Source organism: Scyliorhinus canicula, chromosome 6 (genome assembly GCF_902713615.1).
Source record: "Scyliorhinus canicula chromosome 6, sScyCan1.1, whole genome shotgun sequence".
NCBI classification, from domain to species: Eukaryota; Metazoa; Chordata; class Chondrichthyes; order Carcharhiniformes; family Scyliorhinidae; genus Scyliorhinus; species Scyliorhinus canicula.
In genome coordinates this window covers 40,563,174-40,635,262 of record NC_052151.1, presented here as the reverse complement: position 1 = coordinate 40,635,262, position 72,089 = coordinate 40,563,174, and the positions used below count along the sequence as shown (strand labels likewise).

General features: G+C 45.9%; 1 protein-coding gene across 1 annotated transcript; it reads right to left on the bottom strand.

Moving 5' to 3' along the window:
• Positions 1-22,029: 22,029 nt before the first annotated feature.
• snx3 (sorting nexin 3) lies at positions 22,030-71,821 on the bottom strand. Its single transcript, XM_038799217.1, has 4 exons — positions 71,590-71,821; positions 31,112-31,207; positions 26,650-26,774; positions 22,030-22,943 (listed from the first exon to the last, which is right to left on the bottom strand). The coding sequence occupies exons 1-4, from the start codon at positions 71,749-71,751 to the stop codon at positions 22,829-22,831; spliced, it is 498 nt and encodes a 165-aa protein (XP_038655145.1). The 5' UTR covers positions 71,752-71,821; the 3' UTR covers positions 22,030-22,828.
• Positions 71,822-72,089: the final 268 nt, after the last annotated feature.

The following is a 72,089-nucleotide window of genomic DNA, read 5'->3' as shown; positions in this document are numbered from 1 at the left end:
ATGGCGCCCCGCTGTCGCCTCTCTTCGTTCTTCACATGCCTCAAGTTAATGGTTCGTATGATTCAGACCAGTGTTTTCCCGCTCTTTCAGGCTCACCAATCAAAATCTGATTTTGCTCTGCATTTCTTGCTGATATGCTCATGATCTTTTTCAACAAATGCAGGGTAATCAGGCTCTCAGTAGATGCCCAGTGCATTGGACAGTTGGCACTCCCCCCCACCCACCACCATTGGTTAGGGTCTTGTGCATAGGCACGGTGTTTCATTGTAAATCCATCTCTGAATGAATGTCAAGAGGTGGTTAGATTCCGTCTTGGTGAAGATGGTCATTGCCTAGCACTTGTGTGGCAAATGAATGGCAGATGCAGTATAATTTGGATAAATGTGAGGTTATTCACTTTTGTAGCAAATACAGGAAGGTAGATTATTATCTGAATGGCCATAAATTAGGAGAGGGAAATATGCAACGAGACCTGGGTGTTCTCGTACACCAGTCACTGAAGGTAAGCATGCAGGTGGGTCCCTCTTATGGACTGACCTGATTAATACTACACCCCTGTATGCTTCACCCGATGCTGGTGTCTATGTATTTATATTGTGTACCTTATGTTGCCCTATTATGTATTTTATTTTATTTTCATGTACTTAATGATCTGTTTGAGCTGCTCGCAGAAAAATACTTTTCACTGTACCTCGGTACACGTGACAATAAACAAATCCAATCCAATCCAAGATGCAGCAGGTAGTAAAGAAGGCAAGTGGCCTTCATAGCGAGAGGATTCAAGTGCAGGAGCAGGGATGTCTTGCTGCAGTTATACAGGGCCCAAGTGAGGCCACTCCTGGAATATTGTGCCCAGTTTTGGTCTCCTTATCTGAGGAAGGATGTTCTTGCTTGAGAGGAAATGCAGAGAAGGTTTACCAGACCGATTCATGGGATGGCAGGATGGGCGTATGAGGAGAGATTGAGTCAGTAAGGATTGTCTTCGATGGAGTTCAGAAGATTAATGGCGAAATCTCATAGAAACGGATAAAATTCTAACAGGACTAAACAGGGTAGATGCAAGAAGGATGTTCCTGATAGTGGGCATGCCCAGAACCAGGGGTTACAGCCTGAGATTGAGGGGTAAACCATTCAGGACTAAGATGAGGAGAAATTTCTTCACCCAGAGATTGGTCAGGCTGTGGAATTTGGTACCACAGAAAGCAGTTGAAGGCAAAACACTATCAGCTGGATTCTCCATTCCTGAGACTAAGTGTTGACACCAGTGCAGGATTCGTGGACTTCCAAAACTGCAAATCTGGCACTGCACCTGCACCGATTCAGTGACTGTTAAGGGGCTAGCACTGGCACCATGGCGAACAAAATTGATTCCAATGAGAAACAGCACCGGATTCGTGATTGACACTCAGGAGGTCAACAAGTTGCAGCCGCATGTACACATTTCACTCCCCCCACACACCATCCCAGCCAACAGGGGATGGGTAGAAACTGGAAGGAGACCATTGGGCCTACTGCGCCGCATCGTGGCTAAGCAGCAGGGCCCGGGTGTGGTTGGCGGGCCAGAAGAAAGAGAAGTCGCCAGGGTGGAGATCGGCCTCATGCGAGGAAGTGAGATCCTGCTGAGTTGCGGTTCCCTGTGACACGTGTGTCACACCCCAAACACCACCCTCACATCACCCTCACCCCCACATCACCCTCACCCCCACATCACCCTCACCTGCACACCACCCTGACCCGCACACCACCCTCACCCCCACATAACCCCCACCACCACCACCCTGATCCCCCCTCCCCCAAACTCCCATTCCCCATCCCCTGGCCCGTGGTCTAATCACGCATCTTGCAGTACCTGCTGGTGATGGGATGGGTCCTTCTGGTTTCCCCCCCCCTTCAGCAAGTGCCACAACCTGAGCACCCCCTCCCTCCCCCCCCCCCCCCCCCACCGTGTGCCGACCAGTGACAAGGACAGCAGCAGACGGGAACCATATATGCCTGTGACCTAAGACCCCCCCGGAGCTCGAGTCCGAGGATGACACTGATTCCCGTCACAGCTGCCTCCAACACCCTCCACCATCCCAGAGACACTCACCTTGGGTGGTAACTTTAGTGAAGAGGCTCCTGGGACACCCTCTGGTGTGCACCACACACATGCTCAGATACATCTGGTGGAGGTAGGAACTCCCGAGGGGGGCGGATGGACGGAAGGCGGGCTGACCCCAGGGACTAGCTGCTGTCCAGATGGGTTTCGGGCTTCTGTAACGGACAATCCCATCGATTATAGAGATGCAGTTGCAGAGCCAGGGATGGCATGAGGGGTTGTCGGTGAGCATCCAGCACCTGTAGGTGGAGGAGTCTGCAGTGGAGGCATTGGTGGCGAGGGTTCTGGCTATGGATGCACATGTCCAAGGCCAGGGGCACTCTGTGAAGTGCTGGCCAAGGCCCAGGACAGGCCTGCCCTCTCACAGGCAGCCATGTGCCAGAGCAACCTAGCCATTGCAGTGGCGTTTCTGAGCATGGGACAGTCACATGGCTGAGAATGTCAGTGGCATTACCCAACACTGGCTGATGTGGCACAGACACAGAGGGAGGTGGCCCAGTCGCAGCGAGATGTGGCGCAGTCCCAGATAAATATGGCCCACTCCCTGTGCTCCATGGCCGTGAGCGTGCAGACCCTATTCAAGACCAGAGCGGGCCTCCAGGATTGGCAGCTCTAAGTGGTGGGGTTGCCCCAGGGGATAGCTCCACTTGCACGCCCGTCGCATGGAGTTACCTAGGGGCCATCGGGTACCCCAAGGGAGGTGGAGGTGATGGGGCCGAGGTCAGTGACTCCTACAGGGGAGGCGCTGGAACACCACAGCACCTCGGACTCCCCCACCCCTCCTGTCCTTGGCGCATCTGGTGGGCAGCGGGCAGAACAGGGCAGCACCATGCCACCTGGGGCACCCAAGCAGCAGCCTGGCCAATCCAGGCTCGGTCGCCCCAGAAGTCGGCTGCCAACAGGGACCCAGGTCGCAGGGTGGAAATCATAGCAGGCTGCCTCCACTCCTGGTGCACCGTCTGGGGATCCACGTCAGCGTAGCGTTAGGGCCTATGAGTCCAGAACGTTAGACATCAGTTATAGAATTATAGAATTTACAGTGCAGAAGGAGGCCATTCGGCCCATCGAGTCTGCACCGGCTCTTGGAAAGAGCATCCTACCCAATGTCAACACCTCCACCCTATCCCCATAAACCAGTAACCCCACCCAACACCAAGGAAAATTTTGGACACTAAGGGCAATTTATCATGGCCAATCCGCCTAACCTGCACATCTTTGGACTGTGGGAGGAAACCGGAGCACCCGGAGGAAACCCACGCAGACACGGGGAGGATGTGCAGACTCCACACAGACAGTGATCCAAGCCGGAATCGAACCTGGGACCCTGGAGCTGTGCAGCGATTGTGCTATCCACAATGCTACCGTGCTGCCCTTATGTTGGCATGATTGCAGGACACAGTTTAGTTATCGGAGCTAGGGCACGTAATTGTAAATACTTGGTGCACATTAAACACCTGTTAGCACTGCTACAACCTGCACTGTGCTCTGCCAGTTGGGTGTGAGAGGGTGAGCTGGTGTGGGCTGGCCAGAGAGCGGGCGTCGGGGGGGGGGGGGGGGGGGGGGGGGGGGGCCGAGATGGGCTCTCCACCCCCCCCCCGTCCCCGTCCCCGTCCCCGTCGCCGCCCCCACCTCCACCACCCAGGGATCCGATGGCTGCGTGAGATGGAATAGCCAACTCGCATGCAGGGATCACCCAGATTTATAGTGGAAAGTGCTACCATGGGCAGGAGTCAGACGTGGAACGATGTGGAGCACCAGAGCTCATCGCAGAGCAGGTTGCCATCATCCTCTATCCCATGGACCAGGCCCGGTGTTACTGCCAATCCAGGGCCCATACCTGCCGTGGTGCGGCAGGTATGTATTACGGAGGGGGTTGCAGGCAGGGAGGGTGGGGTTGGATGCGTTGTCCATGCCCCTGGCTAGATCCATCCCCAGTCGGTGAACGTGGAAGCGATCAGGGTGTCCCGTGCACATTGGCCCTGGCGCACACATCATGCGGCCCTCCTCACCTGGGCTCCCATCTCTTCTCCATCCTTGCCCTTCCCCGCGACCCCCGCTTTGTCACCCCTACGCTGCGCGGTGTTGTGGAGGACGCAGCAGGCCACCACAATGCGGGCGATCCTCTCAGTCCCATACTGGAGGGCCCCTCCAGAGCAGTCCAGGCACCTGAACCTCATCTTCAGGAGGCCAAAGCACCGCTCAATCACACCAAGGTCGCTGCGTGGGCACCGTTGTGTCAGGTCTCCGCATCAGCCTGTGGTCTTCGGATAGGTGTCATCAGCCACGACTGCAGTGGATAACCCCTGTCACCCAGGAGCCCTACCCCCAGCCAGCGGGGCATTTCGAGGAGTCCGGGAATCGTTGAGTGTGCCAGGCCAAAGGCGTATGCACACTGCCCGGTATCGGGCGCAGATGTACATGATACACAGCTGATGGTCACATATCGGCTGCACCTTCATCACGTAGAACCCATTTTGGTTTTTGGACAGCGGCCTGCCATCTGCAGCTTCTCATAGGGCGACATGCATCCCGCCGATCATCCCCTGAACCCGGGGCATGGCGGCGAATCCCGCTGCCTTGGCATCCTGGTGGGCTCGGTCCATCTCGAAATGGATTGTACCGACTTGGCATCCTGGGCCTCCGAGACGGCGTGGATGCACCTGTGCACCAAGCTCTGTGAGATCCACAAGAGGTCCCCACTCGGCACCTAGGAGGAGCCCGTGGCGCAAACGTGCAGGGCAGTCATCACCTTGATGGCCACCGGGAGTGGGTGTCCTTCCCCATTCCCCGCGGTGCCAGGTGTGCCATTATCTGGCAGATGTCGCCTGATGCCCCGCCGGCAGATGGCAACCGGGGGGGGGGGGGGGGGTGGGGGGAGATAGTATAGCGGAGCGTGCGGTGCGGAGGTGAGGCCACCCATATGGCGGGTGTCACTCTGCAGAACCAAGGCCAAGGTGGGCAAGGTGGGTGGTCAGTGGGATGCGCAGCAAGATGGCTGTTTTGCATACTGCGGAAATGGCGGTCCATGCTGAGACACCGTCCCAGTCCCGTGGGGGGGGGGGGGTCACCCCGGCCACATGGCCCGTTACCCCATCACCACCCCCACCCTCCGCCCAGCCCCCCTCCCGGCAGGGCCTCTCCCCGGAAAATGCCGGGCTGGGCCCGCTAATTGTATGCCAACAGTGTTTATTGTGCATGCAATCTGGAACGCATTGACGCCGCTGTTACGGTGACAGAGAATTACCATTTGGTGGGAAATCGGCGGCCACTGCAATTTCGGCATCGGAACCGATTCTTTGCCCAATCACGTTTCCCGATTCCGGTGTCGCCTGATGCGGAAGCCGCCCCAGGTTTTTAAGATGCTGTTAGATACAGCCCTTGGGGAAAAGGACATCAAAGGATACTAGGGGCACAGAAATCAGGAATTGGATGATCAGCCGTGATGGAGAAGGAGGCTTATTGGGCTGAAAGGCCTACTCCTACTCCTATTTTCTATGTTTCTGTGATACTTGCTACTTATCAGCCTTAGGCTGGAGATTGTCCAGGTCTTGCTGCATTTGGACAAACACTGCTGAACAACAATCATGTGAAATCATCAGCAAACATTCCCATTCCTGACCTTAAAGAAATATAGAAAATATGAGTAGGCCATTCAGCCCATTGAGTGATCCTGCTCCGCTATTCATTACGATCATAGTTGATCTTTTATCTCCATGCCATACTCCCGCTCACTCCCCATACCCCTTTGCACCTTTAGAGTCTAGATATCTACTTCACTTAAATATATTCAGTGCTTTGGCCTCCACAGCCTTCTGTGATTGATAATTCCACAGGTTCACTACCCTCTGAGTGAAGACATTTCTCCTCATCTCAGTCCTGAATGGCCTACCCCTTATCCTGAAACTGTGGCCCCTTCTTCTAAACTCGTGAATATAGGTCCAATCAACCCAATCTCTCCTCATATGACAATCCTGCCATCCCAGGAATCAGTTCGGTGAACCTTTGCTGCATGAACCCTCCATGGCAAGTATGTTCTTTCTTAGATAAGGAGGTCAAAACTGTACACAATACTTCAGGCCCTGTACAGCTGCAGTAAGACATCTATGCTCCTGTACTCAAATCTTCTTGCAATGAAGGCCAGCATAACAGCTTGCTGTGCCTGCATGCTTGCTTTTAGTGACTGCTGTACAAGGGCATTCAGTTCCCTTTATACAATATTTCCCAATCTACCACCATTTAAATAATAATCAGTCATTCTGTTTCTCCTTCCGAAGTGGATAACTTCACACATATCCATGTTGTATTCCATCTACCACGTATTTGCCCACTCACTCAACTTATTGAAAACATCTTCGCTCACATTCCCAGCAATTTTCATGTAGTCAGCAAACTTGCTATTATTTCATTTGGTTCCCTCATCCAAATCATTGATATGTGAACAGCTGGGGCCTAAGCCCTGATCTCTACAGGACCCCACGGGTGACCGCCTGTCACTGTTTCCTGCTGTTTTCTGCCTGCTAACCAATTCTTAACCCATGACAATATATTACCCTCAATCCCATGTGCTTTAATTTCTCACACTGTTTATGTAGGAACCCTGCAATTCCCCATTTTCTCCCTTCCTTCTTTTTTAAATAGCAGGGTTACATTTGCCTCCTTCCAATCTGCAGGGACTGTTCCAGAATTTACCGACGCATCCATTATTTCTACGGCCACTTCCTTCAGTACCCTGGGATGCAGATTATCAGGATCTGGAGATTTATCAGCTTTAACTCCTATTAATTTCTCCAGCACTATTATTTGAGTGATAATTGCCTCCAATTCCTGCTTCTCACTAAACGCTTGGGTCGCTGGCATTTCCAGGAAACTACACGTATCTTCCTCTGTGAAGACAGAACTAAAGTAGTTGTTTAATTGTTCTGCCATTTCCTTGTTCTCGATTGTAAATTCCTCCGTTTTGGAGGGGGCGTCGGTATGGGCACCGATATGTGGCAACCACCAGTTTGCTCCGGGGGGGGGGGGGGGGGGGGGGGGGGGGGCTTTCGGGGGTGGGCAGGGATCGAGCGGTTTGAGAATTTGTTTATAGATGGGGGCTTTCAGTGTTTGGAAGAATTGGAGGAGTTTGAGCTGGCCAGAGGGAATGGGTTTCACTACTCGCAGGTGAGGAACTTTGTGCGGAGACAGGTTTCAACTTTCCAGCACCTAGCGCCCCAGGGGCTACAGGATACGGTCGTGTTGAAAGCAGGCATGGGGGAGGGGAAGGTATCAGAAATCAGAAATTGGATTGGAAGGGAGCCCCGATAGGGGAGGTGAAGCGGAAGAAGGTGGAGCAAGATTTGAGTGGGGAGTTGGAGACTGGGTTTTGGGAGGATGCCCTGAGGCAAGTCAATGCGTCCTTGTCGTGTCCCAGGCTTCGCCTTATACGATTTGAAGTGGTCCACAGGGCACACATGACTGTGGCCCAGATGAGCAAATTCTTTGAAGGGATGGAGGATAGATGTACGGGTGGGCCTGTGAATCATGTCCATATATTTTGGGCATGTCCAAAGCTTAGGGGATTCTGGCAGGGGTTTGCTAACGTCATGTCAGAGGTACTGAAGGGTGGTTCTGAATCCAGAGCTGGCGATTTTTGGTGTGTCAGGAGACCTGGGAGTCCATGGAGACTGACGACTTGGCCTTTGCCTCCCTGGTAGCCCGGAGACGAATCTTGTCAGCATGGAGGGACTCGGAGCCCTGAAGTGACTTGGCTGGGTTTCTCAGGCTTGAGAAGATCAAGTTCCCCCTGAAGGGATCGATGCTGGGCTCGCATGGAGATAGCAGCCGTTTATCGACTGATGGCTGTTTTTGGGGGGGGAGGGGGGGGGGGAGGGTAAAAAGGGGGAGGCATGAGTGTTGAATGCCTAGAAAGTGTTTCTTTTTGGTCTTTTAAATTTAGATACTAGTCTAATAGAGACTAATAGCGTCTAATGGAGTCTAATGACGTGGCACTTCAGTGCCATGGAATGCATATCCTGTGCCATGTTGGAGCTTAGGGACACTTTCTGTGCCCAGGCCAATTATATGTGCAGGAGGTATCATCAGCTGGAGGGGCTTGAGCTTCGGGATTCACCCCAGTGTACCCACAAGGCTGACCCCCCACAGCATGGGGGAGCAGGTAGAGTGGGAGTAAAAACTGCCGGGCAGTCAGGGAGAACCAGAGGAATCATCACTCTCACGAATATTCAAATTTGACTACTGATTGGCGGACGGGATGCACTCAGGAGCCTTGTGAACTACCTACCTACCTGGTTCCCTTTGACTGCCTGGTGGTTGCCCATTCCCCCTCTGCTTCCTCTCGCTTAAGCTGAGGGGTGACCACCTCGAGAAACTCGCAATCCATGAAACTGTCAACCAAAAGTTCGGCACAACATCGTGGGCCGAAGGGCCTGTTCTGTGCTGTAATTTCTATGTTCCATGTTCATTTTTTCCCCTTTCTACATACTTAATTGAAGCTTTTACGGTACATTGTTAGTTGCAAGCTTACTCTCCCCTCTTATTCAATTTCTTGGTCCTTCTTCGCTGAATTCTGAACAGCTCCTCAGCCCGAACATCAGCTTTGCTACTTTTTCCTTGAAATTTTATATGACTCATCATTGTATCTAATACGATCCTTAATTCTTCTCAGTAGCCATGGTTTGGCTGCTTTGCTTGTGTTTGGCGCCAGAACGGAATGTATAACTATTGCGATGTTGTTTGAATATTAAGCATTGCATAGTCACCATTATACCTTTAAATGACTTCCACCCCTACCCCCACATCTATCTTGGCCAACTCGCACCTCATACCTTCAGGGCCCGAGTTTGAAATCTTTCTTCATTACTTTCCATCCTAATGAATTCAATTAGGTTATGATCACTATTCCCTAAAGCACCCCACGCAAGATAGGGCAGCACGGTAGCATTGTGGATAGCACAATTGCTTCACAGCTCCAGGGTCCCAGATTCGATTCCGGCTTGGGTCACTGTTCTTGCGGAGTCTGCACGTTCTCCCCGTGTGTGCGTGGGTTTCCTCCGGGTGCTCCGGTTTCCTCCCACAGTCCAAAGATGTGCAGGTTAGGTGGATTGGCCATGCTAAATTGCCCTTAGTTTCCAAAATTGCCCTTCGTGTTGGATGGGGTTACTGGGTTATGGGGATAGGGTGGAGGTGTTGACCTTGGGTAGGGTGCTCTTTCCAAGAGCCGGTGCAGACTCGATGGGCCGAATGGCCTCCTTCTGCACTGTAAATTCTATGAATTCTATAATTAACCCCTTCTCATTGCATAATACCAAATCCAATTAGAATGTTCCCTGGATGTTTCTTAGGGTACTGGTCAAAAGAAAATCCATCTCGTTCACATTCCAGGAATTCATCCGCTACAACATTCTTGCAATTTGGTTTGCCTGGCTTGTCCAGTGTGTACGTACAATAGAAACAGTTGAAGATGCTTACTAATTCCCTGGGGAATGTAGCCAGAGCTGTGGCTACAACCATTACACCAAGGTACATGAATAGCTGCAGAACATTGATGTGGGTGATTGAGGAACCAGAGGCCATGGGAATAAATTAGTGAACTGGAAGTAGCAGGATCTTCAAGTTGGACCTAGGAGACTACCCTGCAGCGATGTCCTGGAGCAGAGATGACTGCCCCTGGTGGTGGGAGAAAACCAGGCGTTCCGGAAAAGACAAGAAAAATGAACATGGGCAGCACGGTGGCATTGTGGATAGCACAATTGCTTCACAGCTTCAGGGTCCCAGGTTTGATTCCGGCTTGGGTCACTGTCTGTGCGGAGTCTGCACGTTCTCCCCGTGTGTGCGTGGGTTTCCTCCGGGTGCTCCGGTTTCCTCCCACAGTCCAAAGATGTGCAGGTTGGGTGGACTGGCCATGATAAATTGCCCTTAGTGTCCAAAATTGTCCTTAGTGTTGGGTGGGGTTACTAGGTTATGGGGATAGGGTGGAGGTGTTGACCTTGGGTAGGGTGCTCTTTCCAAGAGCCGGTGCAGACTCGATGGGGCGAATGGCCTCCTTCTGCACTGTAAATTCTATGATAGTCACAGGCCTTAAAAACTATATCTGGCCTCAAAGTAGTCCATTATGACACACCAAACATTGGAAAGAAATGCAAAGATTTAAGTGGCCCCTCACAGCTGTTGTTTGGAACGTTATTGCTGCTTCAGAGCGAGCGACCACGACCAACAGTTTACAAAGCCCAGGGGTGGATGCTGAGAAAATGTTTCCTCTCATAGGAATCAAAAGGTGGGGAGGGGAGAAAAAAAAGAGAATCTTCTATTTAAGATGAGAACACATTTCATTTTTTAAGAAATTATATAAAGTACCCAATTGTTTTGTTTCACCCCAATCAAGGGGTAATTTAGAGTGGCCACCTACCCTGCACATCTCTGAGTTGTGGGGGTGAGGCCCACACAGACACGGAGACTGTGCAAACTCCAGAAGACAGTGACCGTAGGCTAGGATCGAACCCAGATTCTCGGTGCTGTGAGGCAGCAGTGCTAACCACTGTGCCACCCCCAGGAACACATGTTAATCTTTGGAATTCTCTTCCAGACAGCAGTGAAGATCATCATTAATGCCATTCACAGATGTTAGACAAATTTTGAACAAGGAAATCAAGGGTCATTGGAGAAGATGGGTGGGGGCAGGCAGCAAATGTAACGTTCAGGCCACTGGCACAGTAGCCATGATTTTTGGTGCAGCGGGGAGACAGTAAATGACTGACAATTTCTTACTTCCTACGTTAGCAAACAAGAGTCACTCAACTAGTACACCAATCAGGCCTGCTCGTCCTTTCAATGAGATGACTGATCCGATGGCCCGAAATCCACTTCCCTGCCTGCACATCTCAACTTCATTGTCGGTTGTCAATCAAACATCTGAGTAGCTCAGCCAATTATTTGATTGATTATAAGCAGACAGCCAGCCATGGTCACATTTCAAAAGGTGGTCACGCCACAGCACACTGGTATGGGTTTTGGGCGTTGGGGGAGGGACGAGGGGGACGAGAGAAAGAGAAGAAAATGGATAATGAGTAGAGTAGGTGAGTGGGTAGACAGTGTAGGAGTCTCGTACATCGCATGCTGTAATTGATACTGTTGATAATTACTAATTCCCTGTGGAATGTAGCCAGAGCTGTGGCTGCAACCATTACACCAAGGTACATGAATAGCTGCAAAACATTGATGTGGGTGATTGAGGAACCAGAGGCCATGGGAATAAATGAGTGAACTGGCAGTAGCAGGATCTTCAAGAATCACTTCCAGATTACTGGGGGAACTACAGAAATCTGTGCAGGATCAAAGACCCCTCCCACCCCACTTACTCACTCTTCCAACTTCTTCTATTGGGCAGGACACACACACACACACACAAAAACAGCTTCTTCCCCATTATTACCAGACTCCTAAATGACCCTCTTATGGACTGATCTCATTAACACGACACTCCTGTGTGCTTCACGCGATGCCGGTGTTATGTAGTTACCCATGTACCTTGTAGTACCCTATTATGTATTTTCTTTTATTTCCTTTTCTTGATCTGTGCAGAAAAATATTTTTCACAAGTACCTTGGTACACGTGACAATGAACAAAATCCAAATCCAAAGCCAATGCAAACTCAATTGGCCAAATGGCTTCCGTCTGCACTATAGGGATTTGATGAAGCCAGTAAGGGAAGGAAAACAGGATGTAGCATTAGAATGGAGAATCAGGTGCACAAGGGATGGAGAGGGGTAAAACAAAAAAAAACTATGCATTTCCTCTTACTCCACCTCTTAAATTAGGTTTACTGTGCATAAATGCAAATACACAAGGGATTGTAAACAAGGTTGGTGAAGGTGCAGGTAACCAGATGGCAGGACAACAGTTGCAATAACACACCCCAGTGTGTTACCTGCAAGTCTCAGAACCCCAAAGGGTAACTTGAAGTGTGTTTTGGGTCTGGAACACTGCATGACCCAGTTAAAAACCAGCCCCAGTCAGTATAAAGAATATTTATTGAAGTAAAAAGAAAAACAACATGACTTCTGAAGTTCTCTCTTGTTCCCAAAATATACCCATACTCCGAACTGAGACCCCAAGCAAATATTTTAGTAATTCTGCAGCTCAAAGCCAGGTAATAGGCTTGGATCACAACTGGCCTGCCTGTTGGATGGAGAACTAGCCTCTTTCCCCTGGTGCTAGCAGTTGTACTGTTCAGTCTCTGATAACCCATCCCTTGGTTTCAGCTGAATCTTTCAAATTCATTGCCTTTAGAAGTTTTGTATAGTTCCATTGATCTCTGGTAAACAATGTTTTTGATATGGCCATTCACACCAAGTTAGCAGGCAAACTAACAGTACAATGGGATGGTACAGGTAAATTTCCACAAGAGGAAGATGAAAGACCAAAGCCAAATGGTATAGACCAAGATTTAGCAGAATCATACAATCCCTACAGTGCAGGCCATTTGGCCCATCAAGTCTGCACCAACCCTCCGAAAGAGAAGCCCATCTAAATCCACTCCCCTGTCCAATCCTCTTAACCTACACCAGTGTTCTTCAAACTCGGGGGCGCGACCTGCGGGTGGGTGTCGGGAGGGTTGTGGAGCCGTACTTCACGGTGCTCCTGATCGCACAAATCCCCGCGGAGCAGCCGGCTTTTAATAATGCCAGCTGCAAGCAGCCTTTAAAATGGTCGCAAACATGTAAAAAAAAAATTTAAAAAAATTTGGCCACGATCGGCACGTATGCGCAAAATTTTTTAAACGGTCGCAGTTTTTTGTTTTACAGGTTCGGGGGGGGGGGGGGGTTTATTTGATAAAATTTTACAGGAAAAAAGTGCATAACTTTGGACAGGTGGAGACTCCATACTTTCCGACACCGGGAGGCTTCACCTTCATCCAACAGGTTCCATTGGAGGAGCGTGTATGAGGGCCAAAGGGACCCAAAACCATTTCTTCCATTTTTATCAGCAGCAAACAGTTAAGAGAAAATGGTCAGCTGGCGTGGGTCGCCCAGGTCAGCCGGCATAGGTTGCCCAGGTCGACCGGCTGGTAAAAATATGTCCCCGGAAAAAAGTTTGAAGAATACTGCCCAGGGATGTGTAGGTCAATTTATTATGGCCAATCCACCTAATCTGCACTTCTTTAGACTGTGGTCCTCACAGGAAGGAGGACAACTGCAGTAAGAATGAATTCCCGCACCAGCTTGGCACTGCCAGATGGAAAGAGCTGTATTGACGTTCCAGAACGTGGCATGCCAAATAGCAGGTTTTGAAGCAGGCCGAATTATGAGAGCAGAGATAACAGAAGGCTGCCATTCAATCCACTGGATTGCTTTGAAAAGCAGACATCAACTCACTCAGATTTCCTATTCAGTCCCAATATCCCAAATTCCCAGTGCCCACCTAAAAGAAAGCCAGCAGCATGGTTCAATTCCCGTTCCAGCCTCCCTGAACAGGCGTCGGAATGTGGCGACGAGGGGCTTTTCACAATAACTTCATTTGAAGCCGACTTGTTACAATAAGCAATTTCATTTCATTAACAGTCTCAGATTCCACCACCCTCACTGACAGAAAGTCCCACATTGCCCACATTTGCCATCTATGCAACCTGGGCTTTTAACCATCAGCTATAAGGAACAGTATTTTCCTTAGCCAAGCCTGGAATAAACTTTTTACACCTCCCCTTAATTTCCCTTGTTCCAAGGAGAACACCAAACAGCTTCTCAAGCCAACCATAGTGAAACTTCCACATTCCTGGAACCATTCTGGTAAATCGTCCCCAACACATTTATACACCTCATACAGTTCTATGCTGGTACTCATCTCATCCCTCAGTCAAGAGAATGTGAGCTACCTTCTTTGAAGGCACAGACAGTAAAAAGATAAAAAGGAAGGGTGGGCCAATAAATAGGGGAACTATACAGAGGTGGACAACATGACTGAGATACTGAGTGAGTATGCTGTTAAGAATCCCAAAATGGGGTCTCTGACTTCCGGTGGGGAGCAGGGTGGCCGCAGCGAGAAGAGCTCCCGCCCATGGCCATGATTCGCGGCGATTTCAGGAAAATCTCCACGCACCCCCAACTATCGTCGGCCTTTGGGGGCGTCACAAGCAGCCAGCGGGGCCAGTTTAAAAACCGGCGAAGCCGCCGCCGCGGGCGTCGGGGGCTGAGGCGCTGGGCCCAGCACGACGTAGAGGCCAGAGCAGCGGGGGCGGAGCTACGAGGAGGCAGACCCGAGACCAGGGCACAATGTAGGTGGGGTGCCCCACATCGGCTGGCTCCCATCCCTGGGAGCTTTGGGTGAACATAGAGGAGAAAGAAGGTTTAAGGAAGTTTGGTGAAAGTTTTTTTTCTCTCCCCTTTTTTCAAACAAAAAAGAATAATTCAGATTGATGAAGGACAGGAGGGTGGAGAGAGGAGAAAAGAAAATAAAAAACAATAAGCCGCTAGCAGCGTCGAAGAAAGGAGGAAACGCGGGTTCGCTGCTGAAGGAGAAGACGAGCAAAGTGTTGACAGGATGGCGGAAGCAGAACCGCAAGGCGGGGCCGCACTACTTACGGTGGAGATGATGACCTAGGTGACGGTGGTGGAGCTGGAAAAGCAGTTTGCGAGGCACATGGAGGCCTTGAGGAAGGAGATGGCTGTCGCATTGAAGTCATTGGTGGAGGAGGCAATCGCCCCGGTGAGGGTGGCGGTGACAAAGACATCAGCCGAGGTGAGAAAGCAGGGGGAGAAGATGAAGGAAGTGGAGGAGGCCATGTCACAATACAGCGACCAGGTCACCTCGATGGGGGACGAGCTGTGGAGGTCAACAGAGGACTCCAAGCAAAGCTTGAAGACAATTTGAGAATTGAGAGTTTTCCCGAAGGGGCAGAGGGCCCAAGCCCAACACAATACTTCGCAAAGAAGTTGGCGGAGTTGATGGGGGAGGGCGAGAACTCCTCCTGGTACCAGCTAGACAGAGTTCGTCGGTCATTAAGGCCGAAACCCAAAGTGAACGAGCCGCCAAGAGCAGTAATTATCTGCTTCCATAAGTTTTGCATGAAGGTGATATTAAGCTGGGCGAAGCAGAAGCAGGAGGTGCTGTGGGATAGTACTGCGGTTCGGATCTACCAGGACTTGACGGTGGAGTTGGCAAAAAGACGAGCGGCGTTTGGGCGAGTGAAGGCAGCATTGTACAAGAAGAGGGTGCGATGTTATATGGCGTAGCCGGCAAAGCCAAGGGTAACATATAATGCCAAAGACATGTATTTTGAGACAGCGGATGTGGCGGAAGCGTTCGTGAGGGCAGAAGGCTTGGGACAGATGTGAAGAGCAGAACTGGGAGAGATTGTGGACTGTGTTTGAACAGCTGGAAAATGTATAAATGTTACAACTCTTTTAACGGATTTGTATTGTAATTTATTTCTCTTTGCATTGTTAGAGTTCAAGTTCATGGTGGGTTGATTGCCGTTTTGTGTTGCGACGGTTAAATGTTATGTTAGTGAATTGTAGGGGTTGGATTTTTGGGTTTGTTTCGTTGTTTCTTTCTCTGCGACTGGGTGGAAGGGGACGATGTGTCTTGGCGGGGGGAGCCACCCGCGCTTGCTAACTAAAGTCAGCTAGTGAGAGGAGGGCTGCGGACGTTGAAGCCTGGATAGCAGGCTTCAATGGGCCTACGAGTCGAGCGAGGGGAAGGAATGGATTCTGGGGTATGTTGTTTTAGGGGGAAATGCAAGGGGGGGGCGGGGGGAGTGGGTTCGATGTTAGCAATGGACGGGCGGGTCAGGCTCATGGGGCAGGGCTCGGTGGTATGACAATGGTGGATAAGAAAGGTGGGGGGGGGGTGAGAGACCCCTAGTAAGGATAGTCACGGGGAACGCGAGAGAGCTAGGAGGTCTGGTCAAGAGGTCAAGGGTGCATGCGCATATTAAAAGTTTGAAAGCCGATGTGGTAATGCTGCAGGAGACTCACTCAAGGGTGAAGGACCAGGGGTGAGACTTAAAAAGGCTGGGTTAGCCAAGTGTTTCACTCTGGATTTGATGGAAGGGTTCAAGGGGTAGCGGTGTTGGTTAGCAAAAGGGTATGCTTCCAGATGGAGAAGGTGACAGCAGATCAGGGGGATAGATATGTGCTTGTGGCAGGGGTGCTGGAGGGGAGATTAGTGGCACTGGTAAGTGTACATGGTCCCAATTAGGACGATGTGGGATTCACGAGGAAGGTGTTTGGGGCCATTCCTGACTTGGACACACAAGCCGATTGTGGTGGGGGGGGGGGGGGGGGGGGGGGACTGGAACTTGGTGCAGGAGCCAAGGTTGGACAGATCACAGCCGCACTCACTGGTCCCATGGGGGGGGGGGGGGCAGCGAAGGTGCTGGCTGGGCCAATGGTGGAAATGGGAGGGTTGGACCCTTGGGAGGTTCCTGCACCCAAGGGAGCGGGAGTACTCATTTTTCTCAGCAGTCCATAAGGTATACTCGCGGATTGACGTTTTTGTGGTGGGAAAGGCTTTGCTGGCTGAAGTCAAGGGGTCGGAATACTCGGCAATTGCAGTGTCAGATTACGCTCCGCATTGGGTGGATATGGCACTGGAGAAGGGGGTAGTGCAGAGCCCGGGGTGGAAACTGGATGTGGGGTTTTTGGGGAACCAAGTGTTCTGTGAGAAAATTGAAAAGGTAATTAAGGAATATGTAGGTTTCAACTATACGGGTGAGGTGTCGAAGGCAGTTGTCTGGGAGGCCCTAAAGGCAGTGAGGAGGGGTGAGGTAATTTTGTTTAAGGCCAGGGTGGACAAAGAGGAGGGGTTGGAGCGGCAGAGGGTAATAGATGAGATGTTGGAGGTAGATAGGAGTTATGCAGAAGATTGGGACCCAGCGAAGCTGGAAAAGAGGAATGAACATTAGGCGAGTTTCGACCGACTGTCCACCAGGAAGGCGGTGCGCCAACTGAGACAAGGGGTGCAGTTTATGAACATGGGAGATAAGGCGGGGCATATGTCAACAGGTCAGCTCCAGAGGGAGGCAGCGGCAAGGGAAATTCTTCAGGTAAGGGAAGTTGGTGGTGGCTCCGGAGCTGATTAACAAGGTTTTTGAGGAGTTCTACGAGGTTGTACAGGTCAGAGCCACCCGGGGGAGACCATGAGATGCAGGATATTCTAGATGGGCTGGAGTACCCGAGGTTAGTGGAGGGGGACAGGGCTACATTAGAAACAGTAATAGTGGAGCAGGAGATAAAGGATGCGATTGGGAGGATGCAGTCGGGGAAGGTGGCAGAGCCAGATGGGTTTCCGGTGGAATATTATAAAAAATTCAAGGATAAGCTGGCACCCCTGATGGTGGGGATGTTTGAAGAGGTGATAGGGAAGGGGGTGCTGCCACAAACCTAGGGGCAGGCATCAACTTCACTGTTGCTAAAAAAAAAAGGATCCGACGGAGTGTGGGTCTTATAGACCCATATCACTTCTGAATGTGGACGCAAAAGTATTGGCGAAGGTACTGGCAGGTAGGCTGGATGAGTGCCTCCCGAAGGTGATAGGTGAAGATCAGACAGGGTTCGTGAAAGGGAGGCAGCTGTTTTCGAACATTAGGAGGGTTTTCAACATAGTTATGGCACCGGCAGAAGGAAACAGAGGTGGTTGTGGCATTGGATGCTGAGAAGGCGTTTGATTGGGTAGAATGTGGGTACCTGATGGCAGTGCTGGAGCGGTTTGGGATTGGACCAAGATTTGTGAACTAGGTAAAGCTATTATATAAAGGAGCTGACAGGCAGCACGGTGGCCTAGTGGTTAACACAACCGCCTCACGGCGCTGAGGTCCCAGGTTCGATCCCGGCTCTGGGTCATTGTCCGTGTGGAGTTTGCACATTCTCCCCATGTCTGCGTGGGTTTCGCCCCCACAACCCAAAAATGTTCAGTGTAGGTGGATTGGCCACGCTAAATTGCCCCTTAATTGGAAAAAATAATTGGGTAATTTAAATTTTTTTAAAAATATATAAAGGAGCTGACGGCGAGTGTCCGCACAAACATATCAGTTCGAGATACTTTTCTCTCCACCGTGGGACGAGAGAGGGATGTCCCCCCCTGCTGTTTGCACTTGCGATTGAACCGTCGGCCATTGCATTAAGAAGTTCAGGAGCATGGAAAGGAATAGAGCATATGGTATCCTTATATTCTGACGACTTGCTGCTGTATGTGTCGGAAGAGTGCGTCGATAGGATGAATATTGGAGCTACTGAGTGTATTTGGGTCTTTCTCGGGGTACAAGCTGAACCTGGACGAGTGAATATTTTGTGGTGTCTTGGCCAGGGGGTGGGTGGGGACAGGGGTGGGGGGGCTGCCATTCCATAGGGCAGGGGCTCACTTTAGGTATCTGGGGGTGCAGGTTGCCCGGGAGTGGGGGAGGCTTCGCAGGTACAACATCACTAGTTTGGTGGGGAGAGTGAAAGCCGACCTGGCGAAGTGGGATGGTCTCCCTCTGTCACTGGCAGGTCGGGTACAAGCGGTTAAAATGAATGTGTTGCCACGATTTTCGGTTTATTTTTCAATACCGATTTTCCTCCCAAAGGCTTTTTTCCAGGGCGATTAAGGGAAGGATTACCTCATTCATATGGGGAGGGAAGGTGGCCAGAGTGAGAAAGGTGCTGCTAGAGGGGAACAGGCAGGGGGTTTGGGTCTCCTGAACCTGATGTACTACTACTGGGCGGTGAATGTGGATGTGTGGAGCAGGTCAGAGGGGTTGCTTCCCAGTGGGTCAGAACGGAGGAGAGTTTGTGCAGTGGGTTGGGATTGAAAGCACTAGCAACAGCGCCGCTCCCGATAGCTCTGGGGACATACTGAGTCCGGTAATAATAGCTTCATTGAAAATCTGGAGGCAGTTTCGCCAACACTTCGGGTTGGGGGCAGGGTCAAGTGAAATGCCAATTCGGGGGAACCACAGATTTGAGCCAGGGAGGTGGGATGGAAGTGTTCGGAAATGGGAAGAGAAGGGGATTAAGACGCTAAAAGATTTGTTTCTTAAGGGTCGGTTTGCAGAATTGAGGGAGCTGCAAGCGAAGTATGGGCTGGAGCAGGGGGAAGTGTTTAGATGCATGCAGGTTCGGGATTTTGCCAGGATTGAGATAGAGCTTCCCGTAGGAACCGGCCTCCACATTGCTGGAGGAGGTGCTGACGACAAGGGGACTGGAAAAGGGGGTAGTGTCAGTGGTGTACGGAGCTATTTTGAAAGAGGATAAGGCAACACTGGAAGGGATCAAAGCAAAGTGGGAGGAAGAGTTGGGAGAGGTTATAGAGGGGGGGGGGGGGGGGGGGGGGGGTCTGGTGTGAGGTGCTCCTGAGGGTGAATGCCTCCATCTCATGTGCGAGGTTGGGTCTGATACAGCTGAAGGTGATATATAGAGCGCACCTCACGAGGGCGAGAATGAGCTGATTTTTTGAAGGAGAAGATGGTGTGTGAGCGTTGCGAGGGGTGGGGGGGGGGGGGCCTCTAATCATATGTTTTGGTCCTGTCCAAAGCTAGGGGAGTACTGGAAGGAGGTTTTTAGGGTAATTTCTGAAGTGGTGCACATGAAACAGGACACTGGGCTCCCGAGAGGCCATATTTGGGGTGTCAGACCAGCCAGAGTTGGAAATGCGTGCGGAGGCAGATATCAGTCTTCACCTCGTTGATCGCCTGAAGGCAGATCCTGCAGGGATGAAGAGCAGCCTCTCCACCCTGTGCCCTGACGTGGTGGGATGACTTGTTGGAATGCTTGACCCTTGATAAGGTTAAGTTTGAACAGAGGGGAAGCTCGGAGAGGTTCTACAAGTCATGGGCACTATTTATTATGCACTTTCAAGAACTGGATAACACTGAACTGAATAACATTGAACATTAGTTGGGGAGGGGGGCTGCATATATTAAGGATGACTATGGGTAATCCCCGATTCCTTTTGTCATTTGTTTATGTAAACATGCGGGCTGATGTTTGGGGGTTGGCGAGAGGATGGGATCATTGTTATTGTTATGGGGTTTGACATATTTGTTGCTGATTATTGTTGGTGGGTGTAAATTCGGGAGAAAATATGTGAAAAGGAGAATAAAAATATTTTTTAAAAAAAGAATCCCAATACGCTGCACAGTGCATGGTCGTTAGCACTGGTGCCTCAGCTCCAGGGTTCAATTCCAGCCTTGGATGTCTGTGGTTTCTCCCTATATCTGTTCCTCCCACAGTCCAAAGATGTGCAGGTTCGGTGGATTGGCCATGATAAATTGCCCCTTAGTATCCAAAATGTTAGATGGAGTTATTGGGTTACAGGGATAGGGTGGCGACATGGCTTAGGTAGGGTGCTCTTTCCAATAGCCAGTGCAGATTAGATGCACCAGAGGGATTTTATGATTACATCCTCAGGGGTTACCATTGTCCAAATGTGAACTGCACTATCCATAAATTCCATTGTTATAGGAAGCCAGTGGCTAGGAAACCTGCTGCAATTTAACTCCGCTCCCGACTCAAAGCTTGGCACCACCTGCAAAGCACAGGTCAGGATGTCATTGAATATTCTCCACTTGCATGGAGGAGTGCAGCTCGACATCCAGGACAATGCAGCTCACTCGACTGATGGCAAGAGAGATGAATGGTACACCCTTTCCAAAAAAAAAAAAGTGTACCTGCAGGTCACTCACCATCTTGGGAAATACCATCACCATTCCTTGACTGTTGCTGGGTCAAAATCCTGAATTTTCCAGGATCCTCCACAACACGGTGTACCTATACCTCAGCAGCTGCAGTGGTTCAAGACAACTCACCACATGTTCCCAAGTGCAACTGGGGATGGGCAAATGGTGACCAAGCCAGCATCGACATCTTGTATTGAATTAAAAAGATGGGCTCCATCCAAGAAAAATATATGAGACACTGACAACCTTTAGACATGGTGGAGCCAGAGGAATGAGTTGCAAATGTTACCTTATTTTAAAATACAAAAGAAACCCACCAATGACAAGCGTACATAGTGTAAAATCAGTGGTGGGAAAGCTTTTGGCAACATTCAATCCATACATCCAATGACTTTTGTCTCTTCTCCCCCAACTAAAAAAAAAAGGGTCAAAAGTTGTGCACGAGATTTCCAAAAAGAGTTCATTCTACCAAAACTTGCCAGCAAATTGGAAGTGCATGCAATAAAAAGGGACAGTGGTAGTATAGATATGAACTAAGCTGATGTATTATTGACCTAACTGCATAAAGTTAGTGGACAAAATATGCATCAGCTGTTTTTTGGAGAAGGCTATGAAGTCCACCATCATTGCTAAAACAGCCAAGTAAAGCATCTTTATATAGTGCTCCAGCTGGATCAAGAATTGGGTAAACAAGGATTGTTTGCCCTCCATTTTATCTAATTTGTCCCTAAAAAGTGTGCATTAATATTGGTTCTGAAACAGTATACTCTTTGCAAGCCCGTGTGGTTTATCCATGTGCAGAAAGCAGGCAACAGGATTTTCTGGTCCCGACCTGTTGAACACACTCCCTTACTACCACAAAACCTGCTGCAGCAGGGGTGCGCTGTTGGCATGACTGCAAGATCTCACACTCCACCCAGAATTTAATTAAATAGAAAGCTCAATTGCCTTGGGCACAACTTTAAATACATCATTCAATCTATTAGCCACAATGCAAGACAATTTGCCAGAACAATATTATCCAACCAATAATTGAATAAATTACTGGACTGCAAATGCCATTGCTGTATTACAAGATGAAATTAGTTAATTTCATTTTCTCGTTTGGTCCCTCTAATCCACATTATGTAACTGCCAAGTTATTTTCCTTGCAATCAAAAGGGGTTTTTAGAGATAGACTGAAAGTTGATGCTGTTTGAAATAAACTAAATATGGATTTCTTTCAACTGAAAATATTACAAAGCATTAGTAACATTTATGACAAAGTTTGCACAGAACAATTGGTGATTTGTCAACATTTTCTCATATGGACTTTTATTCGATAACATTCCAACTTCACAGGAGGATCAGTCTTAGTGTTTGACAAACTCATATAGAGACTCGACTTAGTACAAAATGGGAACAAACTTAGTAATTAATTACACAGCCATAGGTATAGATGCAGTATATAACATGGGTGTGGGCTTTACTAGTTCAGAAAGGAGGGAAAAGAGGGAGACTTGTATAGCAATGTCTCAAATGAACTTTGCAATTCAGTCTGAAGGACTATTCCATAAACTTGTATAAAGTAAAATGTCAAATTCAGTTTGGCCTCAAATGAGGTGCAAGTCTTACCATCTATATACCATGCACTTTTCAAAAAACTGACATCTTGCCAAATATGGATAACCTTCAGCTAGATTTTCTTAATTTACAAAGCACATGCATTATAAAAATACTCTCAACTGATGAAGCATCAGATAAAATTGTTAGAAATGCTATACTCATACCACAGGTTCATCTGACAGCAATTTCTGCCGAATGTATCATCTGGGCACAAAGAACGAAGGTTACATCAGCATATTTCTTTACTGAAAATGTAAGGCTTCAGAATGAATGTTAAGCAAAAGTGTTATATAAAGCCAAATTACAGTAGCCAGCTCTAATCCTGAATGCAGATCTTTCTTGCTTGTGATCTGCACCTGAGATGAAGTTCTGCTTTCAGAAACATCAGTAAGTAGAAAGATGTACTGAGGATTAGCCAAAACCAGCAATTTCGATTGGTATGGAAGGATTGTTTGGACAGATCAGTGTTTTAGTCCATTCACACTGTTTGTGCATGTTTCACTTTTGCTGGTGTGTAGTTTTTGTCTATGATTTCCTCTTGCAGAAACATATGAAGACATCGTTCATTTTGTGCCAAAGGATGTCCAGCAACTCTGAAATGAAAAAGGAATTAGTGACCTTTTGAGTTAGATTGCCAGTCAACAATTCAAACCATTGCTAGGATATTTTGTAAACAGGTTCCTAGAAGATCAATGCAAGCAAAAATAAAGCTAGCAATTGGAGTTACTCAGCTTCATGGTTCAATTCAAAGCAACAAAAGGAAGCCTCAGTGAACCCTGAAACACTTCCAAAAGTGTCAAGATAAACCACACTTATTTTATTGGTTCCTTTAAACTGTCGTCATGTACCAATTTGTAGGATGAAACCATAATGAGCAGAAACAAGAACTATAGCAGAGCAGATGCTGCACTTAAACTGCACCCCCCCCCCCCCCCCCAAAAGTCACGTTATACCAATACACTTCCAATCTCAAAGCATGAAAAGACTTCATCTTTTCAGTTCTTTATGGCTGCATCGCAGACTCAGCAATGTCAAAGAATTAACTCCCTCATCACAACGCTACATTAAAGACCAGTGGGGTTTAACCACACAGCCCAAAGTGGGTTATAGTTTTGAACACCTCAATGTAGATACTTGCAAGCTACTGGATGCATTATCCTGTGCCAAATCAAACTGGAAGTCAGGTATCCAATATTTTAAAAACAAATTTAATGTCATGTAGAAATCTAGCAATTTGTGGGTATAGTTCTGCTCAGCAATTGGGAGTGTTGATTATCAAACTACAATCAAGATATTATCAACTGGCAAGATTAAATTAGTCTGGGAAGTTATTGCTGATCCTGTGTGTGGGTGACTAGTTTCTATAAAGTCAAGTGGTTGAGTTGACAGTTTCTCTTTTCCTTCGAGTCTGCTTTCAGGACAAAATCCTCTTGGTAAATGAAGTTATTCATTTCTCTGCTTCTCAAAGCCAATGTTTTACCCGGTCGTTATTGAACCAGTAGCCTTAAATAGCACCTTCCTGACTGCAAACTTGCATTTTAAACAACATCATTGCCTGGTACAATTGTACAATGACTTGTATACCCTCAAATCTACTGGACTTTAACCCTGCCAAAAGGTCAAGTCCAGATCCAACAACATTTAAACCACCAGTTCTCAGGGAGATACACCCTTGAAGACTGCTCCAGCAACAAGAAATGTTCTGGGGTAAATGTATAAAATTTAGTTTGTCTTTGGATTCCCCATTCAGGAGTAGCGCAACCCCCCCCCCCCCCCCCCCCCCCCCCCCCCCCCCCCCCCAAAACTCCTGCTTCTACAAGACATGTCCATGCAGGTCTACCTACCTCCTGGCATGCAAAGGGGCTTTTCAAAAAAAAAAGTTTTTAAAAATTAGAGTACCCAATTTACTTTTACCAATTAAGGGGCAATTTAGTGTGGCCAATCCACCTACCCTGCACATCTTTGGATTGTGGGTGTGAAACCCATGCAAACACGGGGAGAATGTGCAAACTCCACACGGACAGTGACCCAGACCCAGGATTGAAACTGGGACCTCGGCACACAGTGCGGCTGCAACACTAACCACTGTGCCACCATGCTGCCCTCGGCAGCAATGTTAACCACAGCTTGCAGAGGGGCCTTTTTTCAATTTTGTTTTAATAATGAATAATAATCTTTGCCACAAACAAGCTTACATTAACACTGCCATGAAGTTACTATGAAAAGTTCCTAGTCGCCACATTCTGGCACCTGTTCAGGTACATGCAGGGTGAAAACGAGCACCTGGAGGAAACCCATGCAGACACATCGAGCACAGTTTTAAGCACTTCCGCCTCCCATGTGAACCTTGCTCTTGTGCCCAGGGTATATTTACATACAGTGCTTCAAATTGCATCTCAATGGGGCAAGGATTTTTTTCAATTTAAATTCTAGTGTTGTACTTGCATTTTCCTTAATAGCATTAAGGAGGAAAGCACTAAAGGTGTAAATCAATTACAGCTAGGGACCCAAGAATTCTTCAGATGCACAAGTCAGGTTAGACAACCAACCTCATTCAGCCTAGTGCTCAGGCATCAGTGCACTGACTGCGTCCCTGTAACTGGCAATGATGCACATCTTGATAGAATTGGATTCACTAAAGGTTTTTGCACTGAATGCTGAAGCAATCAGGAGTAAGGCAACACTTCCAGGAAGCTTTCAATTAGAAACAAACATCCATTGTCCATGTTTCACCTAATGATACTCAATCTGCATGTGAGGAGTGAGCCCATTTAACTACCTTTCCATTTCCCCAATTCTTGAGCATTATTTAGTAAAGGTCCAAATACACCATCTCCTATTATACATTCAAATATGGGAATTAACACTCTTCTCGTCAAGTTTTATTATTCAAAACGATAGGCATGCCACATTTACACATGAAACAGATGGCAACTGCAATCACAAATAATTGCAGGTATAACTTTTTATTGTTCACTTTAAATGAAGACCACCTTAGACCAAAAATAAGTACGTGAGTGGGAAAAAAAGCACAAGACTTAAAAAAAGCAACAGAATTTAAATGGCAATTTACATAAATTATGCATGGAAAACAACAAAATTAAAACTCAGCTAGACCCCTTTGTGCCCTCAGCCTCATACTGGAATCATTCTGAAAGTAATAAAAAATTATCCTGCATGTCAATGTGTTTTTTTTTCCATTCTTTTAGCATTTGTTTCTGGACTGCTGCTTTTTATAATTTTAGCACCACTGAGACAAAACCCACAGGTCTTTTGAAAATGAACATTTCCCTTTGATGCGTTTACTATTAAGACCATAAGACGGAGCAGAATTTGGCCAATCGGCCCATTGAGTCTGCTCAGCCATTCAATCATGGCTGGTATTTTCTCATCCCCATTCTCCTGCCTTCTCCCCATAACCCCTAATCAGAGATTCACCACCCTCTGGCTGAAGAAATTCCTCTTCATCTGTCCTTAAAGGATTGTCCCTTTAGTCTGAGATGGTGTCCTCCAGTTCTAGTTTTTCCTACAAGTGGAAACATCCTCTCCACATCCACTATTATCCAGGCCGTGCAGCATTCTGCAAGTTTCAATAAGACACACACACACACACACACACACACACACAACCCCCCCCCCCCCCCGATTCTTCTGAACTCCAACAAGTACAGACCCAGAGTCCTCAAACGTTCCTCATTTGACAAGTTCTTCATTCCAGGGATCATTCTTGTGAACCCTCCTTTGGACCCTTTCCAAGGCCAGCACATCCTTCCTTAGATATGGGGCCCAAAATTGCTCACAATACTCCAAATGGGGTCTGACCAGAGCCTCATGCAGCCTCAGAAGTACATCCCTGGTCCTGTATTAGAGCCCTCTTGACATTAATGCTAACATTGCATTTGCCTTCCCAACTGCTGATTGAACCTGCACATCAACCTTAAGAGAATCATGAACAAGGACTCCCAAGTCCCTCTGTGCTTTTGATTTCCTAAGCATTTCCCCATTTATAAAATAATCTATGCCTAAATCCCTCCTTCCACAGTGCATAACTTCACTTTTCCACATCTTCCTCAATACGACATGTCCCTCTACAGATCTTTGTATCATCTGCAAACTTAGCAACAGTGTCTTCAGTTCCTTCTTCCAGATCATTAATGTATATTGTGCAATGTTGTGGTCCCAGCACAGACCCCTGAGGCACACCACTAGTCACTGGCTGCCATCCTGAGAGAAAAAAATACATGAATCTGAAAAAGACATGAATCACAAAAGCCAAGGAAAGAGGGAAGCTTTGCTCACTTGTTAATAAACTGTTCAAGTCCTTGTCTTCTTTCTTCTATAAAACTATCGTCAAAGATTCCATCATCCCCTCTAAAAGGAAGCTGACGAAACAGAGCTTTACCAGGCAACGGTGGCACCACAACCTAAGGGGATAAAAAAAGCTTTCATGAAGCATTCACAGGTGGATTTATGCACAAAAAGTTAATCAGCAAGGGAAATTAGTGGATAGAGTATCCAAGGCTGTGTGTCATGGATCAACAGATTAAGGCAGCCATTTGCTTCAACAATGGGAGATGGTTCACAGCACATCATTTGTATGTTCACTTCCATATTCAGAAGTTGAGTCAGATCAACTACGTGACACGGATATTCAAAGTATAACAGTTATACTGCACAAGCCCAAATGGCTATGGGATTAGGTAGATGTTTTTCATGCATCGGTGCAGACTTGATGGGCCAAAGGGCCTCTTCTGCGATAATAGAGTTTTTTTTAAAAAAAGCTTGCCTTTTGCCACCCAAGTTGCAAATAGTTACATTTGTGGTTTGAAAATCTTTGAACTGACGATCAGTGTATTATTTCACTGGAAATTCAAAATTGCAGCAACAGAAATCCATTTCTGGTGCTGTCAACTGGATCAAAAATAATGACCAAGTAGATTCTAAACTGAAGTATTATGGAAAAGTGTATGGCGTGATACCTTTGAGACAGCATTGTACTTACAGCTGTTGCAAAATGTAACATTAAGTAATGGTCGAAGTTAATAAGCCAAAATTCTGTTCCACAATGCCAGAAACAGAATGGAAAAGTTTAGTCTGTTTACAGTAAACTTATGAACAATTGTTGAAGGCAGCAAGGGAAATGAGCATCAAAATTCAATTAGTTCATACAAGCCATTAATTTTGAAATTGGTTTGGATAAGTCTAACCAAGATCACACACCACACAACTTGCAGGTCAAATTGCCAGATAAACCATTTCATCCTAGTGAATTACTGCTTGCTCAGAGGGATCAGGGTCATCAAGGTGCAAGAATTGCAAAAGATTAGTATGCAGGTCTAGCAAGCAATTAGCAAAGCTAACCAGAATATTGTTCATTAGAAGGAGAGTTGAATACAAGAGTAGGGAGGTTATACTTGAGTTACATGGGCACTGACAAAACCATATCTGAAGTACTGTGTACAATATTGGTCTCATTTACAAAGGAAGGATGTAAAATGTGTTCCAAGCAGTTCAGGAAGTTTTAGTTTGTATCCGTTGGAATTTAGAATGCAACTTAAAAGATCCTGAGGGGACAAGGCAGGAAAGGAGAGATATTTCCCAAGGGGATTTCAAACTTGGGCCAGTGTTTCAAAATAAGGGGTTGCTCACTTAAGACAGGAGAAGAAACATTGACGGTTATGATACAAGACTCTTCCTTTAGAAAAAGGTGATTGATGCAGAGTCATTGATGGTAGCACAGTGGATTAGCACAATTGCTTCATAGCTCCAGGATCCCAGGTTCGATTCCCGGCTTGGGTCACTGTGTGGAGTCTGCACGGGTTTCCTCTGCGTGCACCAGTTTCCTCCCACAGTCCAAAGATGTGCAGGTTAGGTGGACTGGCTATGCTAAATTGCCCGTTCTTCCCGTATCTGCATGGGTTTCCTCTGGGTGCACCAGTTTCCTCCCACAGTGCAAAGATGTGCAGGTTAGGTGGATTGGCTATGCTAAGTTGCCCGTAGTGTCCAAAAAAGGTCAGGTGGGATTACAGGGACAGGGTGGAGGTATGGGCTTGGGTAGGGTGCTCTTTCCAAGGGCTGGTGCAGACTCCATGGTCTGAATGGCCTCCTTCTGCTGCACTTTAAATTGTCATTCTACGATGATATCTATGATGACAGAGGTAGATAAGATTCTAATAAGCAGTGGTTTGAAAGGTTAAGAGGGCAGGCAGGAATGAAGTGAGTTATCAGCCAGGATGTTGACTGAATGGTGGAGAAGGTTTGAGCGGCTGTACATCAGTGCTCCCAGTATATTCGTAATGTAGAAATACTTGCAGTTAATTTAATTTTCAGCTCAATTTGGGATGGAATGGTCAAAGACATCCAGGAGGAAGTAGCATCACTCTTGGTGGACACAGATTTTAAATTAAAATAAACTTTACTCCTACCCACTTGCCAGTTTGTCAGCATCCTTCTACACTCCTACTCAACCTGCACTGCATAGGCACTGCAAACTTCAATCCACAAGTGCTTTGAATCTAAAAGTTATTGGAGTAATTGGCTGGCAGCAAATCAAATCACTGTTACAAAACCCAATCTTGGCATGATCTTAGGCAAGACCCCCAGATTTCTGGTGCCATCTGATTTCTCACTGCACAAATGGTGGAATACACCACAAACTGCATTGACTACATAAATAATCTGCCCTGTTAATATCTGAAGACAGTTTCATCCCCTGTTCCAAGGCAGGATTAAATGCATCAATTGGTACATTGTGCTTACTTTGCAATCTCACTCAAAACCCCAGTGGTGAAAAATTACCATTGCTCCACACCCAAAACAAAAATTAAAAATATAGATGAAGTATATAATTTAGCTGACTAGCAATTCCACTTGTCATTAAGGTGGGGCCTGTACAAGGACAAGTTACACCTGAACTGGAGGGGCACCAATATCCTGGCTGGGAGGTTTTCTAGTATGGTTTGGGTGGGAACATAAGCCAGAACATAAGCCAGCAAGTGTAGTAACTGGGGTGAACATGGAATCAGGGCAGGCTGGCAAAGGTTGAACTCAGTGGGCTTGGAGTGTATCTGCTTCAATACATGGAATACAACAGACAAGACTGCCTCGATTCATGCATGGAACTTGGATGTGGTTGCTATAATGGAGACTTGGTTAAAAAAGGTGACACGACTGGCAGCTAAATATTCCAGGATATAGGTGTTTTAGGGAGGAAGGCAAGAGAGGTGGGAGAGTTGCAATACTGGTTAGAGAACATATTACAGTTGTACAGAGAGAAGACACCATGAAAGAATTAAGTAATAAGGCACTGTGGGTAGAACTCAAACAGGAAGGGGGCAGTCACTGTGAATGGTGTGTACTACAGGACTCCCAACAGCCCACAGGAAGTTGAAGAACAGATATGCAAGCAGATTCTGGATAGATGTACAAATGATAGGGTTGTTGTAGTGGGAGATCATTGACTGGAAATCCCTTAGGGCTAGAGGGCTGGATAGTGAGGAATTTGTTACATGTGTCAAATAGATTTTTTGGAACAACATGTGGATAGTCCGACTAGAGGTGGCTGTATTGGACCTACTACTAGGGATCAAGCCCGACCAGGCCAAAGTTGCAGTGGGGGAACAGTGACCACAATTCTGCAAGCTGTCAGATACTCATGGAAAAAGGACAAGTGTTGTCCTCAGATTAAGGTGCTACATTGGGGGAAGGCCAACTACAACCAACCAGATTAGACAGGATTGAGGCTGCTGTTTGGAAGTGGCTGTTTGTGGGTAAATCCACATTTGGCATGTGAATCTTTTAAGCATGTGTCGGTAAAAAGACAGGATTCAGGAACCTGGATGACCAGGGAAATTACTAGCCTAGTCAAAAAAGAAAAAGGATGCATTTGCAAGGTCAAGGCAACTAAAAACACATGAAACACTTGAAGAATACAAGTAAAGAATACAAGAAAGCTCAAGCAGGGAGTTAAGAGGGCAAAAAAAAGGGTCATGAAATATCCTTGGCAGACAGAATGAAGGAGAATCCCAAGGCACTTTATATTTGGAACAAGAGGGTAGCTAGAGAAAGAAAGAGTTGGTCCACTCAAGGACCTATGGGGCTGGTTTAGCACACTGGGCTAAATTGTTGGCTTTGAAAGCAGATCAAGGCAGGCCAGCAGCACGGTTCAATTCCCGTACCAGCCTCCCTGAACAGGTGCCAGAATGTGGCGACTAGGGGCTTTTCACAGTAACTTCATTGAAGCCTACTTGTGACAATAAGCGATTTTCATTTCCATTTCATTTTCAGGAGGGAAATTGTGTAGAACTAAAAGGAAGTAGACGAGATCCTTAAATGAGTATTTTGCATTGGTATTCACAGAGGAGCGGGAACACATTGATTGGTGGCATCTCAGATGGTTGTGTAAACACTTAGTTGTTATTGAGGGAGGAAGTGTTAGGTGTGTTACAAAGCATTAAGGTAGGGAAATCCCCAGGACCAGATTACATCTATCCCAGATTACTGAGGGAGAAGAGATGAAATCGCTGGGCCTCTCAAGAGGATTGGAGGATAGCCAAAGTTGTACCATTATTTATTTGAGAAGGGTCACAAGGATAACAAGGGTAATTTTAGGCTAGTGAGCTTGATGTCAGTGATAGTGAAATTGTTGGAAAAGATTCCTAGTGAGAGTGGAGAGAGACCATGGTGGCAAGACAAAAGGAGAACCAAGTTAATAATTGCTAATTTGACTATTCATCCAAAAAAATAGAGAACAAAGTTTTACCTTACTTTCCCTTTCAAGCTCATTTCTCAGCCACTCAAAGTCACTATATCTTCTTCTGACAGAAGATTCTTTCAGCTTGAATATTGGGAGATTAGTCTGAAAAAAATAAGGATATAAAGTGTGCAATCAATTACAGAAGCAAAACAGAATTAAACATTTCCAAAGGCGGCAGTTAACAATGTACATCTGAAAATAGTTGACAGTGTCTTGGAAAATGCACATGGCCACTTTTGGTGCCAAAGTAGTCAGCGATTTTCATTTCATGAATGGGAAACCCATTTCAATAAATTTGACACTCCACCCCATCAAAGGTTTAGATGCAAGAGATATATCAATGATTAACCCTTAAATATTGATGATATGAGGCAAAGTACAAGGATGGAGCCAAAACACCTTTCCAAGAATACGATTCTCACTTGTTTGAAGTATACGCAGATAACAGCAGTGAGGGCAACAGAAGAAGCCATGTGAAAAAGCAAATGGAGATTAGAGGGGGGGGGGGGGGCATGCAAGAAAATCTCAAACCCCTGCAAGGTAAATACATTTAACTGCTCTAGGATTTATGTTGCAGCTAGTTGAACAAATAGGAATTTCCCTCAAATACTACCATTACTTATGTCAGCTCCAGAAAATTAGTTCTTACAAGTACTGCAGATTTAGGATGAGCGGTGTTGCACCTTTTGCACAGCCCAAGTCTTTATAATTCAAGGGAGGCACCGACAGTGTCATTGTCACTGGACTGATGGTGATCCAGGGACATGAGATAATATGCTGGGTTCTAATCCCACCACCATGGCAGATGGTGGAAATCAAATCCAATAAATATCTGTAATTAAAAGTCTAATGATGACCATGAAACCCATAGTCGATCATGTCCTTTAGGGAAGGAAATCTGCCATCCTTGCTCCAACTGAGATGAGACTCCAGACCCACAGCAATGTGGTTGACACCTGGCCCAGTAAGCCACTCAGTTGTTTCAAACCACAAAATCAACAACAAAAAAATAAAATCTGGATAGCAGACCACCCACATCAACCTAGGCGCACATATACACCACCCGCAGCAGTTCAGAGCAACAGCTCACCACCACCACCTTAAAGGGCAATTAAGGATTGGGCAACAAATGCTAGTGAGTGAAGCCCACCTCAAAAATGTAATACATAAAATTTGGAACCCAACTAAAGTATTGTAAAAATTTCACTAAGAACCTCCTGACCACTGATATTATACAACACCCCCCAATATATCCCCAATCAATTGCTTTCGGTGTGCATTTGCAGAGATGCAGCAGCCCAGTTCAAAAGAAAAATCCCTCAAATAAAAGCAGACATGTTGATTCATGGGCATTGGTTTTAACATGTCAAAGATGGGTATACTTGTATTTCTTCCAATCTACCTTTTGGCAATTGTAGATTTGTGATTTCCCCATCCGCTCAATTCCTCCTATTATGATCATGTATCCGACTCCAATTTATATTAGGAAACTGGACAATACACTAACTTACACCTTTTTACAATTAAAACACCTTTTAGGTCAAAAGCCAGACACAAGGACACTGGCAGAACTGACCTCAAACTCCAGTCCTATGACCTGGTTACAGTTTTAAACACAATATTTCTATATATTTCCCAGATCAAGCATTGTTGAAATAATGATCTCACTTTTTACAACATCTTATGGCACCTTCTGTTGCCAGTGTCGGCTTGTCTTTTAAATCAGGATTTTAAAAATATTACTGCAGCAGATACATACAAAATTCCTATATTCAGCACATTCCTAAATCAGACTGTTGATCCAGCATTCAGTACCAGAGACGTTTCATTCAAATATTGGGATAGAGGCAGCACAGTGGGGAACTGGTTAGTATTGCTGTCTCAGCGCCGAGGTCCCAGGTTTGATCCTGGTTCTGGGCCACTGTCCATGTGGAGTTTGCATATTCTCCAGTGTTTGCTTCACCCCCACAACCCAAAGATGTGCCGGGTAGGTGGATTGGCCACACTAAAAATTGTCACTCAAATTGGGAAGAAAAAAAAATACTACAATAGGAGGCCATTTCCCTCCACCTCTCCAAACCCAGTTACGGACTCAGTTCCCTCCTGGCCGGACTTGCACGGTCTACCCTTTTGAAAATTTAGTCAATCCAAAACTCCTCTTAGGTCTTAACCTTCATCAAGCCCCATTCCCCTTGCATCACTGATCTTTGCATCTTCAATTTTTTTTTTGAAATCTTCATTTCCAAGCCATGTTGTATGGGGGCTGCTCAGGAAGGTGGGTGGCAGCATTAGTTTTACAGCTTTCAATCATGATTTTACTGACTAAATGTTCCAGTTCCTGGTCATCATTCCAAATTCAAGCAATTTTGTATTTACTATGACACATGTTCCATTTCCAGTTATGTACAGTTGCATTCTCAAATTAGTTTGTCATATTGTAATGCAAATAATTTCAATTCAGATTTGTTCCCAGTCCCAGCTAGGTTTCTTGATTCACACCCTAACCACCAATACCAAACTGGATTTATCCCCATGATCCATCTAAAACAAGGACCAAACAAGATAAAAAATTAATGTTTTTTTGCCCACAAGTCACAGTTGACTTTACACAGGATAATAATTAGCGTCACAAGTAGGCTTACATTAGCAATGAAGTTAGTGTGAAAAATCCCCCTAGTCACCACACTCTGGCACATGTTCAGGTACACAGGAAAATTCAGAATGTCCAATTCAAGCACTTCTTTCAGGACTCAAGGGAGAAAACCCATTCAGGCATGGGGAGAACATGCAGACTCCGCACAGTGTGAATCAAACCTGGGACCCTGACACTGAAGCAACAGTGCTACCATGCTGCCCATATAGATTACTAGAGTGTATGCAGTATATAATTATTCTACCAGAGACACTTGAAAATATTTGGCACGTGCTGAATTTCTATCTTGCAACTCCCAATGGTTCAGTTTTTATTTTATACTAAGTTTTATACTTAAGGGGCTGGTTTAGCACAGGGCTAAATAACTGGCTTTTAAAACAGACCATGGCAGGCCAGTAGCATGGGTTCAATTCCTGTACCAGCCTCCCTGAACAGGTGCTGGAATGTGGTGACTAGGGGCTTTTCACAGTAACTTCGTTGAAGCCTACTTGTGACAATAAGTAATTTTCATATCATTCAGGGTATAAAGGAGGCTGCCAGCCAATCATTCCCTTCTACATCCTGCCTTTCATCATGCTTCAACATTCTAACCCAATATCTGTGGCTCAATTATATTTTGATTTAATAATCTTTCTATTAAGCACCTTGGGATGTTTTAACGTTGATTTCCAGCATTTTCAAAAGCTTTCAACTTCTGAATGTTAATGAGATGTTGGCACACTACCACCTGGTCCAGAGTAAACAAAGAACACACTTCAGTTAGTGACTTATTGCTTGCAAAAAAATTGAAGTCCTCATGACGTTGCCAGACAAATTTGCAAGGTTTTTTTTATTGAGACTATTTTTTTTAACAACTAGAAAGTGGAAGTTCAATAAATTGGCTCAAGGTTCCTATGCTGAGCCATTTACTTGCAAGTTTACTCTGATGGCTCTGACAGTTCCAAGCTTTTATTTTTTCCTGAAAAATGAATATCATTTGCCCATCATGCTCAGACTCCAAATGCTCAGTTTGCAAATTAAACAGAATCAGTTATTTAACACATTTAATAGTTATTCAATTTTGAATATCAGTTCTGACCAGAAGGGCCATTCATGGATGTGTGTAGACAGCATCTACACAAAATAATAAATGCTGCCATTTAAAGACAGCAAGCAGTTAATTTGAACCAATTGGACTCTGGATTAAAGTTATCCAATTTCACCCATTAGTTTTTTAAACCTAGACTTGCCCTTCCTCACCTTAGCAAACCACTGGGTCTTTGAGAGTCTAGAAGATTGAACAAAACCTTTACAATACTGATGTAAAAATGGGACTCTGCATTTTAAATACCTTTTCTCAAATTACAAGGAGCTTAGCTTCTATTTTACTTAGTGTAAAGATCAACCTAGCTAAAGAGCCTACCCTGAGAGTTTTTACCTGTGGGCACGGAAGTCTATAATAAAAGTTAATCCCTGGAACAGATTATGGTTACAGGTACAATGTTTGACTGGAGAGGATAATCCATATTAATTTGCCTTGAAAATTTCCTTTTTGAACTTCTGACACCTCTCACTCATTCTTTATTCACCCATCGACAAGAAAAAAGGCTGAAGACATCTAGTCTATTGTAGAAGTGAAATAACTTCACTTGTGCTCTAGCTTTATGGCACTAATCTTTAGCTGACCTAGCTTTGAAAGTGCCACTTAGATAGCTAACATTCAAGGCCCTTGGTGGTTGAACAGCCATCCAACAAGCAACAAAGCAGACAAGAACATCTGATTCCATCTAGTATGGGTTGAGCTGAACTAAAAGTGACCACAGCTCGCATGGCAATTATTGTTGCTGAAAGTGGCCTCAATGCCCCTTTGGTTAGAAATCTATTTCCACTCTGCCCAATGTGGTGGGAGAGTGCACGTCAAGTGCAGGACTGGGAGAAGATGTAATCTAGCCAGATGGTAAGTTTACAAACAAGAGGGGGAAAGAGACCCACAAATGCCTGACATTGGGTGTTCAGAGTTGCTGAAAGAAAAAAAGTGCTCATCACCACAGTACACAAATTTGAATAGCATCTCTATTTCATCAGTGTACTTTTGATGACACTGAAATGTCACATTTCTCCAAAATTTTCTGAATAAAAAGTTCTGTTGCAACTTATCAGTCTCAAAAGCAGTTTGCCACAATATTTTGGACTAACAGCTCACTTCCTCTTGCCCATTTTGAGAAGTGGTATGCCAAGTTTCCACATGACCAGCTTTCCAAAGTGATTTTTGCTCAAGGGGATAGTGCAAAAATGAGTCATCTTGGCGCATTTTTAATATGGTAGGAATGCCATTCACTATGTGAATGACCCATTTAAAACTGAACAAATGGCAACCAATTCCTTCATATGTAGTAGCCCAGTGAAAAAAAGTTACACCCTTGTGCCCACCAAGTTTAAGAGCTCCACCACTGGAGCAACATAACTCACTACTACAGTGGTTAGGATACTGGACCAAAACTCCACTGTGCAAAAAGGAATGAATCGCTCCAGGAGCGGTTGCATTAAAAAAAAATAGGGATTTGGTACTTCTAAAACAAACGACACCCGAAGCAACAGCTTAGATTACTACAACTTTCCATTAAACAAGAAACATACATCACTCAATCCAGCTTAACCAGCAGGACATAGTAATAGGTAACAGAATGGATTCTGGCTGTGGTTAGAACCCCTTCAGATTAATGCTGAATATCTTCCAATAGCTGCTTCAGCTGGATTGTTTCAGCCTCTTCCTAAGACTGAAAAATATTACTTTTGTTGAAACTGCACTACTTTACTTGTGGTCCAAGAACAAAAGCCTGGCAAGATAAGCCCGCTGTTCTCCAGGAACAAAAAATTGCCTCAGCTGCTCAAAATGTGTCAGTTCCTTGGCTCCATTTCTCAATGACCTCATCAAGCAGAAAAACAAATTCTCTGCAGGCTGCAAAGCACATGAAAACCCCCCAGGGACTTCAAAAAAACAGTATTAACATATTCCTCATCCATTTCACCTTCTCTCTGCTAGAAACACCAAGGCCCTGCCAAACAATTATAAAAAGAAATGTCTAGAGTTTTTTTTTTAAAATATAAAGTTTGCATACCCAAGTGCTTCTTTCCCAATTAAGGGGCAATTTAGCATGGCCAATCCACCTACACTGCACAGCTTTGGGTTGTAGGGGCAAAACCCACAAACACGGGGAGAATGTGCAAACTTCACACAGACAGTGACCCAGAGTCAGGATCGAACCTGGGATCTTGTTGCCGTGAGGCAGCAGTGCTAACCACTGTGCCAACATGCTGCTCACAACTACTACAGTTAAACAAACCGCATGCTTGTCTTTCAGTCATCACACAATCACCATGATCAAATTTGATCTGGGGCTAGTTGTAGAGGGTTGGCTTCTGGTTTAAATTCAAGTTAGCACAAAACATTGCAGGAGAACCCCCCCCCACCCCCAGAGAATTCCTTGATTATGTTGATGTCGCAGACCTCGGAAATTTCAGGCCATTCAAGCTACTTAGACAAAAAGGAAAAAAAATGAGAAACCAACACCACAATATTAAAATTCACGCAAATTAAAGTTTTTGGAGTCTTAAACATGACATGCACAGATTTCTGCAGAGTCCTTGTTGATCAATGTGGGCGACAGGCAAAAATCAGTGAAACCATGCTAAAAGTCAAAATAGACCACTTCACAGAGCTCATCTCAAGACAGCCAGGATAATAAGCTTCATTACCGACTCAGATATATTGGACAAAACAGAACCAAGAATCAGGAGTCTACAAATTTGCATTTCAAAAACACATGACTAGTCAAACAGATTCCAGGCCACGACAGCTGACTGCCTCAGTACAAAAAAAACTATCAGCATCGCCACACAGCATCCTGACCCGAAGAAAGGTAAACAAAACAATGAACTTCAATTTTGGAGATAGAACATGCAGTGCAGAACATACAAGTGCAGGAGGCCATTTGGCCATCAAGTCTGCACCGACCCACTTAAGCCCTTCACCCTTTCCCTGCAACCCAATAACCCCTCCTAATCTTTTTGACACTAGGGGCAATTTAGCGTGGCCAATCCACTTAACCTGCCCAATCCACTTAACCTGCACATCTTTGAACTGTGGGAGGAAACCCGAGCACCCGGCGGAAACCCACACACACACGGGGAGAATGTGTTGACTCCGCATAGACAGTAACCCAGCAGGGATTCGAACCTGGGACCCTGGTGCTGTGAAGCCACAGTGCTAACCACAATGCTACCATACTGCCTGACAGTTTAAAAGAGTTTTCAGCAATCCTCCTAACCTAGTTGACTATGTTTGGGTAATAACACATCGAGGTTGTGGTCACACATTGGGTGGCTCGTGCAGAGCTTTTTGTTTTCAGTCCTCGTGTAGTTTTGAGAATTTGCTACAATGAAGTCAAAAGTCACATCCAGAAGAATCAGGGGAAAGGGACGACATGGTCAGCTGGCAAGTTTGGAGTAGTCCAGTGGGAGCAAAAATGGCAGGTGCAGGCCTGTCGAGTGGAGCCGTGCCCATTACAGTGGATAAGGTGGCCCAAGTGATGGTGGTGGGGAGCTGCAGCGGTTTTCAAGCACTTCGACAAGCATTGCAAGGAGGAGATGACAACCTCCCTAGGAGGTGGGTGGAAGAGACAATTGCCCCGATGGAGACTTTGGCAAGACCTCAAGAGGTGTGGGAGCAAGGAGTAGTGTTGAATGGAGTGGAGGCAGCATTGTCACAGCACAGACCAGTTCACCTCAAATGAAGAGCTGCAGAGGTGATGGGAGTGTAACAAAGGGCTGAGAGCCAAAGTGGAGGACCTGAAAAGGGCATGAAGGGAGAATTTAAGGATCATGGGATTGCCTGAGGACCAGAATATTTAGTTGAGATCTTTGAGACAGGCTGTGGGCGAGGATGGAGGCAGACCCTTGCAAGGGGTCAGGGCTGCAGTGCTGGCAATGGCACTATTCCCATTTTCCCCAGGGCAAGTCTTGAGAGTGGTGGTGGCCATGCTGAAAATGTGGAAGGCAAATTTCAGCAACACTTTAGGTTGGGGGTGGGGTCAAAGTTGATGCCAATCTGAGGAACTCAGGTTTGAGCCAGGGAGGCTAGATGCCAGGTTTCATGATTGGGTTTGCAAGGGGGGGGGGGGGATCATCTCTGATCTATGGGAGGATTGGAGAGGAGCAAAATTATCTGGAGGGAGTGAAATGAGAGAAGCTGGGGATGGCACTGGAGGGGGAAGGGGGTCGTGGTGTGAGGTGCTGCAGAGGGCGAATGCCTCACCATCATGTACGAGGCTGGGCTGATAGAGCTTGAGCTCAAATAGAACACTGAGCACACCTGACAAAGTAGAGGATGAGCTAGCTGTTTGATGAGGTGGAGGATGGTAGAGTTCCCAATTATTTTTTTCCAATTAAAGAGCAATTTAGCAAGGTCAAACCACCTACCCTGTACATCTTTCGGTTGTGGAGGTGAGACCATCTTAGACATGGGGAGAATTGTGCAAACTCCACACAGACAGTGACCCGGGGCCAGAATTGAACCTGGGTCCTTGGTGGCATGAGGCAGCAGTGCTAACCAGTCCACCATGCTGCCCAAGAGGATTTGAGTGGCGTGAGAGAGGCCCACCCAATCACATACATGGTCTGGTCCGTGAGTTGCAGACAGGAACAAGCCTTTGCCTTGTTCTGTTGGGGAAGCAGGTCAGCTTCTCCACCCTGTGCCTTGGTGCGGCTGGGGGATTTAATAGATTTCTTGCACGTGGAAAAGGGGAAAGAGGGGCGAGACGCAGTTTACCACAACAAGTCTATGATTTTCACATTCTAAGTAAAGTACACCAATACTGAGCACCAAGAACTTGGTGTTAGCTTGCGACTGAAGCACACATTGCTACTAAAATGGAATGCTTTTCCCATTGAAGAGAAGATGCAAAACCCAAACGTATGTCTCAGCAATCCAAAAATTAGAAACAGTAATGTGTACAGAAATAATTGAATGCACAAGAAAAAAAGGACAAAAGTTTGTAATTCAGGTTGGATCCTTTGAAATAGCTTTCAACAGCAAAGTTCCTTACGAGTTTGATAAGTTCAAATAAATACATTTTCCAAGAAAGAAAATGGTAGAGGGATCACTATGATGCTTTGATATATGCAGCTTAAGTAGAGCAAGGTATCTCGAGAACAAACATCCATCCAATGGTGACACATCCTGCTTCACAGGAATCTAAAGTCACAGCATTTACTATTCTATTGTGTTGGTGGGGATTGTAGATATGGGCAACATCTAATACACAAGTGGTTAACAACTCGAACAGAGAACAAACATCAGTTACTCTAGGCAGTCCTTTTAGGGAGGAGTTAAGCACATGACAGGTCTAATAAGCCTAAAACCCAAAGTGCCAGGGCACAAACAAGTACCGAACTAGTAACAGTTCAGAAACAAAATCCAATGTCAAAAAATTGGTAGTTTCTAAAGCAAAAAAGTTTTGGTTTTTTTTTTTAATGAATTCATGGGATGTGGGCACCACTAGCTCAGCCAGCATTTTTGCCCATAAAAAAGGTGGCAAGCTGTCTTCTTGAACTGCAGTCCATGTTCTGATTAGGGATAAAGTGCTAGAAGGAACAGCACCAATGAGTGGTTTGGAGGGGGAACTTCAGGTGACAGTATAAGAAAGAAAGAAAAGTACAGCACAGGCCTCGATATTCACTACCTGCAGAAAAGCCAGCTGCCATTTTATAGTGAGAAAATAGGGCATTTGTAAAAAATAATTGCCATAGTCCCAGATGACCATCGGCTGCTTTGGGGGGGGGGGGGGGGGGGGCTTTATTAATCACCTCAGCCAGGATGAGAATTGGCCTTGCTGTGCATCATGAACCAGCCGGCCCCCATTTATACAATCACTGATATCTTAACAGTACAGTTGTTGTGCATGGTATCCCAGTAGCTGAAAAAAAACCCATCACAATTGCCATGAACCACTGAACATGGAAGCCTTCAAATACAAGTCAAGCTCTGAAGGTGTTGGGATGAAGGAATTCTTGCTCAGTCACTCAAGGTTTAGTCACTTCAAGGTTTATGGGAAAGTGAAGAGCTTGGTGAAGCTTCTCATGCAAGGTGCAATTTGCTAAAGCTTTAGAACACCCAAACAGCTGCAGCTATTTGGGTTAAGAAAATTCATTTGAGTGTGCACTGAATCTGGTCTCTATACAAGTATTTCTGAAGGGAGCTGAATAGCAAAACACTGTTGGAACTCAATCTTCAGCAAAGAGCCTAGGTTGCTTTGACAGGGAAAAAAAACTTATCCTCAGGTGCCTGAATTTAGGGCATTACTAAAACATTTAATCACTTTAATATTCAATGATTTGGAAAATGGACAACAGCACTTGGCCAACATTCCCATGCCATCTGCCCCTCAAATATTAGAAGTGCTTTAAAGTTTTAAAATAAACACATCTAAAATGGTACTCGTGAACTTGGAACAAAGTTGAAGCATGCATTGTCCAGTCAATAGAATACAATTGTACACTTCACAAGATAGCTTGACATCAACCTCTGTATGGCAACATACTAGATGAATAAATGCTCAAGTGCTTCTTCCCTTATTTACAAAGCCTTCCAGTGAAGCAAGAGTTTTATTTCTCCATTTTGTGCAACAGCAAGGTTTGACCCGCTTTGATATTCCATTTCGGCAATGCACTTTGAAAAAAAAAAGTTTAAGCATTTTTCAATAGGCACTCTAGGAAAGTGCTATATTCATAGTATACAGTGCCGTCTTTGACTAAGTAGTAACCTTACAAAACATGCATCAAGTGGGATGCTTGCAGCAACATACTGAACATGCAATGCACAGGTGGGATTTAGACTTTACAGAGATGGTTCATTACTTGGTTTGGAAAATCCATAGAAAAAGGCTTCATTTGACAGCTGAAACAGTCTTTAGTTACACAAGGCACTGAAAAGGAGACTGGTGACCATGATCACAACAGCATGTTTGACTAAAATAGCCAAAAATCTTTTTCAAATGTTTTTTTAATGCAATCGTGCACTAAGCAGAATCAAATATTAACTCTGTACTCTGCTTGTGCGCATTTTTCATATCATGGTAAATGGCCAAAATAGTCAAGAAACTTGCTTCCATACAAATGGATGTTCAAAACTGCAAAATGATGTGCACAGCACAAAGTTGCATAGGCAATATTTGCAATAATGGAGGAATTAAAATCAGCGAGGGCATCAAGGAGAACAGCTCCTTAAAAGAGCACCATGAAATCGTACTTCGAGGGGTACAAACAGGACCTCCATTTAACATTTCCTACAGTGCAGCTGTGCACTACATGACAAGTTGTGAATCCTACATTTAAAAGGAACATATCAAGTCAACATTTATTCAAAGCTAAACAAATGGACTGAATCCTGTTCGGAGTGCGAGGTTTTATATGATGTTTTGGATCATCAACAGTAAAATGGAGTCATGGAGATTGTTAAGCTGCAACAACTGACAACAAGCAGAGACTTGTCTCAAACATCCCAATGTCTAAGCATATAAATGATCAAAGGATGGTAAAGAGCAGGGATAAAGGGAGATGGGGACAGAAGCAATAGCAGAGGTATTAAACAAGTACTTTGCATTGGTCTTCACAAAAGGATGAAGATACAACCTAGGCCAGGCCAAGGAGAGAAGGGGTGTTAGAAAAGTACCTTTATTAAAAATCAGTGAGATGCATCTAAGGATACAGAAGGGAGTGTGAGAAAATTGCAGAGGAACTAGCACTGCTCTTCCATAAACACAGGTGGTGCCAGAGATCTGGAAATTTGAGAATTTTTGAACAAGGGAGTAACAAGGGGGTGCAAGGATATAAAGCAATCAACTGCAGATAGTTTGACTTTAGTGGTGGGAAACTAACTAGTTTGGGACAAAATCAATATAGCCACTTAGACCAAGTGCAATTTTAAAATGGCATCTGTTAGTGCCATACAGACTGGAGCAAAATTCTGATTCAAGTTGGCAAAAGTGACAGGATTGCAATAAATAGCTGTGAGGAAGGTTTGTAGTGTTCAGGGCACTATTTCAAAAATGAGAATGAGATTGGAAACAGTCAATTGTGATGGAATCAATTGTGATGGAAGTAGAGACATGTTGGTAGATTGGGCAGAGTTCAATTTAGGAAGTGGAGCCGATGCTCTCCATATTCTTCTAGCCAAAATTTACATACAAAATAAATGGAGACACTCTACAGGGAGGTTCTCAATACCTCATACACAAGTCATGAATGATGGCAGGGCATGTTGAGAGAGCTGTTAATGAAGGATATGGTATCTTGGGCTTCATTAGAGACAGAGTGCAAGAGCAGACAAGACACTTGTTAGGCCTCAGTTGAAGTACTGCATTTAGCTCTGGGTGCTAGACCCAAGGATGTGAAGGTATTGGAGAGTCACATGAGATCCTGAGGGGTATGGACTGGGTAAATAATCTGTTCCCACTTGAGCAACAGCACAGATGGCCTAGTAAAACGAATAGAGGAAAATATTTTTCACCCAGAGGTACTCGAGGGAGAAGATTCGATGGAGGTATTCGCCCAAAAGGAGGTTGGACTGCTATCTGACAAAAATGTGCAAGGTTACAAGTATAAGGCAGGAAGTTGGACTAGATATAATGCTTTGAGACCCAGTGCAGACTCGGTGGGTCAAATGGCCTCCTTTTGCGATTCAAGGCCACAAAGTTGTTCCCTGGGCAGAAGAACTCAATTGGACCTTACTGCTGAAAATTGGAAGGGAATTTGCCACTGGAACATCCTGCAGATGAAAAACATGTACATGTTGTACTGGATTATCACATGAATACAGTTTTCACACTACAGTTTGAAGTCTCTAGTTTACTGCTTACTTGCAATGTTTAGTTGATGCTTTATAGTTTACAGTAAAAACTACTTGAAGCAATGCAATTCCTTTAGATTGTTTAGTGAGAGCTCAAATATCTTGCGCTATTGATCTCTTATGTTGGGGGGGAGGGGGGGGAGGGGGGGGAGGGAATCGTAATGGTAGTTACGACTTGACAGCACAACACAGCAAATATTTCAAGACCTGGCCAAATTCCCTCAATGAAATATTTCAAGATTAAAGGTTTGCATTCCTTCTCATGACCAGACATCAGTGCTTTATGGGCATCGAAATGTAGGCACACACTACTGCATCAATGTCACTAGACTGATATTTGCAATTAAACAGGGGGCGCTTCAAGTCCCACTCTTGTTTGCACTAGTTGCTGGAGAGCTTCAGGTAGGTGGAAGGGTGGCACATAGCGTACATATGGGTCATCTCTTGTGACAGAACCAATCCCCACCATAGGCAATATTTTGGGCTGCTGAGGAGTTCTGGCTCTTTTTCAGGGTACAAGTTAAACTTGTAAAAAAGTGAGCTTCCCAGTTAATTCCCCGGAGGGCAGTCAATCTAGGAGTGCTGCCACTCTTCTTGCATTCTGCTCTTTTGTCCATAATACATAGAAAATGGAAGAAGGAGGCCATTCAGCTCTTGAGCCTGCTCCACTATTCATTATCATGACTGATCATAAAGTTCAAGACCCTGAATTTTCCCCATATCCCTTTAACCCCAAGAGCTATATCCACACATTCACTCTGATTTCCAAGGACTTTTATGCCTTCCCCCTCTAACCCTCAAGTTTCTATGAGATCCCCTCACTAAAACTCCAATGAATATAATCCTAACCAATTTGGCCCACAATCCCAGGAATCAGCCTGGTAAACACAGAACATACAATGCAGAAGGAGGCCATTTGGCCCATCGAGTCTGCATCGACCGACTTAAGCCCTCACTTCCACCCTATCCCCATAACCCAATAACCCTTCCTAAACGTTTTGGATACTAAAGGGCAATTTAGCATGGCCAAACCACCTAACATGCAAGTCTTTGGACTGTGGGAGGAAACCGGAGCACCCGGAGGAAACCCACGCAGACACAGGGAGAACGTGCAGACTCCGCACAGACAGTAACCCAGCGGGGAAGTCGAACCTGGGGCCCTGGCGCTGTAAAGCCACAATGCTATCCACTGTGCTACCTTCGCTGCACCCTCTATAACAAGGACATTAAACTGTACACAATACTCCAGGTGTGGCCTCAACAATTGCAGTAAAACATATCTATTCCTATACTCAAATCCTCTTGCTATGAATGCCAACATACCATTTGCCTGCTATACCCATGGACTTACTTTCAGCAACTGATGCAGAAGGACAAAGGTCTCGCCGAGTAACTACTTCTCTCAATTTACACCCATTCAAATAATACTCTGCTCTATTTTTGCTACCGAAATGGATAGCCTTGCATTTATCCACATTATGCAGCATCTGCCATACACATGTCCACTCTCAGCCTCCAAAATCATACTGAAGCATCTCTGCATCTTTCAGCACAACTAACTTATTTGCAAATGGAGATAATACATTTGCCCGGGTGGGCTGGCACAGATCTCTGCAGTACCCCACTAGTCACTGCCTGCCGATGAGAAGACCCATTTATTTCAACTTTCGTGTTTGCTAACCAGCTTTCTATCCATTTCAGACACTACCCATAATCCTATATGTGCTTTAATTTTGCATCTAATCTGCTTTGAGACCTTGTTGAAAGTCTAAACCACATTGAAAGTCTTAAACCACCTCCACCGGTTGTTAAATCTTCAAAGAATTCTAGTAGACTTATCAAGCATGATTTTCTTTTCATAAATCCATGCTGATCCCACATCACAGCTTTTCAAAATTCTGTTGATAATGAATTTGGGAAACATCCCTACAGGCCCTTGAGATTGTCTGCCTTCGATCCCATTCATTTCCCCAAACCATTTTTCTTTGATACAAATTTCTTTCAGCTCCTGATAAAACATGTTTCTCAGAACTTCCAGTACATTATTCATGTCAAGTCAAAAGTACAAATTTAGTTACTCACCACTTGGTTCCTTATGAATTTCCATTACTAGTTATTATTCTTATACAAATTCCACCATTTGACACTTCAATCTTTCCCCCTTTGCATGCCTATAGAAACTTTTCCAGTCAGTTTTTTTATGTTTGACCCAAGGCAGTAATCAGATCAGGAGCTGAGTGACCCTTTTATGAGGGAATGTCTAAGTGCTGCTTAGCACAGTTGATGACTCCATCCATCATTTTGCTGATGGATTTGTCCTGTTTCTGCTCTACAGGACACACTTGGGCAATTTTCCGCATGTCTGGCTAGATGCCGGTTTTGTAGCTGTACTGGAACAGCTTAGCCAAGGGTGTGGAGCAATATTGTCAGGGTCCATAGCCATGTGCCTTCAGCTATTCATTGATATCACATGGAATGAATTGTATTGGCTGAAGACTGGTAGTGAAGCTGGAGACCTGTTGGGAGACCCAGGTGAATCATCCATTCAGCACTTCTGGCTGAAGATTGCTGCGAATGCTTCAGCCTCGTCTTCTGCATGGATGTGCTGGGCTCCTCCATCATGGAGGATGGAGATATTTGTGAAGACTCCTACTGCAGCAAGTGGCTTGTTCAGTACCATTCACAGCAGCAAGTGGCTTAAATTGTCCATCATCATTCATGGCTGAATGTGGCAGGACTGCAGAGCTTGGATCAGATTCTGGAATTGCTTAGGTTTTGTCTATTATTTGGTGCTGGGCACACTGGTCCTGTGCTAATTTAGTGAAGCCACAACACACCTCAGTTTAGAGTATACCTGGTTTTGCTTGTGGCATGCTCTCCTGCGCTCTTCATTGAACCAGGGTTGATCCCCTGGCTTAGTGGCAAGGGTGGAATGGAGGATATGCCGGACCAGGAGGTTGCAGATTGTGGAGGAGTACAATGCTGCTGCCAATAGCCCACAGCACTCATGGATGACCAGTCTGGAGTTGTGATTTGTTTGAAGTCCATCGTATTTAGCAGTGGTAGTGCCACGATGGAGGGCATCAGCAATGTGCAGGCAGAACTTTGCCTCCACCAAGATCTGCATGTTTGTCACTTCTACCAATACGGTCATAGAGAGATGCATCTGCAGCAGGTTGAAGGGGACGAAGTCAAGTATGTTTTCCCTCTGGTTATTTCTCTCACCACCTGCTGCAGTCACAGTTTAGCAGCTATGACCTTTAGGATCTGGCTTGGAAGGATACTGATTCATCAACTAGAGGGCTGGAGCTGTAGTTGGTAATCAGCAAGGTGGTTTTCTTGCCCATGTTTGACCAAATACCATGCAACTTCACAGGGTCCACTGATATGGAGGACTCTGGGCAATTCCCTACTGACTGTATACCACCTGGAGAGACAGGACAGGCCACTCATTTCAACCATGGCTGATCATGCATCTCTAAATTTATTACTGCTTCACCCCCTAGTTGCAATAGCTACCGTCCCAATCTGTGGAGACTGCTTAGTCTTCTAGAATCCATTGGATCTTGGAAGATGACCACTAATGTATCCACTATTTCCAGAGAAGGTAGGGTTTACCAGCCTTCAATCAGTTTCAAATTCCTAGGGCTGCACATCACCAAAAATCTGTCCTGGTCCACTCACGTCAACGCTATCACCAAGAAAGCACAACAGCACCTATACTTTCTCAGGAAGCTAAGGAAATTCGGCATGTCCACATTAACCCTTACCAACTTTTACAGATGCACTATAGAAAGCATCCCATCTGGCTGCATCACAGCCTGGTATGGCAACTGCTCGGCCCAGGACCGCAAGGAACTTCAGAGAGTCGTGAATACCGCCCAGTCCATCACACGCACCTGCCTCCCATCCATGGACTCCATCTACACCTCCCGCTGCCGGGGGAAAGCGGGCAGCATAATCAAGGATCCCTCCCACCCGGCTTACCCACTTTTCCAACTTCTTCCATCGGGCAGGACATACAGAAGTCTGAGAACACGCACAAACAGACTCAAAAACAGCTTCTTCCCCACTGGTCACCAGACTCCTAAATGACCCTCTTATTGACTGACCTCATTAACACTACACCCTGTATGCTTCAACCGATGCCAATGCTCATGTAGTTACATTGTATATCTTGTGTTGCCCTATTATGTATTCTCATGTATTTTCTAGTATTTTCTTGAATTTTGTTTAATTCCCTTTTCTTCCATGTACTGAATGATCTTTTGAGCTGCTTGCAGAAAAATACTTTTCACTGTACCTCAGTACACGTGACAATAAACAAATCCAATCCAATCTCCCTACAGATTTCCTTTAGTTCCTCTCCCTTACTAAACCCAGGGCTCCCCAACATTTGGTAGAACAGGTCCTTTATTTTAATAAATAATATTTGAGGCATTTGCATTTTTTTTTTAAAAAACCAGTAACAAAGAATGACATCAACATGGTAAAATAAACATTTCCCCCTCCCCCCAGCCCAATCTTCACACACCTCAACCACACAAGAACAATTCTTCCCCCCCCCCAAACGAATACTGCATCTACTGACATTTTAATTTTTCCTGAGAAAGTTGATGAACGGCTACCACCTTGGGTGAACCCTAACATTACCCTCTTGCTTTTATTTTCGAGACTGAGACCCAGCCATGTCACTAACCCAGGTCCCTACACTACGGGGCTTCGAGTCCCTCCACATTAACAAGATCCATCTCTCGGCTACCAGGGAGGCACAAGATGTTGGCCTCTTGCCCCCCCGAACTCCTGGATTGACTGACGCACCCAAAGATCGCTACCTCTGGACTCGGCACCACCCATGTTTTTAGCACCGTGGACATTCCTTTAGCAAAATCCTGCCAAAAGCCTCTTAAGCTTCGGGCATGCCCGACACATGTGGACATGATTTGCTGGGCTTCCCATGCACCTTGCAAACCTATCCTCTACCCTGAAGAACTTGCTCATCCCACTGTCATGTGCGCCTGGTAAACTACTTCAAATTGTATCAGGCCAAGTCTGGCACATGATGAGGTGGTATTAACCCTGCTTAGGGCATCTGCCCATCTCTCCTCCCAGCTTGCCCTCCAGTTGCCCTTAAGCTCCTCCACTGGGGTTTCCTCCACCTCCAAAAGCTCCTGGTAAATATCTGATACTCTCCTCCCACCCAGTTACCCTCCCCTCTCCTACCTAGGTACTGGAAACTACACCCTCCCCTCTCCCACTGAGGTACTGGAAAGTACTCTATCCCATGTGGCAGCAGCTGCAGCTGAAAGGCCAGCACCCATTTTCTCAGCAAGTCTCATCTGGAAATACGCAAAACCATTCTGTTCTGGCAAATTAAGTTTATCCTCCAAAGCTTTCAAGCTGGGAAAGCACCATCTAGAAATATATCCCCCATCCTTCCAACTCTGGAACCTGCTATCTAGCCTACCTGGTAATAGATTCCCCCATCCTTCCAACTCTGGAACCTGCTATCTAGCCTACCCGGTAATAGATCCCCCATCCTTCCAACTCTGGAACCTGCTATCTAGCCTACCTGGTACAAACCTGTGGTTATTATAAATCGGGGTCCAAATCGATGCTCCCGCCACTCTTTACATGTCCTCTTTTGTGAAGATCAAACCAAAATATGTATTTAGTTGGGTCAGCATCCCCCCCCCACTATAAATTGCCCTGTTTGACTCCCAAGGAACCTTTTCACACATGCTCCCTGCAAGCTTAAAGCCATGCTTTGGCCACCTTTCCAGGCAGGAACCAAATTGTTGCAGTTCACTTGTATGCTCCTCAAATGTTTGCCATTGCCTATTCACCATCCCTTTTATGCTCCCCAATCTAACATAACCAACTTGCACCTCATATCATAGTTTCCTTTTAGATTCAGAACCCTGGTTTCAAAAATCAACTAAGTCACTATCTTGATAAAGAATTATATAATTATGGTCATTCATCCAAGGGCCTTTGCACAACTATGGCTGCGAATCATTCTTCATTACATAATACTTGGTCAAGGATAGCTGTTCTCTCACTGGTTCCTCAATGCATTGGTCCAGAAAACCATCCTGTATACACTCCCAAGAATTCCTCCTCTACATTGTTAGTTGAATAAGCTATATGCAGAATGGTGATGTCTGGGACAATGTATACCACGATTGCGATTCCATGAGTATGACAGTCAGACTGGTGCAACCAGTAGAGACAACTAATTTTGATACATCCAGCTGTGAATGGTGGAACAAACAGGAAGTGATGCTACAATTCAATTTTTTTTTACAACCAGAAGCACAAGTAGATATCAACACAAGCCTCCTGCCAAGTCACCTGACCTCAGCCAATTTTATCAAGAAACAGCTGAAGGCACTGGATACAGCAAATCTATCGTTGGTGTAAGACTTGTGCTGGCTGTGGCACTATTCAAGTGTGGCCCCAGCTACAAACTAGCATCTACCAGACTTGCCCAGGTTATATCCTGTCCACAAAAAAAAAGACTGGTCAAACACTGTCCATCAGCTTCCCATCACTTCACCACTAGTTGGATTCCATGGTTATGATTAGAGACATGAACATGCTTGCTGCAAGGGCTTGTCAGGATCATGTCCCAAGTTCACCCATCTCCAGATGCTTCAATGATTTACCACCTCGAGTTCAGAAGGGATTTGTTTGCTGATGATTGCACCTCATGTTCAGCTCTATTTGACTCATACTGAAACAGTTTGCATTTACATCGAGTTGGATGTGTGCAGCATTCAGGCTTGGGTTCAGTGGCAACTACAGCAATTCACCAAGACTCCAACAGCACCTTCCAAACATGGACCTCAACTACCTAGAAGGTTAGAAAACGAATCACAACACCAGCTTTGAAGTTTCCCTCCAAGCTACATTGCCTCAACTGGAGCTATATTGCATTTTCCTCACTAGAGCTCCCTATGTACCTGAACAAGATGGATGGTGGTGGTTAGAGGTGGCTTGCCACCACATTCAACATGGATAAACCACCAAATGCTGGCCAAACTAGCAATGCTCACATTCCATGTAAGAATAAATATTCACTGTTGCAATGAAGGATTTGCAGCAGCCAATTTGCACCAACACAGAGTATCTGGTTATCACATATCCCATAGTGGATTTTTGATCCCAGCTGATGTTACTACTGGGCAAAACAAATCCCAGGGAGGTAGCTTGATTTGTTCAGAACCATTGCAGCTACTGAACAAAGTCAGAGGCTGATAACTTCAAAGATAAAAGATGTTACAATACTCCTTCCCAGAGCTATAACTTTCAGTTATGTACAGGATACTACAGGTTATTAAATCTTGAATATGCTAGTGTTCACACTAAGTACACAAGGCAGCCTGTGGTTAGACACCACTGCAAAGCCAAGTGACAGATGCCACCAAACATGGCTCTCTAAATCCTCACACTGGAGCTCTTCACACACGACTGTTGTAAGAAAGAGTTTTGGATCTTCTCCCAAACACAATCTTTGACACCCTCTTATAAACAAGGCACAATTCCAGGTTTCAATCCCTCTTTCCGATGTCAGCATGTATATTCAAGCTTCACCTTCCACACAGGAATTCAGCATTACCAACAGACCACCACTTCACAGACCCACAGTAAAGGTCTCCCACCTTTGGCTGTTTCCCCAGATCTTCTGGTTTCTCACAAGTGTCCCCCACACCACCCAAGTCTGCTTTCAGCAGCTTCCTCTTTTTAAACTTGAAGCCTCTACTTCCTTATGAGGACCTTGACCATAACTAGATTCCTGTTCTTTTCCTTCTAAAAGTCTTCAATAGGATCTCTCCTTTAGGACCCCTTCCTGATGGACAATCCTGATCCAGAACCCATTGACTTTCACTTAAAACTTTAGATTCTTAGACCTCATTAGTGTAACCAACTGAACTAAAGCTGTCTGGGGTTCCTTGAAAATGCAGGTATTCAAAAAGCTCCAGAACTGCTGTCTCCACTTTAGATCCAGGTCACACTCCCAAAAAGAGAAATATGAAAACAGCTTGAGGCTATGTTCCCAACATCCAAAGTACAGCTCAAGATTCATATTGACCAGGGCACTGTTCTTCAAATAGCATTTGTACATCCAAAGTAGGCAAATGGACTCCTTTTAACATTACAGTGCAGTACAGTACTCAGGCTGGAACTCGCTCTTGAACTAGCCAGAGTCTCTGTTCTGGGTTTGAGTGCTACCAACTGAGCAGCGAGTGACACATCAGCTTAAAAAAAAAATCAATACACTATCTCTGGATATTTACTTCTGCAATTTAAGTACATATACTGCCAGTGAAAGTTATCTAGAAACTAAAAAAAAATTAATTGCTTCAAAAATGTTACAAAAGCAGCTGGCAATACTTTAAACTTTACTTTTGCAGAGTGAAGGCTAAAGCACAAAGAATGTCTATTTTAAATACATGCCATATATTTCAACTAGTCTTATGGTGCAATGGGTCACATTCCTGCCTCAGAGCCAGAAGCTCGGAGTTAGAGTCCCACCCCAGGACTGAGAAATTTGTACCAATTATTTTTTCCAATCAAGGGGTAATTTAGCATGGCCAATCAACTTGCATACCTAAGGGGCAGCAGGGTAGCATGGTGGTTAGCATAAATGCTTCACAGCTCCAGGGTCCCAGGTTCGATTCCCGGCTGGGTCACTGTCTGTGTGGAGTCTGCACGTCCTCCCCGTGTGTGCGTGGGTTTCCTCCGGGTGCTCCGGTTTCCTCCCACAGTCCAAAGATGTGCGGGTTAGGTGGATTGGCCATGCTAAATTGCCCGTAGTGTAAGGTTAAGGCGGGGGTTGTTGGGTTACGGGTATAGGGTGGATACGTGGGTTTGAGTAGGGTGATCATGGCTCGGCACAACATTGAGGGCCGAAGGGCCTGTTCTGTGCTGTTCTATGTTCTATTTGGGTTGTTGGGGGGTGAGACCCATGCAGCCACGGGGAGAATGTGCAAACTCCACACCGACAGTACCCAAAGCTGGGATCGAACCCAGGTCCTTGGTGCCTTGAGGCAGCAGTGCTAACCACTGCACATCCAAGCATGGCTGGCCAAGCAGCTTGCTCTTGCTGCCAGCCATTGGGTGTGTAGGATTTGCAGAGGTGCCCTCAAGCTACAAGCCTCTGGTGACAAGCTTGAGACCTGTTCTGGGAATTACTAACTAGGGAAAGCAGCCAAAGTCTGCCTCAAATGCACCACTAGGTGCAAAAGAGAATTGGAATATATTTCAGCAAGTCCTACACATGCAGATTTACTACTGCATTGGCAATTCTATCCAGCAGATAACTCAAGGGGTTAACTGGGGCAAAGAAATGGAGCAGAGCATGAAAGAGATAGATAGTTGGATATTCTGAGTCGACTTGGGTTTCTGCTGACTTTGCATTGCTATATTTAATTGCTAGTTACCAATGTCTAAACAAAATGGATCCTTTATGAAAGAAAGCTACTTCTAAATCTCAAAATAACAGGAAATCCAACTGACTGGTCAGCATTTAAAACAGTATTGCATTCTTTTATCAAATCAGCTTTCATCTAATAGAGACCACCAACAACTGCTTTGCACATCTTTTCAACATGGATTGATCTGCGGATGCACCAGTTCTACCTTCGAGATAAATTCAAAACTGCCATGTCAGAACACATTCCTTCAAGTGCCAGAGTTCAAATCATTTCTAGAGGGCAGTGCCAGGAATGTTACAGGACTCCATCATTTGTTGCATGAGCTGTGAGCAGCTCATCTAATTGGGCAAGTCAACTGATACTGTCCCTCATAAATAACCAGTTAGCCATTTCACTACCATGAGCATTCACTCTGGTTGACAATTGAAGAGTTGCATGAATACACAAGATCACTGGTGTCCTATTTACCAAGTAGCAGAATTTGCTAGTTGCCTTAGACAAGGCTAGTATAATGTGCAGGACCTACTTTCCTCTTTGTAATGTAGCCTGGGTTTGTACACTACTGAAAAGGGAGAAAATGGCATGGAGAATGATTTTTCAGCTGCCTGTAAACTGGCATAAATCCAATGACAGACTCAGTATCAAGTGGCATAATTAAAATGTTCTGAGATACTGCTTTAAGGTATTTTTCATTCACCTAAAAACTTAAAAAGTTTGGTTGTCCTCATGTAGGATTTGCAGAAAACTAGCATGCAGGTACAGAGAGTTGGTTCCCTCAGTAGGGATGTAGTTACATTAGAGTTCAGAGGAGGCTCACTAGATGGATTCCCAGCAAGAGGTGTCATATGGAGAAATTGAGCAATTCAGACCCATCCTCAGTTTGGAAGGATGAGAGGAGATCTAATGAGACGAGATCTAATCAAGGCACACAGGATGCAAAGTATTGACAAAATAAATATTGAGTGGATGCTTCCTCTTGTGGGGCAATCTGGAACAAGAGGTCGTAGTTTTAAGTTAAGTGATAGGAGAAATTACTTCTCAAAAGGGTGGTGAATCTGTGGAATTCACTACTCTAGTGAGGTAGAAACTGGGCCAGAGGAGATTAGATTTTTTTTGCTCGACTCGTAGTTCTTAAAATTTGTTCTGTTTATTAGCTTTCTATCAGATGTTCCAGAAATAGTTAGCTCATTTCCTGGTCTTCAAATTTTTTATTTGAAAATACAATTCACCCTGAAACTGAAACCAAGCTGCCAGATTTGCTCAATATTGAGCATCTTCCCTTTTCAACAAAAATCATAACCAACATTTGTAGAATTTCCAAGTGAAACTGTTAGAATTTAATAATTCAGCTTTGACAGTTACATACAATTGGCAGCCCTCCATTATATTGGCAGCCCTCCATTATACCTTAATCAACAAAACATATTTACCAACTGCAATTTGCGACTCAACTGTACAATGGCCACCCAGAAAAAAAGTGATCCATAATGTTTGGAAAATTGTCAATCTTGGCAACTTGCAGGCATAATTTAAAATTATTCTTCATTAATCCATTGGTCATGTCTTGTGATTCAATTACAGGTTTCCAGTAAGAAACCTGGATTGACTTGACATTGACCTTGGAACAGCCATAGTGGAGTAAACTGGTACTTTCAGTATTCATTTGACAATTAAACACCTTCCATTCTCTGGACAAGTAAAATGTTCCAAGGTATCAGAAATATCCTGCACTTTTTAAAGTGAAGAGCATCACGAGATGCCCCTTAGGTAAACAAGGGAAATAAGCGAGGCAACTAGTAGTATGCTGCTCTTCATCACATCCAAAAGCACTGTTTACACCCAACAACCTCACCACCTCTCGACCACTATTGTTCAGATACCCAATAATACAACACAAGCGTAAATTACCTCCAGTTTATCCCTGCTCACGTTATTCTTGTTATCAAATCCATTTAGTTCTCTCGCAATTGTCTTGAGATTAAGCCAGACTATTCACATTGTCACATTTCCCAAGAGGAGTGTCGAATTATTTGTGCCGTCACTGGCTCATTTTCATAACATCACCTTAGTCAGTCTCAGCTCAACTGCTCTCCAAAACAAGACTTGAAATTTGTGGGTAACATTGACTGAAAGATCACCATGTACAGCTTAGCTGGCTTCTCAGCTTTGCAAGCTAATAACTAGCTAGCAGCACCATGCAAATTTTTTTTTTCTATTCCGAGTACCCAATTTTTTCCCCCAATTAAGTGGCAATTTAGTGTGGCCAATCCACCTAGCCTGCACATCTTTGGGTTGTGGGGGTGAAATCTGCGCAAACACAGGGAGAATGTGCAAACTCCACATGGACAGTGACCCTGTGCCGGGATCAAACCTGGGACCTCAGCGCTGTGAGGCATCAGTGCTACCCACTGTGCTGCCCTGCACCACGCACATTTGATGAGCGAGTTCAGCATGGTTTCTTAAATCTGTACCAAATTATTTTCCCCCCCAAAAGGAGGCAATTTAGCATGACCAATAAAGTACGACAACGAACCAGGACAGCATGGTAGCAGTGGTTAGCACAGTTGCTTCACAGCTCCGATTCCCAGCTTGCTTCCCTGTGCAGAGTCTGCACGTTCTCCCAGTGTTTGCATGGGCTTCCTCCAGGTGCTCCGGTTTCCTCCCACAGTCCAAAGATGTGCAGGTTAGGTGGACTGGCTATGCTGAACTGCCCTTTGTGTCCAAAAAAAAATGGTTGGTGGGGCTACAAGGGCAGGGTGGAGGTGTGGGCTTAGGTAGGGTCAACCTTCCAAGGAATGATGCAAACTCAAATGGCCTCCTTCTGCACTGTAAATTCTATGAATTGGCAAGCTCATCAGCTGTAAAGAAGCTTAAATAGAAAAGGTGATAATCAAAATGGTGAAAGCAGCTGGACAGCAGTCAATTTTGGTAGTGATGTCAGATCATGAGCAGCACACTTCCAAAACAAAAAGTCATGTTTGATACAGGTGTGGTCAAGCCACGAGACCAGGTGTACAGAAAAACTTGGAATTGAGGGGTAGACAAATGAAGCAAGTTGGCCAGTGAACAGCAGTGAGGTGGGAGAGAGAAGGGAGGCTGTCAGAACCTGTGGACAGGTTTCCTTGGGCCTGAGGTATGTATGGGGGGGGGGGGGAAGGAAAGAGTATGCAGGGAAGTGGTTTCAAGAGGCAAGTGGCTGGGGGTGGGAGTCTTATACACTGACTGGAAGGGAGGTGTTATATTATCTGATTGGAATGGCAATGTGCAGGAGTTGGGTGGACCAGAGAAGCAAGCATCTTCTCACATTTGAAGAGCGTGCAGGCCAACATGGTGCTGTTGCAAGAGAGTGAAGGACCAGGTGAGATTTGGGAAGAGCTTGTTGAGTTAGGTGTTCCACTCAGGCTTTAATAGCAGAGCTGAATTCAGTGGGGGTGGGGGAAAGATAAGAAAAACAGACCCATGGCACACGGAAAAAGGAGAGAGAGCGCGCGCGAGCGCGAGCTTTTTACTGGTGCATAGTTTACTCAAGGATCTACTTTGGGTGAGAAAAGCAGAATACTTTCAAGATTGGATGTGGGCTGCTGGCGGACCTGAATGTGTAAAAGATGGGAAAGATGATGAGTCAGGGAGGCAAGATAGGTGTGGCAATGGCTGGCAGAGGAAATCTGAAGTGGATGGGAAGTATGCATGGGGCCCCCAGGGAACGAGTTGGGATTTTTGGGGGTGGGGTTGGAGTGTCCAAGAGTAGAAGAGGAGGAAAGGGCATGGCTGGAAGAGCCAGTGGGTCCGGGCTGGGATAAGAAAGATGCAAACGGGCAACACTGGAGCCAGATGGGTTCCTGGTGGAGTTTTATTACAAGTATTTGAATAGGCTTGTGCCATTATTGGAGATGCTTGAAGATGCTGTAGCCAAGGAGGCAGTCCTAGAGACAATGAGACAGATAGACATGAATTTTGTTATTGAAAGAACGGGTCATATACACCTCTGCTAAATGTGGACACCGATTTTGGCCCAGGTTGGCACACCTCCCACAGATGTTTTTGGGAAAATCAGACAGGGTTTGTGGTAGTTGTATTTGAACGTGCAAACAAACGCAGCTTTTGTTAAATGTGGTGCTCTCCAGCAGAAGGGAGTGAGCCAGAGGTGGTGCTGGACACGGGAGAAGGCATTTGATAGTGTAGAATAGAGGTATTGGTTTGCAGTGTTGAGAGAGGTTTGGGATTGGGCCCAAGTTTGTGGCATGGGTCAAGTTATATGGGCAACCAAAGGCAGGGGTGTCCCATGTTCCCCCCACCTCCTGTTCACACTGGCAATCAAAGCTTTTAGCCATTGCTCAGAGGTGCTGGCATAAGTGGAAAGGGACAGAGAGTGCAGGGGGGTCATAGGCTTGGGTTGCTGATGGTTTATTGTTATACATCTCCAACCTGGGTTCTATGGTGGGGGATATAACGGGCTGCTCAGGCGATTCCAGGTTTCAGACTACAAGCTGGAAGAGTGAGCGGTTTTTTTGGAGTCTCCAGGGGGTTGAGAGCTGATTTGACTTATTATTGTCACATGTATTAGTATACAGTGAAAAGTATTGTTTCTTGCGTGCTGTACAAACAATGCATACATAGGGAAGGAAGGAGAGACTGCATTAAATAATTTTACAGTTATAGCAAGGTATAGAGAACAGATCAACCTAATACGAGGTAGGTCCATTCAAAAGCCTGATGGCAGTAGGGAAGAAGCTGTTCTTGTGGTTGGTACGTTACCTCAAACTGTGGTATCTTTTTCCTGACAGAAGAAGATGGAAGAGAGTATGTCCGGGGTGCGTGGGGTCCTTAATTATGCTGGCTGCCCTTCCGAGGCAGCGGGAATTATATATAAAGTTAATGGATGGGAGGCTGGTTTGCGTGATGGACTGGGCTACATTCACAATCTTTTGTAGTGTCCTGCGGTCTTGGGCAGAGCAGGCTCCGTACTAAGCGGTGATACAACCAGAAAGAATGCTTTCTATGGTCCATCTGTAGAAGTTGATGAGGGTCATAGCTGGCATGCCAAATTTCCTTCGTCTTCTGAGAAAGTAGAGTTGTTGGTGAGCTTTCTTAACTATAGTATCAGCATGGGAGGACCAGGACAGGCTGTTGGTGATCTGTGCTGTTAAAAGCTTGAAGCTCTCAACCCTTACTACTTCATTCCCATTGATGTAGACAGGGGCATGTTCTCCACTACGCTTCCTGAAGTCAATGACAATCTCCTTCGTTTTATTGACATTGAGGAGAGACTATTGTCATTGCACCAGTTCACCGGATGCGCGATCTCATTCCTGTTCTGTCTCGTCTGGTTTGATATCTGACCCACTACAGTGGTGTCATCAGCAAATTTGAAAAATCAAGCTGGAGGTGAATTTGGCCACAGTCATTGGTGTATAAGGAGTATAGTAGGGGGCAGAGGACACAGCCTTGTGGGGCACTGGTGTTGAGGATGATCGTGGAGGTGTTGTTGCCTATCACGGATTTGTGGCCTATGGGTTAGAAAGTTCAGGATCCAGTTGCAGATGGAGGAGCCGAGGCCACAGAGTTTGGAGATTAGTTTCATAGGAATGATGGTGGTGAAGGCTGAGCTGTTGTCGATAAATAAGAGTCTGACATAGATGTCTGTTGAGTTTGCTGCTTTGGGTGGCAACTACCCATTAGCTGCGTCGGTGGCGAGAGACTGGGCACAGCTCACATGGGCCTTGTGTGTAGGGTAAAGGTGGATTTGCCAAGAAACATCATTCCCTTATTAGCAGGCTGGGTGCAGATGATAGAGGAATATCTTGCTACAGTTTTTATTTCAGTGCCCACCGGTCTTCTTGCTTAAAATGGTTTATGGGGTGGAACAGTTGATTATTGTTCATCTGAGCAGGCAGGTAGCAAGGATTTGGAATGGGAGGCTATGGGAGGGTTTGGGAAGATATGGCATCTCTAGAGGGGGTTAAGGCCAAGTGGGAGAGTTGTGGAGAGAGATGCTGTGGAAGGCAAATACCTGACCCTATTAATAGAACATATCCTTCGGCCCACAATGTTGGGCCGACCATTTATCCTATCAAAGATCAACTTAAACTCCACCCCTTCAATTTACTGCTGTCCATGTGCTTATCCGGGAGTCGCTTAAATGTCCCCCAATGACTGATTCCGCCACCTCTGCTGGCAGTGCATTCCCGCATTCTCTTCCACCACTCGGTGCAAGAGAACCGACCTCTAACATCTCCCCTATATAGATATAGATAAATACAGCACAGAACAGGCCCTTCGGCCCACGATGTTGTAAATGATGTCCCCCTCGTGACAGCCATTTCCGCACTGCAGAAGGTCTCTGGCTATCCACACCTCAACACCTTGTACACCTCTGAAGTCACTCTTCTTCACTCCAGCGAGAAAAGCCCTAGCTCCCTCAACCTTCCTTTCTTTACATGACATGCCCTCCAGTCCAGGCAGCATCCTGGTAAATCTCCTCTGCATCCTCTCCAAAGCATCCACATCCTTCCTATAATGAGGCAACCAGAACTGGACACAGTATTCCAACTGTGGTCTAACCAGGGTTTTATAAAGCTGCAGCAAAACCTCACGGCTCTTAAACTTAATCCCCCTGTTAATGGAAGCCAACACTATACGGCTTAACAACCCTATCAACCTGGGTGGCAACTTTGAGGGATCTGTATGTGGATCCCAAGATCCCTCTATTCCTCCAAGAATCCTGTCTTTAACTCTGCATTCAGCATTCAAATTAGACCTTCAAAATGAATCACTTCACATTTATGTAGGTTGAACTCCATCTGCCATTTCTCAGCCCAGCTCTGCATTCAGTCAATGTCCTGTTGTAAACTGCAATAGCTCTTGACACGATCTACAACTCCACCAACCTTTGTTTCATTGGCATACTTACTAACCTACCATTCCACTTCCTCATCCAAGCCATTTATAAAAACTACAAAGAGCAGAGGTCCCAGGACAGATCCCTGCAGAACACCATTGGTCACCGATCTCCAGGCGGAATACTTTCCATCCAGAGTGAGGACACAAAGATAAGCGCCAACAGTGCAGCAATCTCCTTCCTTGCTTCCCATAGCAACCTTGGGTATATCCCGTCTGGCCCAGGGGACTTATGTATCCTGATACTTCAAAGTTTCCAGCACATATTCCTTCTCAACCTGTGCAAACTGATTAGCCTGGTTCACACTTCTCACGAGCAACAAGGTCCCTGTATCTAAAGAATACGGAAGCAAATTATTCATTAGGGCCTCTACCTCCTCAGACTGCAGGCACAAGTTCCCTCCACTATCCCCAATCAGCCCTACTCTCACTGATCATCCTCTTCACAAGTGCAGAATGCTATGGGGATTTTCCCCTAACCCTTCCCACTTTTTCCCTAATCCTTCCCGCTAGGGCTTTTTCATGCCCCCTTCTAGCTCTCCCTAGTCCAGTTTTGAGTTCCTTCCTGTCTACCTTGTAACCCTCTAGAGCCGTGATAGACCTCTGCTTTATCAACCTTCCTCCTTCCTCTCAACTAGAAGGTCAATTTAGTCATCCAAGGCTTCTTCCTTACCATTCCTTCCTTGTCAGTGGGACAAACTATCCAGCACTCGCAGCAAGTGCTCCTTATACAATCCCCACATTACTGTTCCCAATTTATGCTCCTGTCTAATAGTATAATTTCCCTTCCAATGAAACACTGTTCCTAGCTGTGAAGAAGGCCTATGGTGTGCTAGCGTTCATTAGCAGAGGGATTGAATTTAAGAGCCGTGAGGTGATGATGCAGCTGTACAAAACCTTGGTCAGGCCACATTTGGAGTACTGTGTGCAGTTCTGGTCACCTCATTTTAGGAAGGATGTGGAAGCTTTGGAAAAGGTGCAAAGGAGATTTACCAGGATGTTGCCTGGAATGGAGAGTAGGTCATACGAGGAAAGATTGAGGGTGTTAGGCCTTTTCTCATTAGAACGGAGAAGGATGAGGGGCGACTTGATAGAGGTTTATAAGATGATCAGGGGAATAGATAGAGTAGACAGTCAGAGACTTTTTCCCCGGGTGGAACACACCATTACAAGGGGACATAAATTTAAGATAAATGGTGGAAGATATAGAGGGGATGTCAGAGGTAGGTTCTTTACCCAGAGAGTAGTGGGGGCATGGAATGCACTGCCTGTGGTAGTAGTTGAGTCGGAAAATTTATGGACCTTCAAGCGGCTATTGGATAGGTACTTGGATTAGGGTAGAATAAGGGAGTGTAGGTTAACTTCTTAAGGGCAGCACGGTAGCATTGTGGATAGCACAATTGCTTCACAGCTCCAGGGTCCCAAGTTCGATTTCGACTTGGGTCACTGTCTGTGTGGAGTCTGCACATCCTCCCCGTGACTGCGTGGGTTTCCTCCGGGTACTCCGGTTTCCTCCCACAGTCCAAAGATGTGCAGGTTGGGTGGATTGGCCATGACAAATTGTCCAAAATTCTATGATTAACCTAGGACAAAAGTTCGGCGCAACATCGTGGGCCGAAGGGCCTGTTCTGTGCTGTATTTCTCCATCTATCTATCTATCTATCCCTCTCCATGACTATGGTAAAGGTCAAGGCGCTGTAGTCACTTGTCACTGAAATGCTCTCCCACCGAGGCATCTGACAACTGTAAAGCACAAAATCCAAAATGCCCCTCCACCACCCCCAAATTACCCTATCTACACATGGAGTCAGAAATCCTTCCTGGACACCTGTGAACCTGCTCCATCCAAACCATTTGCACTAAAGGAGGTTCCAGTCAGTATTAGCAAAGTTAAAGTCACCCATGACAACTCTTGTTACTTCAGCACCTTTCTGCCAAATCTGTTCTCTCCTGCTCTGCAGGGCGGGGCTTTCCCTGGTAGTAGTCTAAACCCCCCCCCCCCCCAAACTGCATTCAAATTTTTTTGAAGGGGAATGACCACAGGGGATCCCTGCACTCTGCTGACTGTAACCCAGCTAATACTGGGGTTAATACAGGAAAAGGTGGTACATGGAGCTTACCTGACAAATAGAGGATGAGCCAGTTGTTTGAGGGGATAAGAGAATATTTGCAAACAGTGTAGGGCAGCCAGTCCTAGTGTTCTCCCACTGACTCCTGCACCTTCCTGGGTGCCCAACCCCAAACCCCCACCCTCTGCCCCACACTCTCCTTCAGCAGCTCCACCGCCTTTGCCAGGTCCTCTGAAGCCTCCTGCCTCAGACAGGCAATGACACCCCAGCACGATCGTTTCCTCTGTCACACCTTGAATTAAGCCCTTGCCCAGGCTGCTGCCTCTTACTCGTTACACTCACTTGTCAGGCAAGCCATAAACCAGCCCCACCAATCGGAGTTCTTCACTTCCTCACCCTCACCAGAAAAAGCATCAGGAAATTCTACCTCTGAGGCAAATGTATGACCACTCACTCCCATAGCTGCCACTTCGCCTTCTCACTTACTGTACCTGCATGCCAAATTGGAGATTCATTTTTTCCATACTTTTTCTCCTTTCTCATTTTCTCCCACATTTACACCCATCAACAAAACAACAATCAGTAACAAATATGCCAATCCTCGTATCAACAACAATCCCACCCTCCCACCAACATTAGCCCGCATGTTTACATAAACAAATGATAAAAAGGAATCAGGAATCACCCATAGCCACCATTAACACACACAGCACCACCCCCAAAACTAATGTTCAATGCTATCCAATTCTGAAAAGTGCATAATGAATAACACCCATGAATTGTAGAAAACTTCCATCCTTCCCCTCAGTTCAAACTGAACCTTCAAGAGTCAAGAATTCTAACAGGTCCTCCTGCCATGCCAGGGCACAGGGTGGAGAGTATGCTCTCCAACCCATCAGGATCCACCTTCAGGCAATGAGGCGAAGGCTACGACATTTGCCTCCACACCAGTTTCCAACACTGGCTGGCCAGACACCCCAAATCTGGCCTCCCGGGGGCCCAGGTCCAGTTTAATGTGCACCACTGCAGAAATTACCCCAAAAACCTCCTTCCAGTAATCCTCTAGCTTTTAACAGGACCAAAACTGCAAACATGATCGCCTCCACCACCACCCACACCCCCAAACATCCACATACTTCTACTCCTTATCAGCTCATCCTCGCCCTCGTGAGGTGTGCTCTGTATACCACCTTCAGCTGTATTAGCCCCAACCTTGCGCATGAGGTGGAGGCATTCACTGAGCACCTCACACCAGAACAACCCCTCCCAACTTTGCTTTGATCCCTTCCAATGGTGCCTTCTCTTCCAAAATAGCCTCCATAAACTGCTGATACTACCCTCTTCTCCAGTTTGCCTGCCGTCAGCACCTCCCCCAGGATTGTGGAGGCTGGCTCCACCGGGAAGCTCTATCCCCTTTCTGGCAAAATCTAGAACCTGCATGCATCTAAACATTTCCCCTTGCTCCAGCCCATACTTAGCTTCCAGCTCCTTCAGTCCTGCAAACTGACCCCCAAAAAACAAATATTTGGGGCAGCATGGTGGCAGTGCTTAGCATTGCTGTCTACGGCACCAAGGACCCGGGTTAGAATCCCGGCCCTGGGTCACTGTCCGTGTGGAGTTTGCACATTCTCCCCATGCCTGCATGTGTTTCACCCCCACAACTCAAAAAATGGGCAGGTTAGGTGGACTGGACACGTTAAATTGTAAAAATATAATTGGGTATGCTAAATTTATATAAGAGAAACAACCTTTTAGTGTCTTAATCCCCTTCACCCATTTCTGAAAATTTCCATCCCACCTCCCTGGCTCAAATCTGTGGTTTCGCCGAATCGGCATTTCCCTTGACCTTCCCCCAACCCGAAGTGCTCTGCCTCCAAATTCTCAATGAAGCTATTATTACCGGACCCCCCCCCCCCCCACCCCTGTGTAGGGTATTTATGTTTGTAGTTGATAAAAATGCTTACTGAGTGTTTATAAAAATGCTAACTAAATTTGTAGAATAAATAATGTTTTGATTAAAAGCACCAAAGAACTTGGTTGAATAACACCTGAAAGGCAATTCAAAACCTGGCCCATAACACTAGTGGAAACAGTTCACTTCAGATTTAATTACAACTGCTTCTGCAATTTGTCAAACGTTGTACATGGCTTCATATCTTATAACTCTTCATCTTCAAATGTTCAAGATTTAACTTTGCCCCTCAATAGGTAAAAATTACACACAAGTTCAGAAGCACTGATGGAAGCAGACCAAAAAAAAATCAGTAATTACAGTTTTGAGAGGTTACTTTGAACTAAAGAAATGCAGTGTATAGGTGAAAATGTAGTGTTTAGTTAAATATTTGCCATGTTTAAAATTAAGTCAGCAAATAATTTATTACTTCAAAACAGGTATTTACATTTTAAAACTATGAAGTTCAACTACAAAGCTGATTTAATGCCAACAGCACAAGGAAATGGAACTCAGTAAACAAAAAATTATGTTCAGTTGTCATAGTTACTACTGGAGATGCTAGCCTTCAAACAACCAAGCTTATGAAGCAAAGGCTAAAGATACCAACAGTATGCCAAGTGTCCTGGCGAAAACATGGTCCACAACACTGATGATTAGCCAAGCTTCTCCCATATTGCTGCAGCATGGGCAAAGATTGATGGCACATCCCATCAGAGCAAGGAAAATCAACTCTTTCCCAATTAGGAAATTTACATCATTTGATTCACCAATCCTTGGCTCAATTTCCATCTGGCTTCAAACTTCAGCCTTTACCAAAACATGGACATGAACAAATTCTAAATGGGGTATAGGAAGAAACATACTGGCACAAATGAAAACATCTATTGTGCAAACATGTCAGCCCCTGGATGTAACTGCAAGAGCTGTCATAACCAAAGGCAGCTCCCAAGTAATTCCTCAGACAGTGAATCAGTCCATGCCATCAGAGAACTCAGAATCTAAAGTTCATTACCACCACCAGTGGGCCACTATTGACAAAAAGACTGGACCAATTAGGCCAGTGATTCTACAGCAAGAGACCCAACTCCAGTCTGCACAAAGGCATAGAGTTGGAAATGCTTACTATGACTGGGAACTACACCCTCCTCTCTTTCTCTCTTTCTCTCCTCCTCCTCCTCCTCCTCTCTTCCCCCCCCCCCCCCCCCCCAAGTCAAGCACACTGCATGGACTGCAGTTGCTCAACCACCATCACAAGGACAATGATTACTGTGCCAGCAACCCCACATTCTGTTCAGCTCTCTGGTAGCACATTAACAGGAGGTGGTCAGCCCACCTGATGTTACATTGCTCAAGAGGGTTGGGACTCCAGGGATGCAATGTTTTCCATGAACAATTTTCAGTTTATCAAAGATGACAATCAGTGCAGCTATCACAATGCATTTTTTCTACATTTGTTCAAGACCCTCTGACAGCTAAATGACAGAATATCAAACCCATTGCAACTAGGTCAAGCCCAAATCCAAGTGTTTATCATGATCAACCTGAAAGCAATGCAATTCATGTAATTTTGCAACCAGTTCAAAGTCTATACAATCATAAAAGCTAAGGCAGCACAGTGGCAGTGGTTAGCACTGCTGCACAGCAAGGTCCCAGGCTCGATCCCAGCTCTGTGCAAATGTCTGTGTGGAGTTTGCACTCTGTTTTGCATGGGTTTCACTCCCACAACCCACCTTTGCAAGGTAGGTGGATTGGCCATGCTGAACTGTCCCTTAATTGGGTACTTTTGTTTTTAAATCAGAAAAGCCACGTGATCACATCTTCAAGATAATCCTGACTCATGCAAGTGTCCCTTTAAGAAAGTTTCTGTTTTACCACATGGCTTGGGCTTCAGTTTTACCACATGGCTTGTAGCACGGCTTCAGTCATTGAGCGGAGCTGTCAGGAGAGAGGGGGTTGTGTGTTTTGGTTGGTTTGAACTGCAGAAGCAGCACTGTTAATTTGCAGGAAGATTCCCAGTTTATTTTAAAGCTGTTCCAGTGAACTGAAAGAACATTGGATGTGGCAAACTGCCTTGGTAATTTTAGAGTTGCTTTCCAGAAAGAGTTTTCAATCTGCTGGTTGGAAATTGGACCAGAATCTCAGGGAAATGACCAGTCCCATTCAAGTGAGATTACAGCGTGTTGGGCCGTGCCCTTAAGGGGTTTTGGTTTTATTGGATTGGAACAGCCAAGGGGGATTCAAGCACCTAGGAAGTCTGGTGCATCACGTCTGCAGTGAAGGCTCTTGTGCTCATCCTAGCCAAATCCAACCTAAAAGTTATAGGTCAGGTGAGCTTAATGAGTTTCTATGCCCTGGCCCATAACATGACAAAGTAGTCACAGGGTGGCAAAATCCATACAAAGGTCACACAAGCAAGGTGGGAAACTATTTCACGCAATAGAGAAACTTGGATGCCCATTTGCCTAGAGATTGAGTGGAATGAATGAACTGCTCAATGCTGACTACAGAGAAACAAATCCATGCAAAGGCTTTATAATTCCTCAGCACAGACCACATTTGCAGTTGTGCATAATCTTGATCACCATCCTTCAAATTCCACAACTTAAAGCAAAGGTTTAGAAAGACAATAAGCTAGCAAAACCAACTCAGACAAGACCAGAGGCTGCAGACTCAAAATAGTGAAAAAGGTCTGCTTAAAGAACAATAAGGGGCTCTGCCATGCAAAGTGGCAAAGAGAGTTTTCAACATGCTGGTAAATGCTTAGTTGGACAAGATAGGCACTTCCTTACGCTTTTAACCCTGTTCATAACAGCTACGTATTCAGAACATTTAACCAGACCATTACTTTTCACAAAATTGGCAAACTGGTCATAATAGGGGACAATATATGTTGGATACTACAGCATAGTGTGCTTAACACATTGAATACTCTCGTCATACTATTGCTTCTTTCTCCACTGGCCTGAATGACAAATGGAATTTCAATTATTGCACGGTTTGTTCACTCTACATCATGTTCAGTTTTGCCAAAAGCTAGAACATGCAGCATGGACACAGAAAATCTCAGATAGCATGCACCAAGATCCCTGCCAGTCTCAACTAGAAAAACCATGCAACAGTTGTAATACTTAGAAAATATTACTACTTTTATGAACCAGTCCTCAATCTCAAGGATTTGATTATAAATATTCAGCAATAAAACAAACTTGATTTGTTATAAATGAGCAGCTTGATGTGGACGTCAAGTTGCTGGCCAAATGGGGACGTCAAGTTGCTGGCGAAGATCTTGGCCACTAGGATAGAGGACTGTGTGCCGGGGGTGATACATGAAGATCAGACGGGTTTTGTGAAGGGGAGGCAGCTGAACATTAACGTGCGATGGCTGCTAAATGTGATAATGATGCCGGCAGCAGAAGGAGAGGCGGAGATTGTGGTGGCATTGGATGCGGAAAGGGCCTTTGACAGGGTTGAGTGGGGGTACTTGTGGGAGGTGTTAGAGGATCTGGTTTGGGGAGGGGTTTATTAAATGGGTGAGGTTGCTGTACGAGGCCCCAATGGCGTGTAGTGACAAAGGGGAGGAGGTCCAAGTACTTCAGGCTCTACCGTGGGACGAGGCAGGGGTGCCCCCTGTCCTCCTTGCTTTTTGCGTTGGCAATTGAGCCTCTAGCCATGGTGCTCAGGGAGTCGGGGAGGAGCACCGAGTGTCACTTTATACAGATGACTTGCTGCTGTATGTAGCAGACCTGGTGGAGGGAATGCCAGAGGTGATGGAGATTCTTGCTGAGTTTGGGAGTTTCTCAGGCTACAAGTTGAACCTGGGCAAGAGGAGCTGTTTGTTGTACACCCGGGGGATCAGGAGGGGATTGGTAGGCTCCCGCTAAAAAGGGCAGGGGGGAGTTTTAGGTACCTGGGGGTTCAGATGGCTAGGAGTTGGGGGACTTTGCTTAAGCTTAATTTTACTAGGTTGGTGGAGCAGATGGAGGAGGAGTTTAAGAGGTGGGACATGTTGCCGCTGTCGTTGGCAGGTAGAGTACAGTCCGTGAAAATGACGGTGGTCCCGAGGTTTTTGTTTCAGTGCCTCCCCATTTGTATTCAGAGGGCCTTTTTTAGGATGGTGAACAGCAACATCACGGGATTTGTTTCGGCGCAAGGGACTCCAAGGGTGAGGAGGGTCTTTTTGGAGCGGGGCAGGGATAGAGGGGGGCTGGCGCTGCCCAACCTCTGGGTACTATTGGGCAGCTAACATCACAATGGTATGTAAGTGGGTAATGGATGGGGAGGGGGCAGCATGGAAACGGATGGAGATGGCGTCCTGTGGAGGCACGAGCCTGAAGGCACTGGTAACAGCACCATTGCCGCTCCCTCTGAGGTACACTATGAGCCCGGTGGTGGCAGCTACCCTCAAGATTTGGGGGCAGTGGAGGCGACACAGGGGGGGGGGGGGGGAAGTGGGGGGCTTGGTGGAGGCCCCACTGCGGGGGAACCACCGCTTTGTCCCAGGGAACATTGATGGCGGGTTCCTGGGGTGGCACAGGGCGGGCATAAGGAAGTTGGGAGACCTGTTCATTGACAGGAGGTTTGCGAGCCTGGGTGAGATTGAGAAGTTTGAGCTCCCCCCGGGAATATGTTCAGGTACCTTCAGGTTAAGGCGTTTGCTAGGCGGCAGGTGGAGGGGTTCCCTTTGCTGCCCCCGCAGGGGGTAAGAGACAGGGTGATTTTGGGGGTGTGGGTCAGGGATGGGAAGGTGTCTGACATCTACCAGGTGATGCAGGAGGTGGAGGAGGCGTCGGTAGAGGAGCTGAAGGCCAAGTGGGAAGTGGAGCTGGGGGAGCAGATTGAGGAGGGGAAATGGGCGGACACCCTGGAGAGGATGAAGTCCTCCTCTTCATGTGCGAGGCTTAGCCTCATCCAGTTCAAGGTACTGCACAGGGCTCATATGTCCAGGACGAGGATGAACAGGTTTTTTGGGGGTGTGGACCAGTGCATTAGGTGTTCGGGGAGCCCTGCGAACCATGCCCATATGTTTTGGGCATGCCCGGCACTGGGGGAATTCTGGCAGGGGGTGGCAAGGACGGTGTCGAGGGTGGTAGGATCCAGGGTCAAACCAGGCTGGGGACTCGATATTTGGGATTGGGGTGGATCCGGGAGTGCAGGAGGCGAAAGAGGCTGGTGTTTTGGCCTTTGCGTCCCTAGTAGCCCGGCGGAGGATCTGGTTGCAATGGAAAGATGCGAGACCCCCAAGCGTAGAGACCTAGATCAATGACATGGCGGGATTCATTAAGCTGGAGAGGGTCAAATTCACCCTGAGGGGGTCGGTACAGGGGTTCTTTAGGGGGTGGCAGCCTTTCCTCGACTTTCTGGCTCAACGATAAGGAACTAGGTCAGCAGCAGCAGCAGCAACAGGGGGGGGGGGGGTTTAAAATTACTAAAAATAAATGAGCAGCTTGACAGGACTCACCATGACCATACAAGCAGGTACCTCAATATTTTCCAGAGAACACCAAGTCTTACAACACCAGGTTAAAGTCCGACATGTTTGTTTCAAACACTAGATTTGGGAGCACTGCTCCTTCTTCAGGTGAAGGAAGGAGCAGTGCTCCGAAAGCTAGTGTTTGAAACAAACATGTTGGACTTTAACCTGTTGTAAGACTTCTTACTGTGCCCACCCTAGTCCAACACCACTATCTCCACATGTTTTCCAGAGAAGGCATCCCTACTTGAATATTTCCTGGTCTTATACCCCCAGTTCTGAACTTTTGCACCTGCTCCCAACTGCATGTAGTTATGTCCAGAGTAGCCCAAGTTCAGTAAATAACCTCTTTCTACTAAAAGGAACTACCTCACACTTAGTTTGTCAATTGCTATCTATAACAATAATAATTTAGTGTCACAACACTGCAATGAAGTTATTGTGAAAAATCCCCTAGTCACCACACTCCAGCACTTGTTCAGGTACACTGTGGGATAATTCAGAATGTCCAAATTACCTAACAGCACATCATTCAGGATTTGAGGGGAAACAAGATCACCTGGAGGAATCACACAGCCACAGGGAAAACATACAGACTCCACACAGACAGTGACCCAAGCCAAGAATTGAACCCTGGCACCATGAAACAAGAGTGCCAACAAGCCACCCAGCTACAAGTTTTAGCATTTTCCTGCACAAGTGTGACAACTGTTTAAGCACACCACAATTAGACTGACTGAATTGACTCATTTACAATAGTAACTGAACACTGCTCAAAGTTTGGAGCAAGTTTAAGAATTGAGAAACCCATCCACAAAGTATGGAAATGCTGAGTTATACTTGCCAAACTCTAGAGGACAAGTTACCATTAAGTAAGAGAAAGGAGGACATCCAAAACCTCAAGATTGGTCTGTTCTACACAGACAAGTTTCTAGCTGTTTCAGCATCAGATTTCATCTACAGTACTTCCTTTGAAAAATTAAACTCATTCAACTGCTCTCATTGTCAGCAAAAGCCAGCATAGTTTTTGGCTTAATAATACATGTAACCAACTGTACAGATCCACAATTGCTGATATCAAAGGCAAACAATTTGGAAACAACAACATCCCATAACAAGCAAATAGCCCAATGTCCTCTTTCAAAAAAAATAGTCTGACAACACCAGGTTAAAGTCCAACTGGTTTGTTTAAAATCACTAGCTTTTAGAACACAGCTCCTTAGGTGAAAGATGTGGGTTCCAAAAACACACATAGCTAAAGTCAATGATGCTACACAATAGTTTGAATGAGTCTTTGCAGGTAATGGTCTTTTTCAAAAATTTTTAAAGAAATTGAAGACTGATTTAAAACTAGTTCAGCCAACTTGTGCAGTGCATGGACTCATGAAATCCCAAGTTAGTTTCGACTCTTGGGCATCAAGAAGTCACAAGGCAAGAACTTAACTAACTTCCAATACTATGAGGAGAATTTATACATGACATTTTATGAATCATCCTGCTGTGGCCCAGTTCCAAACCCATTTCTGACCAGATGCCAAGGTAATTCAGAGCGATAATGAACCCAACGATGATTTTGTTTCGTCAGGTCTATTAATTATTATTAAGTGCACGAACAAACAAGTTGGCCTATATAGACTTTTTAAAAAGCGTGCACCCCATCCCGGTGCTTAGCATTTCAGCAGATCGTTACTTCCTCTTTTTGGGGGAAAAAAGTTCACACCGACAGCATTGGGCAACAAGTCGAATCACTCAGCACACGCATTCCGACACTTGCACACATTCTAACACTTACACAGATGTAGCTGAACTCGAGCTACAGATGTAGTGAGTGGGCCCCTAGGGAAGGGGGAGGGAGGAAGGAAGCAAGGGGGGAGGGGGGGGGGAAGAGGAAGAGGGAAGGAAAGGAAGGAGGGGGAAAGGAAGGAAAGGAAGGAGGGGGAAAGGAAGGAGGGGGAGAGGAAGAAGGAAGGAGGGAAGAAGGAAGGAGGGAAGAAGGGGGGGGGGGGGGGGGGGGGGAAAGGGAGGAAGAAAAGCCCTGACATCTCCATCCGGTATGCGGACCCCAGCCGCACCCACCCTCCCTCCGGCCTGTCAAGCGCTTCCCTGCCGCCTCCTCACCTTGATCCGGACCTCGTACGTGGTGTAGCGCTGCCTGCCCACCCCCATCGTCTGCGGGGTGCCCACGTCGATCTCTAGGAAGTTACTGGGCGGCCCATAAGCGTCGTTAAGGTTCTGGGGCTTGGCCAGGAGCCGCCGGGTGTCGGGCACAGCCTCCGCCATTTTCCTTTTTTTCCCCTCTGTCTCCTGTCGGCGCCGCTGACGATTCTTGTTGCTGTCGACCAGCTGACAGCGAGGTCGCCCCGCCCCCATCCCGCGGGGGAATATGGGAGTTGTAGTTCCGCGCAGCGGCTGACCTGGAGCCGGGCGGCGGGAGGTGGATGGACTACAGTTCCCAGGATGCTGCGCGGCCATCCGGCTGGCCGCTCTCCCCAACCAGGTGATGGATATTAAAGTGCCAATTCAAGTGAAAGTGGGAGTTCAACAAGGACAGTTATTAAGTACTTCATGTCAATGGACGTAATTTGTGTGTAAGGTTTATCAGTTATAACATTTGTATC

What these genes read in the sequence shown, in the direction of transcription:
- snx3 (XM_038799217.1), bottom strand. Translation starts at nt 71,751, where the DNA reads ATGGCGGAGGCTGTGCCCGACACCCGGCGGCTCCTGGCCAAGCCCCAG. An exon ending in CGTACGAGGTCCGGATCAAG is followed by an intron (nt 31,208 to 71,589) that starts GTGAGGAGGCGG and finishes TATTTTTTTCAG; the next exon opens with ACTAATCTCCCAATATTCAA. An exon ending in CTTGAACAGTTTATTAACAA is followed by an intron (nt 22,944 to 26,649) that starts GTGAGCAAAGCT and finishes TTTTCATTTCAG; the next exon opens with AGTTGCTGGACATCCTTTGG.